The sequence below is a fragment of the Trichogramma pretiosum genome, unplaced genomic scaffold, assembly GCF_000599845.2.
Source record: "Trichogramma pretiosum strain Unisexual culture from Peru unplaced genomic scaffold, Tpre_2.0 scaffold38, whole genome shotgun sequence".
In the NCBI taxonomy this organism is placed as follows: Eukaryota; Metazoa; Arthropoda; class Insecta; order Hymenoptera; family Trichogrammatidae; genus Trichogramma; species Trichogramma pretiosum.
The window spans coordinates 1,073,727-1,139,205 of NW_019641677.1; the positions used below are offsets into that span (position 1 = coordinate 1,073,727).

The 65,479-nt window shown below is 40.4% G+C and overlaps 9 protein-coding genes across 18 annotated transcripts in view; 5 read left to right on the forward strand and 4 right to left on the reverse strand.

Annotated features, from left to right (window-relative positions):
- LOC111694062 (tigger transposable element-derived protein 6-like) overlaps nt 1-2,787 on the reverse strand; it is a 4,153-nt gene extending 1,366 nt beyond the window's left edge. The window contains exon 1 of the mRNA XM_023460756.1: nt 1,389-2,787. Within this exon, the coding sequence (XP_023316524.1) occupies nt 1,389-2,787 (1,399 nt within the window). The remainder of the gene's footprint in view (nt 1-1,388) is intronic.
- Nucleotides 2,788-8,231: 5,444 nt separating this feature from the next.
- LOC106650633 (vitamin K-dependent gamma-carboxylase) lies at nt 8,232-21,992 on the forward strand. Its single transcript, XM_023460757.1, has 9 exons — nt 8,232-8,394; nt 8,459-8,786; nt 9,432-9,766; nt 15,777-16,141; nt 16,251-16,469; nt 17,375-17,422; nt 20,153-20,331; nt 20,952-21,398; nt 21,833-21,992. The coding sequence occupies exons 1-9, from the start codon at nt 8,232-8,234 to the stop codon at nt 21,990-21,992; spliced, it is 2,244 nt and encodes a 747-aa protein (XP_023316525.1).
- LOC111694057 (gastrula zinc finger protein XlCGF57.1-like) lies at nt 13,243-15,199 on the reverse strand. Its single transcript, XM_023460745.1, has 3 exons — nt 15,116-15,199; nt 14,926-15,040; nt 13,243-14,844 (listed from the first exon to the last, which is right to left on the reverse strand). The coding sequence occupies exons 1-3, from the start codon at nt 15,148-15,150 to the stop codon at nt 13,450-13,452; spliced, it is 1,545 nt and encodes a 514-aa protein (XP_023316513.1). The 5' UTR covers nt 15,151-15,199; the 3' UTR covers nt 13,243-13,449.
- Nucleotides 21,993-22,312: 320 nt separating the features above from the next.
- Nucleotides 22,313-28,728, forward strand: LOC106650678 (organic cation transporter protein). Of its 5 annotated transcripts, none has more exons than XM_014368836.1 (7): nt 22,313-22,380; nt 24,557-24,835; nt 25,287-25,547; nt 25,619-25,877; nt 25,982-26,150; nt 27,463-27,791; nt 27,861-28,728. In XM_014368836.1, the coding sequence occupies exons 2-7, from the start codon at nt 24,596-24,598 to the stop codon at nt 28,433-28,435; spliced, it is 1,833 nt and encodes a 610-aa protein (XP_014224322.1). In that variant the 5' UTR covers nt 22,313-22,380; nt 24,557-24,595; the 3' UTR covers nt 28,436-28,728. The 5 variants fall into 5 exon arrangements, with proteins under 5 accessions (XP_014224322.1, XP_014224319.1, XP_014224323.1 ...); XM_014368833.2 differs by lacking the exon at nt 22,313-22,380 and adding an exon at nt 22,503-22,925; XM_014368837.2 differs by lacking the exon at nt 22,313-22,380 and adding an exon at nt 23,958-24,199.
- A 1,471-nt stretch (nt 28,729-30,199) lies between these two features.
- Nucleotides 30,200-36,720, reverse strand: LOC106650661 (protein lin-54 homolog). Of its 3 annotated transcripts, none has more exons than XM_014368804.2 (11): nt 35,884-36,720; nt 33,869-34,302; nt 33,490-33,789; nt 33,291-33,413; nt 32,953-33,114; nt 32,778-32,885; nt 32,340-32,705; nt 32,049-32,239; nt 31,323-31,566; nt 31,038-31,237; nt 30,200-30,950 (listed from the first exon to the last, which is right to left on the reverse strand). In XM_014368804.2, the coding sequence occupies exons 2-11, from the start codon at nt 34,250-34,252 to the stop codon at nt 30,767-30,769; spliced, it is 2,262 nt and encodes a 753-aa protein (XP_014224290.1). In that variant the 5' UTR covers nt 34,253-34,302; nt 35,884-36,720; the 3' UTR covers nt 30,200-30,766. The 3 variants fall into 3 exon arrangements, with proteins under 3 accessions (XP_014224290.1, XP_014224287.1, XP_014224288.1); XM_014368801.2 differs by having other exon boundaries at nt 33,177-33,413; XM_014368802.2 differs by lacking the exon at nt 35,884-36,720 and adding an exon at nt 34,379-34,547 and having other exon boundaries at nt 33,177-33,413.
- Nucleotides 36,721-37,568: 848 nt separating this feature from the next.
- Nucleotides 37,569-39,366, forward strand: LOC106650672 (COP9 signalosome complex subunit 4). Its single transcript, XM_014368820.2, has 7 exons — nt 37,569-37,654; nt 37,749-37,828; nt 37,919-38,037; nt 38,114-38,250; nt 38,314-38,428; nt 38,532-39,099; nt 39,168-39,366. Exons 1-7 carry the CDS (start codon nt 37,569-37,571, stop codon nt 39,302-39,304), a joined length of 1,242 nt encoding a protein of 413 aa, XP_014224306.1. The 3' UTR covers nt 39,305-39,366.
- A 171-nt stretch (nt 39,367-39,537) lies between these two features.
- Nucleotides 39,538-43,270, reverse strand: LOC106650662 (voltage-dependent anion-selective channel-like). 4 transcript variants are annotated; one of them, XM_014368806.2, is made up of 6 exons: nt 43,142-43,270; nt 41,312-41,639; nt 41,107-41,228; nt 40,925-41,033; nt 40,635-40,843; nt 39,538-40,241 (listed from the first exon to the last, which is right to left on the reverse strand). In XM_014368806.2, exons 2-6 carry the CDS (start codon nt 41,629-41,631, stop codon nt 40,150-40,152), a joined length of 852 nt encoding a protein of 283 aa, XP_014224292.1. In that variant the 5' UTR covers nt 41,632-41,639; nt 43,142-43,270; the 3' UTR covers nt 39,538-40,149. The 4 variants fall into 4 exon arrangements, with proteins under 4 accessions (XP_014224292.1, XP_014224294.1, XP_014224293.1 ...); XM_014368808.2 differs by lacking the exon at nt 43,142-43,270 and adding an exon at nt 42,497-42,599; XM_014368807.2 differs by lacking the exon at nt 43,142-43,270 and adding an exon at nt 42,428-42,532.
- Nucleotides 43,271-44,007: 737 nt separating this feature from the next.
- On the forward strand, nt 44,008-47,502 carry LOC106650680 (protein msta). Its single transcript, XM_014368839.1, has 4 exons — nt 44,008-44,155; nt 44,302-44,843; nt 45,324-45,727; nt 46,634-47,502. The coding sequence occupies exons 1-4, from the start codon at nt 44,138-44,140 to the stop codon at nt 47,221-47,223; spliced, it is 1,554 nt and encodes a 517-aa protein (XP_014224325.1). The 5' UTR covers nt 44,008-44,137; the 3' UTR covers nt 47,224-47,502.
- Nucleotides 47,503-51,115: 3,613 nt separating this feature from the next.
- LOC106650631 (ankyrin-1-like) lies at nt 51,116-53,578 on the forward strand. The gene has a single exon (XM_014368769.1). The coding sequence runs from the start codon at nt 51,116-51,118 to the stop codon at nt 53,576-53,578; it is 2,463 nt and encodes an 820-aa protein (XP_014224255.1).
- Nucleotides 53,579-65,479: the final 11,901 nt, after the last annotated feature.

Here is a 65,479-nt window from a genome sequence, read left to right on the forward strand (position 1 = left end):
CACGGACCGTACGATTCTATCATTCTAGATACCGAGGCGTTAACTAGATTCTAATTTGCGTCGATGACGATGCTGCCGCTGCCTGACTGACGTGCGGACTACATCGTGCGCAGCAAGTGTAAATAAATAAGCACAAGGAATCGACGCTATAGGAGATTTCGTTTTGCCGCGATCTAGCTCCAATTTTTTTTTTATTCTCCTTTTTTTCATTTACCCGTGCGTTTATCGAGAGATAAAAATCGACTCAACGAGCAGCAGTAGCAGCGGTAGCGGTAGCGAACGATTATGTGTCCCAAGGGTGCCACAGAGAGAGAGAGATAAAAAAAATCCCTCGCCGATGAGCCGTAAGCGTCAGAGGATTTGAGATTCTTCCTTTTTATTTATCATAAAGCACGCGGGGTGTTTTCGTTAATTCTTCTTTTCCGATTTTTCGGCGTGATTCTCTATTTTTCGCTGGTATGTTATATATATGAAAGCGCACGGCGAGTCGTAAACTGAAAAATCTTCGAGCATATCATCAGCATATCATCCAGCTTTATTTCTCTTATATATATCATTCGGAATGGAATTTGACCGCTCGAGGGTTTGCGACGCGACATCTAGCGTCGACGAGCCAACTGTGTAGAATATATCGTTCGAGAGATGTTTGATTTTATTACTCGCGAACGCAGCTGTTTCTAAAAACAACAAACTCACATATATATTTATCACAAATTCTTGTACAAAAACTATCATGAATATGAAGAGCATTAGTTATGATTTCAAAATTACTCTTCGCAACGAGTAATACGTCACACTTTTCATATCTAATATTCCAATTCGTAATAGTTTTTAATTTCACTTACCTCGCGAAATTCAACGAAAAAAACCCTTTCGCAAAGTTCACCCAAAGTACGTTTATATAAACAAACATTATACTTACTAACGCCGTGTCATCCACTCACCATAGAGTCGCGCCGAGTCAAGCCTCTACCATCCCGACGTTATATGTTTACCTACTCGGCGTCAGCTTTTAAAATCTTACTATCTCTCTGCACTTTGTATACAAGTACAGTGGTCGCCGCTTAAGAGAATCACTGTGTGACAAAAATTTTCATTCTATTAAGCGGATGATTCTACTATCCGATAGGGATTGCAATAACTTATAAATAACTTTGAATCCGAGAAATTATGCATTATTATAATAAATAATTTATTATTATAAATGAATATATATATATATATAATTTATATAATAAATTATTTATTATTAAATATTTATTCAAATCATATGTGACACCATTATAATTTAGTAAAATAGTCATTTATCTTGGTTTGTTTTTTCTTTTGGTCAATTATTTTGAAAATAAATTTTTCAAATTTGTAGTACTCTTCAAAGGATTTCGAACGATGTTGAACTCCTCGTCTCAAGACTTGTAATGCGTTAAACATTTCTAGATTATTAGGTGCGGGTTCTATACTATCATCTTCCTCTTCAATTTCTGATTCATCTGTGTCCAATTTTTGGCATATGTCATCATCTGTTGGCTTTCCAGAGGTTTCTAGACATTCGTCAATATCTATCCACTCGTCAAAAACCTCATGTGTCATATCTTCCGGATAAATTTCGTTCAAGCTAACGTTGCTCGAAATATTACATATTTCATTAGTTCCGTTAACAAACCCAGCCTTTCTAAAACAATTTTTTATCGTTTCGCTAGATACATAAGACCAAGCTTCTTTGATCTGATGTAGCGCATCAAGCAGAGAGGTCTTCTTGGCAATGTCATTGGCTTTGACATTTTGTTGATTATCTAATATTTGTATAATCCGTTCCCTCATTGTTCTTCGATAGTACGCTTTTAATGTACGAATTATACCTTGATCGCAAGGCTGTATCAGAGACGTCGTGTTGGCAGGTAAATAAACCACTGTAATATTTTTCATAGGCTCTAAGTTTGAATGTGCACCGCAATTATCAATGGTTAATAAAATTTTGCGTTTTAATTGTCTATCCCAATTTCGTAGCCAATCAGAAAAAATGTCTCTTGTCATCCACGCGTTTCTGTTGGCCGTGTAAGCAATAGGCAATTGAGTCACATCTTTGAAGCATTGTGGATTCTTAAATTTTCCAATAACAAACAGGTCTTTTTTTTCACCTGCCATACTGGCACAGCATAACAACGTTATACGCTCCTTACTTGTTTTGAAGCCTTTCGTATTTTCTGATTTTAGAGCATATGTATGCTCTGGTAATGCTCGGTAGTATAAACCCGTTTCGTCAGCATTAAATATATCGCTTGGCGAATAATTTTTAGATATTTCTGGCCATTCTTGTATAAACCACTCATTTGCACTTGTAAAATCAGCTTCGGCTTGTTCACCATGTGGCTTGCGATACACAATATTTTCTCGGCCTCTCCAACGTGAGAGCCAACCGTCAGTGGCCTTGAAATTTTCTTTGCCTAATTTCTTTGACAAATCTTCAGCTTTTGCTTTAAGTAACGGGCCATTAATTGGAGCGCCTTTTTCTCTCACTTCCACAAACCATTTCTTCAACGTTTTTTCTACGTCTTCGTCTTTGCCGCATCGTTTTCTCTTGCGGCTGAGATTTTCGTGAGAGCAAGAGGTACTTTCTATCTCGTAACGATTTAATAATAATCTACTAAGAGTAGCTTGTGATATGTTTAATAACAGCGCTGCATCACTTTGTGATAAATTTGGCAACAAATCATATTTTTTTAGTAGCTCCTTTTTTTCAAGGACACTTAAGCCTTTTCTATGAACTATAGCTGATGATTTTTTCATACTTGTATCACTAACACAATTAATTATTATGAGCATGTAATACCGACGGTGCTATGAGAAAGTACTGACAATGAAACTTGTATTTAATCGACAACAACATTGAATGTAAACATCGTCTTCAAACTAAATTTGATTCTATTAAGCGAAAAGTTTATTCACTTAAGCGGTGAATTTTACATGTATAAGGATACGGGAAAATCATTGTTAGGATTTTTGATTCATTTAACCGGCGTATTCTATTAAGCGCAATTCTCTTAAGCGGCGACCACTGTATATGATCGCTTACGCACAAAAGCGCCACAATATTCGAAGCCTTATATAGCTCCGGTTAATGCACTCTCGTACCATTTATAAGCTATATCACGCTTTTTAAGGGATTACACGTCGATTACGCAGCTTAAAATTTCTCTCCTCTCTTCCCCGTCGTGCTGCGACGCGCTCCCTTCTATACATTGTATTATATAAACTTAAAAAACGCCATCATCGAGGCATCGTGTCGTTTTCTCTCTCTCTCTCTCTCTCTCTCTCTCTCTCTCTCTCTCTCTCTCTCTCTCTCTCTCTCTCTCTAACTTTCGCACTGCGCGTACGATATGCTGGTGCCCAGTCCATAGTTTTACAATCAGTCAGCCGTGCTGTGACACGTTCTCGATCGGTACACTAGTAGCTAGGTGCTATACCTACGCGCGAGTAAAAAATAAAAAGGGGTTGGGTCGATTCGAAAAGCGGATTACGCACAATGTGCGTGTGTTATATAGCCATGCAGCGGCGATGCTTCGTCGCTCGTTCGTGTCTACTACTCCTCGATACATCGCTCGCGCGCGGTACACAGACGAGATAGATGATTTCTGTTTTATACGCGTATGATCGATGGGCCCTGTCGGCGCTCGACTCGACACTCGCTGTATTATATATATACTTGGCAAATATGACTTACGAATTTTGCGCGATACATATACTGTCATTGTTGTGATATGGTCAGGAGAGCGATCGAACAACCCCGTACCGTACGTATAGGTTTATGAATTTCGACATTGACTTTTTTTTTCGACGCGATTATACCCGCGGGCATATATGCGTGTGTGTGTGTGCGTGGACTGCGACTAGAGTTACTATATTTGCCACTGCTACTATACTCGACTGCGAGTATACGACGAACCGAGTCTATGAAAGGGTGAGTAATGTACATGGTAGTGTTTTTTTTTCTCCTTCATTCGATCGGGTTGGGATCTAGACGCAGCGGTAACAAGTGTTTATTATGTTCGAGCTTATAGGCAGCGGCAGCAGTTCTTTATGTACGCTCGGACCTCGTTTCACGCCGTGGTTTTCACGCTAATTTTCAATTTTTACCAGGGGGCAGCGATGTTTGAATTTATAAAATTATATACGATTGTCGAATTCGTATAATATATATAACGTTCATGGTAAACGGTTCGTGGTAGAGACGGTTTATTCAAATGTACAGACGGTAAAAAACGCGTCGATCATCCTAATTTGCAATCGAGCCTCGTAAATACATCAAGAAAATCAGTAATCCACGTCGGATACCCTCGATATGTCTTCGATCCAAAAACATCAAGCCGCTGCACACACGTTAATGATGAAAAAAATATTCAAACCATAAATATGCACATGCAAAAAAAAAGTACGATATCATAAACTATATCGCATACGCGTATACGTCCACCGATCAAAAGGTGCAAGTACATAACTCGCGCAAAAATCGCGTCGCGTACATTGCATTACGCGTACGTATATCACGCGGCCACGCGTACGATCGTTATAGGTATACATCGTAAAGTACGAGAAGGAAAAAAAATAGTTTATATATACACACACACAGGGTCGAGGTCCTTCATCGTTGGCTTCGACTATATATGTGCCTGTATAAATAAGGCAAAAGAGTCTTTACACAGCATCTATGCTGCTGCTGCCAGTGCACGCGCGCGCGCGCGATGATGTATGGGTCCGCCGGCGCGGGGGGTTGGTTAAAGGGTTCCATTGTACTTTACTCCTCACTCTGCACCCCTTTTTTTTCGCTCTCTCTCTCTCTTATTCTCCGCTTCGACTCTTGCCCGAAGGGGTGTGTGCGCGGCGCGCACCAGTCTAGCCTGTATATATAATATCGAACTCGCGCGCACGGCCCGTACTACAGTCGCACTTTTTATTATATATATTATATATATACTGTTAATTTTATGCCTGACTTTTTTTTCGCTAGCCGGTCGGTCGATGTGTGTGTGTATATATAGTCGGCTAGAAAAACGAGTGCCAGTTATAGAAGAGCCGATGATAGTCCTTTCTAGGCACCTTTTTACGTCTCTCTTTCTGTAGTTGTATACATTTTTTTCGACGATATCTGGTAGAAATTCGACGATTTTACACACTTTCGCATGGCATCGGATTCGTGACGCGGGGATAGGGTTAATAATATCGATGACGAATAATACCTGCCGCGCACCCGAGTGAATTGGAAACTCGCGAGGATTTATCGCGCGTCTATGATGCAGCTGCTTACAGTGCACCCGATCGCGCGAGAGTACATTACATAAAAGGCGCGATTTCGTATAAACGTGTGAAAAAATGAGAAAAGCCGAAGTACTCGAATGGATTTATACGTTCGAACGCGAGTTGGAGTAATAGAGAGAGTGTGTGTGTGGATAAAGTTTCAGAGGGAGCGCGAAAAGGATTCGATTTCAGTAGCGCGGCCGATTTCAATTCGAGTCGTCGTTGATATTATATGAAAGCTCGATATTACTTTTCTTAGTCGGCGTTAGAAAAACGTGGATTGACTCGCTTTAATAAAATTTATATTGCATTACTGACAGAAATGTTCAATATTAAGGGGATAAACTCGTATTTCGAGCTGAATTGTAAGAGTAGCCACGGAAAATCGAGATAGTTGAAAAACATTTTTCATAATTGTAAAATATTTTCATAATGCACCTAATTGGCCAGAAAAAACTCTTTCTAAATAAGAATTTTACAAATTTTTTATTAAAACTTTTTATCATGATTGGCCACTCGATTTCGACGCAAGTTCTTCATCTGCGGGGTCTCAAAATTTTCAAAAAAGTTACATTTAAGTGAAGAAGAATTTGGAAACTATTTTTTGTTTCTCTTGCAACTGCTTGAGTATGGCATTTAACGTTCATAAAATAGTGGTTTCCTTAAAATTGTCTATTTTTAAATTTTAGCTCGAAACGTGATAACAAGTTTATCCTTTTTAATGATTAACTTGTGGATAAAATATATTGACATTAATTAGTTTGTTTCTGTCGATTTTTAAAATTCATTTAATTCACACAGTTTGTATGTACACTGGGTTCACATCGATTCTGTCCAGTGTAACGCCGGAACACGTTCCACTACTGTATTGGACCAAACAGAATCTATGTTAACCCAGTGTACCAGTTTATCAACTACTGCAAATCTATAATAACGCTTTAAGCCTTCACCGCTAGATGGCGAGTACCTTAATTTGTAAATCTACAAGTGAAAACGTAAAATATAACTATATATAAGTTAAAGTACTGAGATCGAATTTTAGTGAAAAAGGTTCATTGATTTCAAATATAAGAATTAAATTTCTTTAATCTTTAATAATTAGGAAAAATATATTCTCCCGATCTACGACTTTTCACTCCCACATCACTCGTTTACTCGCGAGTACAAAACAGCATCATCGAGGATGTATACGCTCAGGACCGTGAAGAAGGTCAAACTCGAGAACGCATATAATACCTATAAATATAAGCCGACTGCATTATTACGTATCCACAGTAAAGTACAGTGTGCGTGTGTGTGTAAAGGGGCCAAAGCGTGAAATCGGACACCGACTGCTGCGTGTCATCCCGCTTCAAAAACGCTGAAGCATCTATCTATCTTCCGTCGGGCGTGTAAATGCGTTGCGATCGGAGCCGAAAATAGAGAGAGAGAGAGACAAGAAAAAAATCATGACCTTTGTATAACGTCAAATCCCTTTTACTCCTATCTGTGTATAGTGCCTCGGATGTGTATGCAAATACGATCGGACACGGTTTGTAAAACCGTATATATATACGAGTCTTTGGCCATGCGGCATATCGCGGCCAAACACAATGAGTAATAATAAACCGTGATAAATAGCCGAGTAAATAGAGTCTGCGTAAGGCTCGACGAGCGACGGGGGCTACGTATAAACACACGCATCTACATAGCTCGTTTATATATTATATATATCCAGGTGCTTTCACGCATTATAATCTTGGATAAACAGGCCCCGGCGTACAGAGAGAGAGCAAATAATTCAACGTGCCGGAGATGCGACGCACATCCCTTTTTTTTTTTTACTTCTTCGGTCGAGTCCACCCTTCGGGCCAAAGGGTCAACTATAACTTATTTCCCTTTTCTTTCGTTCTTATATTATATTCTCGTATTTGATCAAGAGGTATTCGAATATATTACGGTCATTGCTCGTATGTGTGTTTGTCCAAGAGCTACGATAATTGATTGCGACTGACGCGATCAGCTCGACGTGCCGTGCCGACTACATTTTCGTTTTTTCTTTTACACCGATCGAGGGAGCGATCGAATATTGCGTTCCAGCTCGATTGGCCGAAATCACTCGAGTTTTATCACGCGAGCTGCCGATGCAAGTCGAGCGATCATAAAGTATAATATAAAAGTAAAAACGGAGAGACACGAAGAACAACGCGTCGCTATAATTTCATGAAAACCAATTTGGACATCATCCCCCATAGTCGCGCGCAATCTTTGACGCACTTTTGTACATAAAAACGACGCGGCGCGATTCCCGCTCCTGCGTCCATGCGTATTTATACACAAGACGTACAGTTGCCAACGAGGCAGTGATAAATGAATTACGCCGGGGATTTTCATGGGCTCTCTGTGTGTGTGCAAGTGCGGGTGAGCCGCCGTTATGTACCGTATTCTATCTGGACCTTATAGTACAGTATTCGGTGCAGTGCTTCGGAAATGATTGGAATTAATGTCGATCGTTGTCGCGCAGCACGGAGAGCTCGAGTCCCTCGAGAAATAGGAGACTACGTATAAGGCGAAGCTTAGTTGTAGTCAGTGCAGAATCGACTTTTGTTCGTAGCACTGCGTGCCTTGTCCGTGTACAAAGCGATCATCGAGGAAAATTCAAATGAGAGAGATTATTAGAGAGAGAATGCCATAATGTGCGCAGGAATATCGATCGCTGCGTTCACGGTCGATCGCGTATCGAGGTCATCGAGAGCGAGAGTACGCGTAGAGTCTCTCTGATATAATGAGCTTTTTATTATTATAAAATTAACGATGAATTAAAAAGATCCATCGTTGCTCGGGGTTACGAGTCGACGAGAGAAGGGTTTGGAGCGTCGACGATCGCGCGCTGTAGTCTGTGTAACTCGTTTCAGCCGTGAACGAGATACCTCGAGCGAGCTCCTCGTGCATAAGTAGGCATGGACAAGAGAAAAAATGTTGTGGATGTGTTCGCGAGTGCGAAAAGAAGCCTAGATCGAGCTCGCGAGCTGCTGGTCCCGTGGAAGAGCTTCGACGACGTCGTGCGCGACATGTATCGGCCGGTGGACTCGGCATGCCTCGGCGTCGTTCGAGCTCTCTTCGGTAAGAATATCGAATTTTTAATATTATCAATCAAATACATTATACGACGCGCAAACGTATACAGGCCTCTGCATGATGATCGACGTGGTCGAGGAGCGCGGCCTGTCCCGCTTCCCGGATAGATGGTCCGATCCCCGTACCTGTCGCTTCCCGCTGATTCACGGCTGGCGTCCGCCCGCCAATCCGGACGTCCTCTGCCTGGCCTGCTACGGCTCCATGTGGCTCGGCGCCCTCGGGCTCTGTCTGGGTCTGCGCTTCAGGCTGAGCTGCGGCCTCTACGTGCTGAGCTACTGGTACCTGCTGCTGCTTGACAAGAGCTTCTGGAACAATCACTCGTATCTCTTCGGCCTGACGGCTCTGCTGCTATGGGGCACGGGGGCTGACGGATACTTGCAAGTGTTTCCCTTTCTTTTTTTTTATTTTAAGGGGATACGTACACCTTGAAGTCCTTTTTATTTCATATTTAACCCTTTGAACAACATATTATCACCCCAACATACTGGAAATGTGTTTCTACATTTACAGGACTTGACTAAGAAAATTTTAAATTAGATTGTATGTCTATGTCAAGTTGAACCAATAACCTTTTGAGGTTCCTGAAGGGCTATATTGGGTTGTCGCAACAATGCCATCAAAAGTCTCTGTGTGACTATAATTGTGAGAATATTTCAATAAAGTGAAGAAAATTTTTTAAAACATATTCGCTTTATGCGAATACTATGGTTCTAACTTATTCGATGATTTGGCTAGAGGTAGCGACCATAGAAATTGTTGCAACAAATAAATAGAGCCCTCCAGAAACTTCAAAAGGTTATGGATTCTACTTGAATGTTACGGTACATAATACAATTGAACTTTTCTTAATCAAGGGGACCTTTTCTAGGGGTGAAAATATTTTATCTTAAGAGTTAGTCAGAAGCCTAAATATTGACCAATCTCAATTTTAATTTTAGGTCTAATTTTTTTAAATAAGAATTTCAAGGTACATGTGTCCCTTAATTCGCGATCTATTCTTACATTCGGTACACATGTTACAGCTCGTTGAACCCGCGAAAATCGCCGCACGTCCCCGCATGGAACTACTCGGCGCTCAAGTTCCAGTACCTGGTGCTGTACTTCGTCGCCGGCCTGAAGAAGTCGGGCACCGAGTGGCTGGCCGGCTACGCCATGGCGAATCTGTCGCGTCACTGGCTCTTTCGGCCGGTGAGATGGTGCCTCGGCGCCGAGCGCACCGACCTCTACGTCGTGCACTGGCTGACCTTCGGCTTCGATCTGAGCGTCGGCCTGCTGATGCTGCACGACGCCACCCGACTGCCGGCCATGCTCGCCTGCGTCCTGTTTCACGCCATGAATTCGCGATTGTTCAGCATAGGTTCGAATGATATTATATATTTTTAAAATCGAGGAGAGAATTACGCAAAGTCGTGTTGCTCGCGCGGTGGTTGGTGGTCACAGAAGTGCGATGGGAAAATGTGCGCCGTAAATCGTAGGATTTTTTTCTTTAGGAAGTTTATTGCTTTTCTTAAAACTTTTTGAATTTTTTTTTAAGTAGTTCGATTGAAAAACATGGGAGTATTCCATCATATAATAATAATTATTTTTTACAAAATTGAATATTTTATACATTTATTTGATCATAATGCCTGAATGAAGCTCCATATTAATGACGGTTTTGAGCCTAATCATTTGTCTCAATGTTTTTTCGTTGTGTATTGTTAGTTGTCTTTTTAAAATATTTTGCGGACATTTTTTTTTGCATTCATCTGATGCATGGGTTAGCCAATATGCACAATTTGACGTGTTTATTCAGATAACCCTTTAATGCAAATGACTCTCCACATAATTATTCATAGGCGTGAATATTATTACCGTGCGAAGCTTCGACATGTTTCTTGAGAGTCCTTTTTAGCGCAAACGTTTTACCGCATGTATTACATGTGTGAGTTATTTTATTATGGATTGAATCTACGTGGATTTTCAGTACATCCTTTCGTGAAAATGTCTTGCCGCCCGTATTACATGGGTGAGTGATCTTATTTAAATGCATTGAATTCATGTGCATTTTTAGATTACTCTTATATGTGAATGTCTTTCCACATATTTTGCATGTAGACTCCATACCTTTATGCATTGCGTTGATGTGAATGTTGAGATCTCTTTTTTGTGCGAATGTCTTTTCACATACACCACACGCATGTCTAACACCATTATGTACTGAATCGATGTGAATCTTGAGTTTAGCCTTCGTTTGAAATTTCTTTCCGCATATTTCGCAAGTAGGTGCCATACCTTTATGCATCACATCGATGTGAATTTTGAGCTTTCTTTTTTGTGTGAATGTCTTTCCACATACAACACACGTATGTTTAACACCATTATGTCCCTCGATATGCCTCTTGAGATCTCCTTTTTGTGTGAATGTTTTTCCACATACACCACAATCATGTTTAACACCATTATGAACTGAATCGATATGCCTCTTGAGATCTCCTTTTTGCGTGAATGTCTTTTCACATATATCGCATTTAGGTGCCATACCATTATGTATCGCATCGATGTGGATTTTGAGAGTACCTTTTTGTGTGAATGTCTTTTCACATATACCGCACGCATGTTTAACACCATTATGAGCTGCATTGATGTGAATTTTGAGATGTCCTTTTTGTGTGAATGTCTTTTCACATACACTACACGAATGTTTAATACCATTATGCACTGAATTTATGTGAAGCTTGAGTTTAGACTTCGTTTGAAATTTCTTTCCGCATATTTCGCAAGTAGGTGCCATACCATCATGCATCGCGTTGATATGAATTTTGAGATCACCTTTTTGTGTGAATGACTTTCCACACACACCACACGCATGCTTAACACCATTATGTACTCCATCGATGTGAATCTTAAGATTTTCTTTTCGTGAAAATTTTTTACCGCATATATTACATGGATATTTGGTACGATTGCGTGCCTTATCAGTTTGGGTTTCGCATAGACTTTTTTGAGCAAATGTTTTTTTATTTGCATCAAATGCATCACTGAGTTCACCATCCAAATTCAATTCTTCTTTTATTTCATCGACAATTTCTTGTTTAATTTTTTTTGGACTTTGATAATCGTGATTATTTTTCATATACTGCAAATTATCTGGATAATCGTTCTCGATTTTCTTAACTACTAATAAGTCAATGCCGAGCTTCTCGTCCTTACATTGGAATTCTATTTCCAAATCGTCATTAGGTCCAGAATTTTCATCATATTCTCTAAGTCCATGAATCTGGAAATGATATTAGTAAAAATACTCGATAAAAATATTGACTAAACAGTCCCACATCAACACTTACTAAATTTTCTCGACATAAACTCGAGAATTCGTCGGTTTTAGCATCGCGTGCATTGTCAATTATCATATAATCTTCATTTTCAATTGGGGAAACATCATTTGGTTCCTCCTTCACTCTGCAATATTCCCGATAATATAAAGTATTATGCCATTTTTTTTTTAATTTCATTCTTCAGAAAATAAAAATTACCTGACATCAGAGTTATATACATCACTGAAGTCCATGTTTATCACTCGGAACTTGATCAACGACTAATTGTTCCGTAATGATGTTACACATCAAACTAAGTAACATAAATGTAACAGTATTTACAAATCTTGAAATGAAAGTTTAAGAAAAATTATGTCAACAGAGACACTCTAAACTGACTATTTATTATTGGAGAAATTATACTACTGATCTCCGGCATAGTAAACAATTAGCAATTTTATTTGGATTGTATTTTATTACAAAGAAATTATAAATAAAAAAAAGTAATAATAACACTTCATGAATCGAGCTTATGATGTGTCCTAGTACAGTGAATGCACTAAGAGTTGTTAGAAATTGTCGTCGTTTATGTCTGAATCACGAGCGAAATGTATATCGTTTTGACGCGGGCAATCATCTTAGATGTACCGAGAACACCTAAAAATGCGCGAGTTGACGAAACTATAGCGAAGCGTAGCGTGACTATGTTTACCTGTGTCAAGGGCGAGTTAAATAAATCAGCCTATTTTTTATATAGATCTCGAGCAATTTTTCAATTTTTCCATTTATCAAAGTTTTTAATATGTTTAATTAATTTTGATCAATTTCTCATTTAATGAACGATTATGTCCGGACGGCATCGATATCAAACTTCGATAACGTAAATGACGTATGCAATCCAAGCTCCGGAACTATTAATTCTTTTTGTTTTCCGAGCTGAAGATTTAGTAATATTGAAAAATAATTTTCCCTTAGTTTTTCCATTTTCCGCACATACGATCGCATTTTTCTGAATGATCAGTAGGCGCGAAGGTTTGCGCGCTTCCATCCACCCTCGCTCGAGTTCGAGCTTCCCTATCATATTGTCACGCCGTCAAATGTTGCATTAGCCATAATTACGTATGTATATATATACCTTCTCTTTGAGACGTATAGTACGTACAGATCGTCGCTACCGATGTTTTAATAATAATCAATATCACGCCGTTATATAATATAAGTCGGTGCTCACTAGGGGTGGACGCAGCTTTTTGCTTTTTAGGCCAGAGTTAAGTATACAACAACAGGTAAGGTGTGCGTCTCTGTGTGTGCTTGAATGCTCCGCGTCATACTTTATTTATTATTAAAAAAAAGCTGGTGATTATGAATAATTAATTTGACATCTTATGCAAGAGACACCTTCTGCAAAAATTCTCATTTTAAGTGTGTGCTCAACAAAACCGCACAGATTGATAAAAATGATAGATAGATTGATTTAAATGAAACATCATGGTTTTTTTATAAAAAATTTATTGATTTTTTCATAACTGGATCGTTTAGTAAGCAGTGAGATGGAAAACATAGGAGTAATCCGAAATGTAATAGTAATTGTTTTTTTACAAAATTTCAATGTCCATTTAATACATTTATTAGGTAGTAATGCGTGAGTGATGCGCTATTTCGATGACAGTTTTACGGCTACTCATTTGTCTCGATGTTTTATCATTTTGCGCGGTATTGATAGGTACGATTTAGATCTTTTGCATTAATCTCGTGCTTGGGTGTTGCCCTCATGCTCACTTTTGATGTGTCTGTATAGATATTTCCTATGTTTAAATTTTTCTCCGCAGATAACGCATGCAATGTCTTCGTGCTGCGTTTTAATGTGAGTTTTAAGACGGTCCTTTTGAGTAAATGTCTTGCCGCAAGTATTATATGCGTAAGTTATCTTATTATGCATCAAATTCATGTGTTTTTTAAGATTACCCTTTCGTGAGAATGTCTTTCCGCACACTTCGCAAGTTGGTGCCATACCTTTATGCATCGCATCGATGTGTTTCTTAAGATTATCTTTCAGCGAAAATATTTTGCCACATGTATCACATGCGTGAGTTATCTTATTATGCATCGCATCGATGTGAATTTTGAGATCTCCTTTTTGTGTGTATGTTTTTCCACACACTCCACACGCATGTTTAACACCATTATGAACTGTATCGATGTGAAGCTTCAGTGAAGTCTCAGTTGCGAATTTCTTTTCGCATATTTCACAAGTAGGTGCCATACCTTTATGCATCGCATCGATGTGTTTCTTAAGATTATCTTTCAGCGTAAATATTTTGCCACATGTATCACATGCGTGAGTTATCTTATTATGCACTGCATCCATGTGGAGTTTGAGTTTAGTCTTAGTTGAGAATTTCTTTCCGCATATTTCGCAAGTAGGTGCCATACCTTTATGCATCGCGTTGATGTGAATGTTGAGATCTCTTTTTTGTGCGAATGTCTTTTCACATACACCACACGCATGTCTAACACCATTATGTACTGAATCGATGTGAATCTTGAGTTTAGCCTTCGTTTGAAATTTCTTTCCGCATATTTCGCATGTTGGTGCCATACCATTATGCATCGCAGCGATGTGACTTTTGAGCTTTCCTTTTTGAGTGAATGTCTTTCCACATACACCACAATCATGTTTAACACCATTATGTACTGAATCGATGTGAATTTTGAGAGTGTATTTTAGTGTGAATGTTTTTCGACATGTAACGCACGTATGCTTGACACCATTATGAACTGCATCGATGTGGATCTTGAGACTACCTTTTCGTGTAAATTTTGTACCGCATACATTACATGGATATTTGGTACGATTGCGTGCCTTATCAGTTTGGGTTTCGCATAAACTTTTTTGAGCAAATGTTTTTTCATTTGCATCAAATGCATCACTTAGTTCACCATCCGAATTCAATTCTTCTTTTATTTCGTCCTCAATTTCTTTTTTAATTTTCTTTTGGGTTTGATTATTGTAACTATTTTCCATATGCTGCAAATGATCTGGATAATCGTCCTCGATTTTCTTGACTACTAATAAGTTAATGCCGAGCTTCTCGTCCTTACATTCGAATTCTACTTTGACATCGTCAGGGCCACGAGTCTAGAAAACAATTTGAATTCAAGATTAGGGAAAATCGTTGTTGAAAATGTCAGCTACAAGCAGTGCTATTTGAACACTTACAAAATTTTCTAGACATCGCAAGGATTGATCATCAGTGTTAGCATCGTGTGCATTGTCAATTATCTGATAATCATCATTTTCAATAGGGGCAAAATCATTTGGTTCCTCCTTCACTCTGCAAAATTTCCAATAGTACAAAGGGTTGGGCCATTTTTTTTTTAAATTTCATTCGCCAGTAAATAAAAATTACCTGACATCAGAGTTATATACATCACTGAAGTCCATGTTTATCACTTGGAACTTGATCAACGACTAATTGTTCCGTAATGATGTTACACATCGAGCTAGGTAACATAAGTGTAATAATATTTACAAATCGTGAAATGAAAGTTTGACAAAATTTATGTCAACAGAGACACTCTAAACTTACTATTTATTATTGGTAAAATCATACTACTGATCTCCGGTGTAATAAACAATTAGCAAATTTCTGTAAATTATAATTTATTCAATAAAGTTAAAAATAAAAAAGACGAACGATTTGACGGTACGAGATGAAGACCTCGTAATAATAATAATCAAATGAACGTTCGTAATGGTAAGACGTATTGACGTACGAGCGACGCAGCCGCAACTTGCGTGCATATATATCTTACGCAAGTGGCTCCTTTCATCGCCTCGTGCGTGCACCGACTCGACTCCTTCCTTCCTTCCTTCCGTTTTTAGCCGCTCGCGTGTATGCGCGAGCGTAACAAACTACATTCATGTACGTATAAAGGCACACGAGTTAAAAAATGAGAACGAAACGCGCATAGAGGAGAGAAAGAGAGCGAAGAAGAAAAAAAAATTACGAAATCCTTCGTTGTGTATCCGTGGCATGCAATACACGCATAAACGAAACGCATTTGCAGGAATGTTTCCTTACGTGTGTCTGGCCACAATGCCGCTCTTTTGTCGTCGCTACGACTGGCCCCGGAAGCTCTTCCAGCGTAAAGGCGGGCCTCGCTTATATTCGCCGACGACGACGACGACTGCATCCGCGGAACCGATGATGCGTTACGCAGACCGAGGCGATGACAACAACAGTAGTAAGAGCGGAAAAAAGGATTTGCCGCTGGTGCGGGATAACGACCGCATCGGGACAATGAGCCGAAGGAGAGAACGAAGGAAGAGGGCCGTAATGACAGTGAGCAAGAGTCAGCGGCTCGTCGTCGCTCTGCTGACGGCCCACGTGGCCCTGCAGCTGTTCCTGCCCTACTCGCACTTTGTCACCAAGGTATATACGGATTAGTACGATGCTACAACTACCGCTATTTTTCGCGAAATTTTTCTCATATACCTGCGAGATAAAATTGACGAAAAACAATCGATATTAATAATCGCAGGGCTACAACAATTGGGTGTCGGGCATGTACGGCTACTCCTGGGACATGATGGTGCACGCCTGGGACGTCGCGCACGTCGTGGTGCGGGTGCGCGACAACGAGCGAGACCAGGACCATTACCTCGATCCGGGCATCTGGACGCTCAACGATCGCTGGGCCAGGCACCCCGACATGGTCAGGCAGTACGCCCACTGCGTCAAGGTATATGTTGTAAATTGCGTGCCGGAGAAGCAAAAATCTAGAAAGCCTTAGAGGCTGATACTTGTGTGCTCGGAGGCTTGATTTTTTTGCTTCGTAGGTGCGAGCAACCGCGTGGAAAGAATGCTGTGGTAAAATTATGAGAAAAAAAGTATGGCAAAATTATTAATTTAGCTCGTTTGCCATAGTTTTCCCATAATTTGAAGATTACCTATAAAAATAAAAATAAATATATAAAAATAAATATAAATATTACTTTAATTCGTAAGATGAAAGGTTATTAAATCAAAATTCTGAAACTAAGTCAGTAGATTTCAAACGAATAGCTGAAGTACCAGTTTGAATTTTATATTTGTAACGTTAAAATATTTGAAATTGGCTCTGAAACTGAAAATATTCAAAAAGTGTGATGTACGATAACTATATAAATAATAGTTTTATTAAATAAGTTATATTGAAAGTTCCTAAATCAAAGTTTTTAAACTTTTTGGATAAAAAGTAATTTAATTTTATTCATTCTACTACTTATTTCATATTTACGGGCTAACAGGGGGCTTAATTATTTATCATTTTTCAATTACAGTACTAGGCTATAAAAGTGAAAAAAAAATGTTTTTTTTTTTATTACACAAATGATGACCCTTTTCAATAGCCTATTTTAAAGTATTTTTTTCAGTTAGATACTTAGAAACAGTTAAGTACATTAATAGTAGGGCTGTTAATATTCAACAAAAGCTTTAAACACGTCTAAGTTACCTGTCGTAGAAATCCAAGAGGGAGCATCCAGCTAAAGAAGGATATGGTCGCAACCAAAAGCTAGCCATAAGATGAACTGTAGCTACTCCTGTGTACAATTTTCTAGAATTAAGTATTCATTTTTTATCATTTTCCATAAATTAATTTCACTTTGCTATGTGTACAAGTAGCAACAGTTCATCTTATGGCTAGCTTTTGGTTGTGACCATGGCCAATTGGTTATCGAACAAAATGAAACGCTTGCTCTTGGTTTTGTACGACAGGTAGCTTAGACGTATTTAAAGCCTTTGTTGAGTATTAACAGCCCCACTATTGATGTACTTAACTGTTTCTAAGTATCTAACTTGACAAAATACTTTCAAATAGGCTATTGAAAAAGGTTATTATATTTGTCATTGAAAAAAAATTTTTGTTTTATTTTTACAGCCTAATACTGTAATTGAAAAATGATGAATAATTAAGCCCCCTGTTAGCTCTAAAACGGTAATTTGGTACTATTTCGTAAATAATTTTTATAAGACTAAATTGTATTTTTAAATCGTTTACACGGCACACCATGAGCCCAATAAAATATCCATCTATGCATCTATCTCTTGTCACAATAATTCGGCTATTGAAATTCCGCGCGCGAAGAAATTGGCGATAGTGCGGCTAGATGCGTTAATACCGTTACGATCTCTGCCGCCACCGCCACCCCTTGAGTCAATACGGCTTTGAAATACAATTTGTACTAATTTATTATATATTAGTTTTATGCATTTAATTTAATTTTGTATTTCATATTTCGTACTCATAAGTACTCGCGCATGCACTCGCGCACAGGCGCATTAAACGTGCGAGTTATTTTTGATTTTTTTTTAGTGAGACATACGGCATACTAATTCGTGTTTACTGTCGCTTAGTCTATAAGGCAGTGTCATACCGTTCAGACCACGTGTTCAGAAAACCAGGCGTTCAACGACTTTCAGTATTGTCCAGTGATCGGCGTTAATACAATCCATTTTCACTATCTCGAAAGTTATTTTATCAACTGATTATTGTAAAATGGAAAGTTTACTCGGAGGTTCGACGAGGGAAGTGAAATTCAAAGAATCGAGAAGAGAAACACAGGATATCGAGGATCGACACGAAAGATTTTGTAAGGTTATTCAACACGTGTATAGATCTTTTAAATCTTCCGAACGAAAAATGAATTTTGAAAATATGGCAGACCACGTGAGAAATGGAAGAGAATTCCCAAGCGTGAGTAATTTTTTCAAATTCGCGCTGCAACGGAAGAAACTCGAGGCCGTGATGTTTCTTCAAGAGCACCTGCTTCTAAACATCCACGAGGTCAGGTTCGACGATGGTCGATCCGCGCTTCATTACTTGGCCTCGCTCGAATTATCCTCCAAAAATCATAAAATCGGCGCGCTCGACAAGAACCTCATCGATTACTTTTTGAAAAATTCAACCAAAAACCAGGGTGACGATCGCGGCTACACTTACCTACACGCGGCCTGCATGACCGGAAATTACACGGCGGTCGAGCGATTCATCGGCCAAGGAGTAGACGTCGATCTCGACACGTACGCGCGCTCGCCGCTGTACCTCGCCGTTCGTTACAGACGCGAGGAAATCGTAAAGTTTTTATTGGAGCACGGAGCCGACCCGAATCGAGTGGACAAGAATGACGAGTCGACGCCTCTTCACGCACTCGCGCGATTGAGGATATGTGAGTGTTCCGATCGACGGGAACACGGCGACGAAGAAAAAGCAGTCGACGCTATAATCCGGTTACTGATTTCGAAAGGAGCGATCGTGGACGCGCGCAATCTTAGAGAATACACACCTCTGGATATGGCCGTGTCCTGTTTAGATTTTGACCTCGCGAGATCGCTGTTGACGCACGGCGCGAGTCTGGGCGATTTGAAGCGAGAAATGGTGCAGAACGTGAGGTACGATTCCAACCCTCGACACATCGTCGAGACAATGGCGTCGATGCAGTCGCATGATTACGCATTGGACACCTACACTAGATTTTGCATCTTGAAATTTTGGCTGAAAGTTCGCGAGGACGATGTAACTTTCATCGAGAGCATCCCTTCTGGCATTATAATTCACCTACTCGTTCAAGAAAACAGTGGCTTCTTCGTGAAACGAGAAACTTTGGATTACTTGAATCGACATCGGTTTCTATTAAGAAAATCACCGGACTCAGTTCGTCGGTGGATAGAAAGAAAATTGGAACACGATATTGCCACGATGAAAAATATTACGATGTACAAAGACATCTCGCTGTATCAAATTTGCCAAATGAGCTATAAGAAGGGCTCTCTGATTTTGAAAAAAGTTAAGAATCGGCCTCTACCGAAACTGCACGATTTAAAGATTTTGAGCCCAATTGTGAAAAGACACCTCGCTCACATTTTGATGAGGACGCAATTCATAAAACTCGTAGCCGATCTGTTCATGACGGAACATTGTAAAACTAATTTGCCGTACGATGTCGGCTTGAATTTGGCGGAATACATGGACGATGATGAACTGTACCGTCTGTGCGAGCAGACTAATGAAGAACACATATAGAATGATACTTGTTTGCTAAGGAAGCGAAATGGTATTATTTTTTAAAGACATTAACATTTAATTTACGTGAAATATTTTTTAGAATAATAATATTATGTAAATATGCTCTCGATGTGACAAGTTTTGTGTAACTTAGCCATAAGCATATATTTTTTTAAATAAAACAAAATCAAAAGCTAAATACCTGAAATTCTTTAATTCTTATACGTATGAAACAATTACTATATTTTTTACACAAAATAATGATCTCAACAGTCCATCACCACCCGTTGTACAATAGCCCATATAATATAAACAATATAATATCGGTCACAAAGCCTTGCAACATTACTTTTCTTTCCCTCGCTGCCCAAATAATTCTCAAGGAAAATTTGGAAAAGTCACCGATGATTGGACTGTCGTCGAACATCAGCATCTACGTGGACGTCTGGTGCTCGCTGAACGGCCGATTCCAGCAGAGGCTGTTCGATCCGCGGGTCGATCTGTTGACGGTCGATTGGCACCCCCTCAGACCGGCCTCTTACCTGATGCCGTTGCTCGAGCAGTTCACGGCTTACAGGTACATCGATATATAGAATTCATATAAAATTTCTCAGGACGATAAAATTTTTCTCATCGCCCATGAGAAACGCGCATATATATACGTATATAATATAAATAGAGACGCATTTCCGCGACGCGACGTCGTGTCACTTTCATATATGAATACGTTCGGAGGTGTGCGCGATACAATGCAGACGGCCGAGTGAGGGTCATCCACGAGTGTATCATACATATAATAACCCAGGCGATCGTACTCGAATATAAACGCCACACGATTCTCCTCTTACGCGCAGAGTCCATCGTCTTTCCCATGCGCCTAGTGATTGCGTAGTTTTTGTGTTAAGTGCCGTATTGAATAGCTATGTGTGTTGTAACACGCGGCGCGATAGAAAGAGAGAGAGAGAGGAACTTTCCAAGGCCGAGGGTGCACACAAGCGTATTTCTATAAGAAAGCAGTGGCTTCTGCGTCGCTTTGAAAAGGGCCCCGCAACCTTATCCGCGCCACAACCTTATAATATACCTATTATAAAGTAGTATGCACGCCTCGAGCGTATGATTCTCATCGACCGATTAATCGTGTACAGCTTATAAACACACGTGCGTTGATCTCTTTTTTTTTTTGACTATCGTCCGCAGACCGGAGCTCGACAGGATCGAGCGCGAGACCCTGGCCTGGTCCGAAAGTAGCGACGTCCTCTTCGTGGCCGACTATCCGGGCCTGAGCCTCGAGCAGTATCTCGGCCGCGAGCTCGACAACGTGACCCTTCGTCTAATCGACGGCAAGATAGCCGTTGAACAAGCAGAAGAAGAAGACGAAGAAGACGAAGAAGAAGAAGAAGGAGGAGGAGAGGTAGGATGCAAAAGCAGCGGTGGCGAGCTTAGGACAATTGTACTCGATGCAAGAGCTGCTGCTGCTACTACGCTGAGCCTGCGCACCGGAAGGTATCACAAAGTCCGCACGCTGGGCCGGCATCCGGCCTGCTACGCGTACACCTTCGTCAACCGGACAATGGCCCAGAAGCAGCTGGCGGCGGCGGCGTCGTCGTCGTTGCACCACCACCACCAACAACACCAGAGGAGGAGGCCAGTATAATTCTCCTTTTTATCCCGCGCTTCGCTATTATACACGCGTGTATATAACTTACATAAGCAAATGCTTCCGTTTTCTTTTATCTGTACGTGTGTGTGTGTACTCTTTTTCGCGGTTTTCCTTCCACTTTATACAGTACTCGCGCGAGCGCGATTATAAGAGAGTAAAGTGAAAAAAAAAGGAAGGAAAAAAACAACGGCAACAACAGCGAGATGACTCGGTATCAAGAGTCGAGCCTATTACGCGTTTACGAAATGAATGATATACAGACACTCGAATGGAACAAGGATCATCGCGTATAGTTCTCTGGCGTAATAACGTCGGTTATTTACAATCTAGGCTCCGTCAACGAGAGCCGTCGTCATGCGTAATATGCCTCTGGGGCAGCTGCGAAAATTATATTTGCCGCGTTATGTGTGTGTTGCAGGCAAGAGCAAGCCGACGACCATTACTACTACTACAACTACTACTTTCGATTGGCCTCGTGGCTGGGCAGGAAAGCCGAGGCGTACGGCCGGTCTCTCGCCTATCTGGCCGGTGCATTCTCGAGGCTCGTCAACGAGCTGCTGCTGTCGCTCGTCGTTTAGTAGTCTTTAAGCTGAGCATCGCTGCACGGCACGCATAATTATTATTTAACGCACTGCACAATTGAATACATCGAATGTATAGCGCACTCCGAGCCGAATATTGTTATCGTAATATTATATTTTCGGTGATTTAAAATTTAATTGAATTTCGTTTGTTCGTCGAATAAAGTATATATTTCAAACTGCACACGCTACGATCGTTTCTCTTGGTTTCGACCCCCTGGACCGCACATCATCGTCGTATAATCGGAGTCTGCGCAATTGCAGAGCTTTCGTTATCGTGCGTCGATAGCGAAGGGTTAGGAAAATAATTTTCCTTGCTGGCGTGGGTGGATGCGAGAGGTATCCTCCTTTACCCGCTGCTACATACAGGGAGGGGTGGTAGTGGGTGAGTATCATCATCATCATGATATCGCGCAGAGAAGCAGCAGCAGCTGAGAGCAACAGCTTCTGCTACTGCTATATAGAAAGAAAGTTTACATGTGGTGCAGTGCGTGGGTGTCTGCGTACGCGAGAAGTAACGGCTCTAGTATACAATGATTTTTCGGGAGTTTATTATATGTTCACGCAATTTGACGTATATCGTTGATCTAGTTCGGTATATTCGTCCGTGTATGGATGTGCTGTAATCTGTGCCAGTTCTCTCTCTTTCTGAATCATCGTGTTAAATCACAGTCGTGAAAAATGATTGTTTGACACACATTTTTTTTTCTCCGCCTCTATCGTCTTTACTGCTACACCGTGATCTAAATCTGACGATAGGCGCCTTTTACACGCGGTCGAATGTCGTTCGCCTCGTGTCCATGTGGGGTCCCACGACGAAGCGCGTGGGCCATTCTCGAGTCACGACCACGACGATGATTGTTACCGAACGAGGCACGAGAAGAAGGAGAAAAAAAATTTCCCCCGCGTAAGAATATATATAGATACGAGGTAAAACAACGAGTCACTAATTGCTATTTATGTTGCATGTATATTACCTGTTTTATCCACTTATGGATGTACGTGAGTAGCCGCGACGACGACTTGTCAAAATGACGTATGTGTATAGATATATTTCGCAACGGATTTTATCTCTCGTTGGCTCGAGCACGTGTAGCACAGTGCGACTGCGTGTGCGTACATAATCTGCTAAAAAATTCATTTTATGGTCCGAATTCTCTCTCTCTCTCTCTCTGCCTCGTGCTTGCAAGACTCTACGCTCGTTGCGGCTCGTAAAGAAGCGATTATTATTTACATGAGTCGACAGAAATTAATAAATCACGCTCAATACAAATATATATATTGTGTATATTATCGTATACCCGCGATAAGGCGAAAAAGTTGAAAGGAATATAATGTGTATATCGCGTGTACTCCGCGGATGCTTTTAATACGCGCTCGCATACACCTTATCGGCGCGGCAAAAAAAAAAAAAAATCATTCCGCGCCGTGTTTATATTGTGACGCCGCTGTTTGCGAAACCGATAACGATTGTAATTGTTCGCGTCTACATTCGCGAAATCATTGAAAGCATCGTGGCCAAAAAATCTCTCATCCGCAGCGATGACGATCGATCGCCAAAATTGACGATATTATTACCCCACACGCCTCTCTATTTTATCGATTTTAAGATCGAATTACGGAGATGCGTATCGATTCGCGAGCGAGAGAGGCTCGACCCGCGCAAAAATATACACAACAACTCGGAGCAACGTCTTCAGTGTACGGACAAGACTCTGGCCCCGCTCGGATAACGAGTAAACTTATAGATAGAAAAGTTGGACGCGCGCGCGTATAAAAGTGTACCGTGTTTAAAAGTCGATCGGAACCTAAAAATAAGCTTTTGCCGAACACGATGGAGGAGGTGAAGAAGAAGAAGCTGCGAACGTGAGAGATCGAGTACGCCTGGCATCGGATCGACTATTCCGCTTAAAGTTTTTATACACCCGCTTCACGCACGTACGATATGTTGCTGGTGTTGGCTCGGTGCGTGCGCAGATAAGCAGCGCGCGGCTTTTATATTAAACTGAGTGAGCGGTACGATAAGAGAGCTATTTTATTAAACAAAAAAAAAAGGCGAAGAGTCGTAAAATAAGTTCAATCGAGAGGAAAAGAGGGAGAGAGAGATGAGACTTTTTGTCGAGACGCCTTCGAAACGTCGAGCTTAGCGATTGAAAAAATAAAAAATAAAGCTTCTGTGCGGTGGAGTGCGTGACTATATATATGTGAGTACATGTACCAGTGCGGATATATAGTGTATTGTTAAGTAGCAAAGAAGAAGAAGAGAGAGAGATAGAGAGAGAATTGCTCACAACAGATACATGAAAGAAAATTACAGCGGAAAATTACGCCGGGTCGAGTTCTAAAGCTCGAGCCTCTGTCTCTCTCTCTCGCTCGCTCGTGTCGATGATCGTTATCTGTCTCTCCGTGTGTCTGTGCTCGCGTACGTACGATTCCAATATAACACACATCGCATCGTGTCTGTGCAATAAATGCTTAACATTATTGTATTATCTAAGCTCGGCGACGCATGTTTTAATGAGATCTCTTTTTTTTTATTTTTCCGTCGCGTCCACCAAAAGTGTCACCAGTAGTAGTACCACCTGAGTCGCGACGCCACGATGGACGAGGGTAGCAAAAATCAGCAGCAGCATCGGGTGGCGATCGCCGACAACGCCAACAAACTGGAGACCCAAAAGCAGGAAGATGAGGAGGAGGACGAGGAGGAGGAGGATCCATTGACGAAGGCCCTGGACAAGCTCGGCGAGGGCTCGGGCTTCCTCTGGATGATATTCTTCTTCACGATGCTGCCGCCGATTTTCGCCGGTATGCACTCCAACACGTACATCTTCATGGCCGAGGTATATAAATATTATCCGCATATTATCAGCGCGAATTGTAGTAGTACGCTCGACGACGGCAATGGCACATATTATACACGAATCTCGGCTAGAATCAGCTGTGCAGCTGATAATCGATCTCCTATTATCATTATCATTATCGTCTTCTTTGCCTTTCTCGCACTTGTATATATTTGAGCGTCTCGCACAGACGCGAAGCGAAACACGTGCAATACACGGTTATCGCGTGAGTCGGCTTCTGCTGCTGTTGAACTGCATGCGATAAATTCGCCGAAAAATCTCTGTCTCTCTCTAATACCGAAGCGATCAGCGACACGCGATCGTGTCTATCATCGTGTCATCGTCGTCGTCGTATATATATAGTGTAGTCAAACCGCAAAAACCATCCCAGAAAAATTATCCTATTTTATATTGTATATTGTATATATTATACATTATGTTGTATATATAGGTACCGCGTCACTGGTGCGAGGTCGGCGAGCTGCGGGCCGCCAACTGGACCACTGAGCAGATCCAGCGGATCTCCGTGGTGGACGAGTGCCGCGTGCGCGACTACGATTATCGGGTCTTGGCCGGGATGGGCTTCGAGGAATCGCTCGTCTACGCCCGCGAGCACGAGGCCGAGACGCCGATACGCGACTGCAGCGTTGGGAAAGACGAGGGCTATTACTACGAGCCCGGCAGCACCCAGAGATACTCCATGGTCCAGGAGGTTGTGCTCTACTTTTTCTTACTCCTCCTTTATTTCATCGTTATCATTGAATTATTATTATTATTATTCAGTGGGACCTGGTGTGCGGCGACAGTCCCAAGCGCGCCACCACCCACATGGCCCTGTCCCTCGGCAAGCTCCTCGGCGCCGGCGTCCTCGGGGTCAGCTCCGATCGCTACGGTCGCCGGGCCATCTACGTCCTCGGCATCCTCCTCTTCGTGCTGTTCGCCCCCGTGTCGGCCTACGTGCCCTGGTACTGGGCCTTCATCGCGCTGCGCCTCCTCACCGGCATCAGCTTCTCCGCCGTGCAGTACTCGGCTCTCACCACGCGTACGTATATATAATTTTGCCATTGTTCGCTCGCACAATATGCCTAGACGCCCAAGTGATAATGTATATGGATCGCGTGTGTGTGTGTGTGTGTGTTTGTGTAGTGACGGAGGCAGCGGGTAACACGCACAGACAGTGGATGGGCATAGCGTTCAATTGCGGCTTCGCCAGCGGGCCGATCTTCGTCGCCGGGATATCTTACTTGGCCACGAGCTGGAGACAGATACAGGCGGCCACCTCCTTGCCGGGCCTGCTGCTGCTACTATTCATGTGGTAAGAGAGAAAAAGATTACTACTACTACTAGCTATCCGTGTGCCTTCGAGGCTTCGAAAAAAGACGAACGGCGCCTCTCGCCGCTTACCATTTATAGTTTGCTATTGTTCGATCGCTGCTGCTGCTGATGCTGCTGAACATCAGCGAGAGACGCGCACTTGACACCTTTACGGCTGTCTCTCGAGGGCTCTGTTCTATTCCTCGTCCTTTCATTGCCTTCGGTGTCTTTTTGCGTTTCGAAAGTTTTTCTTTTTTTCTTTTTTTTTTCATTATATATGTACGATGGCAATTTGGGAGCTGCACTCGCACAGACACCGGCTCGTGCTCGATCGAGGCCCGCAAATAAAAAAAAGAAGAGAAAGAGAGGCATAGATGTAAAAAAAAATTGAAGCCGTTCGTGTCCGTATATAGATACCGGCGAATTTGATGTATTGTATCGGCCATGCGAACGACTCGCTCGTGCGATATGATTGCGATTTTGAATACGTTGGGTGCGATTATGGACAAAATCCTATGCACTTTTCGGAACACTTACTTCGATTTGAAGTGGTTTTACGATGAGCGGGAATAAGCTATCGGTATAAAATGTTTAAAAGAATACCATGAAGAAGGAGGTCTTGAAAAAATCCCAAGTTTGGGCAATTAGTCGTAAATCGAGAAAAGTTCCATTTAAATTTTTCAAGACTTTTCTTGCTTCGCTTTTGATGGCTGTTCATAGACGAGCTAACTCATTATGTTTATTTAACCGCATCTAGGTGGAAACTAGCTGTTACTTAATCTTAAAACTTTGCCTTTCCTCTTGTGATTAACAATAATTCCGACACTCGCCATCTAGTGGCGAGTTAGGTACTATTTGATGTTTCGCTCAATAAGGAGGAGGCTTGTCAACGTATCAGTGAAATTTCCATAGAATGTGATATGAGAGCGTAGAACTGTAACCGCTATAATTTCAAAAGTTTCGATCGAATTTTTCGCAAAAAGGGTCGGGTTAAAATATCTCACGATTCGAAAATTTTTGAAAACAGCAGCAAAAATATCACGTACAATCGCAATTTTTTGGTCTTTTTATCATAAAAGAATATCTTAAATATTAACTTAGCTGTCTATGGACAGGATCAATAGTGAAACTTCTCTAAATTTAATTATTACAATTTTGATAATCATCCACATACCGATACGAGGTCAATAATTTCATATCCGCATATGCAGCGAATGCGACGATAAAAAAAAATTAACAAAAAGGAAACGATTCGACGATGATCACTCGTCAATTCACCGTACGATGTATTATCAATCATTATCGCAACGCAGGTTCATGCCGGAATCGCCGAGATGGCTGTTGTCGCAGGGCAGACGGAAAGAGGCCCGGGCGGTCCTGGAGAGGTTTCACGGGCCGATCGACGAGCCATCCGAGGCCAGCAGCCGGGCCAAGAGAAAGAAGCAGCTACAGCAGCAGCAGAGTCGAGGCGAGGCGATGACCGTCGTCGACGAGAAAGTCGAAAGCCCAGCGGGCAAATCCGGTCCGCTGAACGAGCAGATCAAGGGCCTGAAGACGATCTTCAGTAACGGCGAGCTCGCCAAGCGCGCCTGCATATCCTACTTCTCCTGGATGACGGCCTCGCTCACTTACTACGCCCTCGGTAAGAATAGTTATATCTCGTTCTCGAAGCTGCGAAAAATAAAATTGAATTAAATCGAATCGATCGCAGCCCTGAACGTGGACAACTTCGCGGTGGACTACTATCTGTACGCGGTGCTGCTCGGCGTCACCGAGATCCCGGCCTACCTCGTGCCAAGTCCCATCCTCCTGTTCTTCGGCCGCAAGCAGGCCTCGTCGGCGCTCTACGGGGTCTGCGGCGCCCTCCTGCTGCTACTGCTCGGGGTGGCGCGCACCGAAACGGCCCTCGTCGTCACGGCCAGCCTCGTCGCCCGCTTCAGCCTGTCGGCGGCCTACGGCATCTTCATCCTCTACACGTCCGAGTTCTTCCCGACGATATCGCGCAACTCGGCCCTGGGCACCTCGTCGGCCCTGGCGCACGTCGGCAGCATCGTGGCGCCCTTCCTCGTGGACGGCCTCGGGCGCTGGGCCTGGTGGGGCCCGAGCACGTTCTGCGGCACGCTGGCGCTGCTCGCCGCGGCGGCCTGCCTGGCCCTGCCCGAGACCCGCGGCCGACCCCTGGCCGACAGCGTCGAGGAGGAGATCGCCCCGGGCCGGGGCAGGGTGTCGTTCGGCGGTGGCTCCTCCTGCTTCGGACTGGCGAGGATATTCGGAAAGAAGAAGTGATCATTGTGTATAAACGAGCCGCGATGATTTCCCGTCGCGTAGTCCAGTATTCAACGTTAGGAAAATGACGATAAAGGCGAAGATGTATAGCGGTGTTACGAAGCGTTGCAATATTTTTATTTATTTTTTTGTTAGCTGTCGTACGCCCAATTTAATCTTGAATATTTTGAGAATCTCAGGGTATGCATTTCCATATTAATTTCATGTGTACGTGTCTGAGTGTACACGTAATAATCGAACTCGTTGTTATGTAACTTTATTTCAATAAAAAAAAACCAATCTTAAGAACTCGATGGGTGAATTTCTATAAATCTATAAATACTGTAAAAATGCAAATATATTGTTGAATTAATAAATGATATCTTCATCAATTTATCAAGAGATTATTTTCAATAGAATATCGATACACTTCTCAGGGGGTGGAGTAATAATAGACGAATGTGTAATCAAATTTTTGCCAAATGCCAAGTTTTTTGGGGCATTCCTGACATGGGAAACAATGTGTTCATCATTTTAAATAAAAAAAAAACATTTTACCAGTTGTCAGAGAATCCTTATGTATGTTTTTAACCGACTGTCTAAGCGGAAGCCTCCAAATAAGTTCAACAAACCAACGAAAAACACAAAACACAGTATTAGAACGACTTCTTGGCACTTCGTTAGAGCTTAATATGACACTTTTTCTCCTTAGTTATAACACGTTCGACGTTTCGTCAGAAATACGCTGACCTCGTCAGGATAAAAAAAGACCATTAGTTCAGTTGAGTTTCAATGGTTGACTATAGTGCCATGGTAAATGAGATCCACTTGAACGAGTTTTGTGGATTCGCCGCGTGAACCATTATTGCAACAAGTTGATGCCAGAATCGCGTAGCAGGCGAAAAAGAGCCTGTTGCAAGAAGCAGCGGCATCAGAAACGAAGCGAGGCGGCTGTCGATGAAATAGTCAGTATTCAGGCATTAAATGAATGACAGAAAAGCCGGATTTGTAGATACATACATCTTGTATACGTGTATCTCGGTGTAAACAATATTTCAAATCAATTTTTCATGTTCGAGCGAAGCTAGAATTCGCCCTGAAGAAGTACTTACAGGGTACACTGAAGAAGTACCCTGAAGAAAATTTAAGGTAACTTTGGAAAAGTACGCAAAAGAATGTTGCTACATAGCTAATTTCATAAAAGTCCTACATTTATTTTTTTTTTTTTAATATAGTACATAAGACACATAACTGTGTTTGTTATGAATAAAATTTCTAAATATATCTATTTGATTGTATATTCTCTCCAATTTGTGATAAATTAATTTTACATAAACCAATATCATCATTTAAGCCTAAGATATAATTCAACTAACTTTGCTATAATTGAAAATTCAAAGATTCATTTTTGTAAAATGAATGTTCTAAGCCATGCAGCGTTTTATGATTAATTATATACACCTTGAAAATTTAATAGTATCACTCATAATACAAACAGCTCATTAGTACTCACACAAAATCATTTTTAATCCTTCTGAATTCACACTATAGTTTAACTATCAGCTGAATATTTCATCTCTTAGACTTTTCACGTAGCTATCATAAATTTTTGAATAATTTAATCTGAACCTTTCAAATAAATCTTTAAAAGTACGCCAAGTACATATTCAGCATAACTATTTTTTTAATATATATTTATTTTTCACCTATTTATTTATATTATTTACAGACAATATTATTGGATAGAACACTATTTTTAGAAATTTAATTTATTATAGTAATTAGTACAATTTTTGCAGTTTATTATACACTTCAATTTTCCAAAGGGCGTTGTCAAAAATTTAGTTATATTTTTTTTTACTGATTGGTAAATAAAAATTTTTTCAATATAATTTAATATATATACAAACTAGGTTTTAAATCAACTTAATTCAATAATATTTTTATAATTATTGTTTATGTATAATGATACAATATTTTACTCAGTGCTTGAAGCAAAAGGTAAAATGTTTTAAATCCAAAATGAAATGCAATTATCTTTGCATCATTTCTGCTAATTAAAAATCTACAATTCAACTATACAACTTAAAATGTATATCTACACCTAGAAATAGTATTACATTTATTCACAAAAAATCGCAAATGACTTTATACACATTTTATAAAGATCACCAATTATAACTTTTCAAACCATTTATCTGACAAAGTGTACCATCTTTGGTATCAGTAGAAAAACATTCCACTTTAATTTATCCGACTCACAGTAAAATATTTCTGTGCAGCTTCAATTTAAAATATGGACTTTAATGATAAATGGACTGTTTTGTCTTCTATAAAATTATTAGTTACTTGCTAAACAGTATCCGCTTTGCTAGCAGAATCAATAATTTCTTTCAAACACCGTCCGAATTCTTCAATTATTAGTTTCTCAGACATTTCCTCATTTAACATGTTTTTTTCAGCTTCTTCAGCTTGTGCCATCAAACATTGACAAGTCATTTCAACAACTTTATCAGTTAAGAAATTGAAAGGTTGCCTAAAAGAACATAGATCATCATTGATAAAATAAATCATTTTGAAAACAATTAAGACTTTAGTTATGTTCAATTAATTCAATACAAACCTTGCACCCGCATTAGATGTAGCCGGGGGTCTGAAAGTTATATCCGAACTTGGTTGAATCTTAGATTTGCCAATTGACAATTGAGCAGTTCTCACTTCAGCTGCATCTGCTAAATCATTCAACGATTTTTTCGAAAGATCCGGTTCTTCAACGTTACGACAACCGATGCACTTACAGTTGTTAGAACAAGGAATTTTAGCCTATAAAATATATTTAATGGTAAATTTTGACACCTGGTTAGACTACACTTTATTTAGCCCTTTTGAACATTTTTCACCAACTTACCTCGTAACATTCGCAATAATTCTTCAAACATCCACTGCGTTTGCAATTACATCCTTTGTTGTGCCTTCTTATATCGTCTCCTGTTTCACGAGCTTTCCCAATTTTCGGACGAAAAGCATTCGGGTTACGTTCCAAGCACGATCTGATGGCCCTATGACGTTCCTCTTCGTTGCCAAGGTTATTGGAACAGTTGTTGCAGTTGCACATGTGGCAGAATTCGCCGTTGGCAAAACAATCACAGTATCTACACGCGTACATTTTTAAAAAATTAATAACTTGAAATTGTTGGTACTTATAAAATATGTAAGCGATGATTGCAGCGAAAATCAACGACTAAAAATGCGGAGAATACGTCAGTTCTTTACCAAGAAACGACTTTAATCGCTCTTTTATTTTTCCGAATATTAACAAATGAACATCGCGTTCGAATAATATATTATAATTCATTTGAGTTGAAGAAATTCATTTCATTTAAAATCTAGTCAAATTAAAATCTTTATGCAAAATAAAACATAGATTGCAAATTCGATATTAATAAAAAAAATTATAGTGGAAAATTGTATTTTTAACTGATTTTTTCGAATCCCCCAAGATACAATTTTGAAATTTTTGTTCCAATAATTTGAGAAACGTGATGATATGACAATGAACAACGAAATAACGAATTGAATTTTTGGCTTAAGAACAAAAGATTTAAAACATTAATATTTATAAATTTATACTTACAGTTTCAAGCATTGTGATTTCGTGCAATTACAAGGTTTTCTTGGTCTAATTCCATTCGTATCAGCATTACTTGTTGAACGGGACTGTCTTGATTCGGTAAACGACGAGGATGCCATGGTACTCGAAGAGTTTTGTGAATTGTTTACTGCAGTTGAAGTTACAGGTTGCAGCTTAGGTTTGACGTCTTCAGCCTACAAAAAAGTCAACATTATAATTTTTTGGAAATGATTCCTAAATCAATGAGAATTCTTGATTACAAAGAAAACTAATATAAAAAAATAAACCACTCACTTGCTGAAGATATTGAGGTGGTAAAACTACAATATTTCCAACATTCCCGGCTGTAGATAGTACAGCTTGACCCGAAGTAAGTTGACTTAGAGCTGAAGCAGGTATTGTTATGGTATTAGTTTTAGGCTGAACTACAGGTGTTGCTGCTGGTATTAAAATTCTCTGAGTTCCTGTTGTTTTCGGAGCAACGGTACGTAGAGTTTGATTACCCGTATTCAAAGGAACAACTTTAACCACTTGCTGTGTACCAACTTTTTGAGTAACACCAACAGTTTGGATTGTACCTGTTTTATTTTTACCAGTGGTGACAACATTACCTGTTCCTGTTGCAGAAGTAGTACTCACGAGTCGAACATATTGTACTCCCTAATACAAAAATAATAACTTAGAATAACTTGTTAAAATTAAAAATATTAATTTGGGATGTTGCGTATTCACCTGTCGACCTGGAATCTGTACTTGATGGATTTGATTTGGGTTAATTGTTTGATTTGCTGGTAACCTTATAATTGGATTGTTATTGGCACCAGTATTTTTCATAGTACTCTGAAGAAATCATAAGTTTATTTATTTATTCATAGGAATTTTTATCAAAAAATGTTGTGATACTTACTTGTCTAATAATTACTTTTTGAGTATTAGGCTGAATAATTTTATTCCCAGCTACAGTTTTTGTTGGAGGAGCTGGAAGTATTTTAGCCGGTGATCTAGATACAACTGCTACCTTTGATCCTTGGGTAGTAATTGGCTGTGAAACCTTATTGACGACCATTGCCTTTAAAATAAAATGATTATAAAGTAATGTTTAGATAAAGACATCTTTTTTTGAATATTTACTTGTTTTTGTCCACTTGAAGGTAAAATATGTTGTACTTTATTTGATGATTGAATGAGACCCATTTGTTGAGCTTGGGCAAAAGTTATAGTTTTTGTAGGACTACCCATACTTACATTTGACGCAGTGTTTGAAACAAACTTAATAGTTTGACCAGCAGCTTCAGCAGGAGTTGCAATCAAAAGTTGTTGATTACTCTGGGCTGGAGTATTTGAAATTATCATCTTTGTGGTAAAAACCTGAGAAGATAGATTTAAGTTTTAAAGAAATATTCTGATGTTAACAACACATTAGAAAATGGTACAATTAACTTACATTTTTGTTTTGCTGAAGATTCTTTTTACTAGCTATTGGTTGCGTTGATTTTGCTGTATTAGTTCCAGTTGTTTTAGCAGCAAGATTTGGTGGTTTAGTAGTTGGTGCAGCCCGTAAAACAACATTTCCATCTGGCGTTTGACCAGACATAATTGTTTGAGCCAGAGTTTGCAATTGATCTTTAGGAATTGACGCAGAAGAAGGGTGTGATATTTTCAAAAAATGTTGTTGTCCACCAACTGAAGGCTGAACAATCAACATTGCTTGCCTTTGAGTAGCTGGTGCAATGTTTTGCATAGTCTATAATCAGAAAGAATCATATTAGCAGAACCCTTTTGAATATTAATAATATTTTACAATATATGTAAATAAAACTCACAGAGGTGGTAGTTGCTGGAGCAATTTTTTGCAATGCTGGTTTCTCAGGTACCAAGCTAAAAGTTCCAGTTGGATCAGCAGTAATAATAAATTTGGGCTGATTGTCATTCGACATTTCCATACTGGTATTGCCAGCAATTTCTGACATATCAACATCAGGAACAATTGTCTCTGGGGTTTCCTCGACCTCCATTTGAAGACTCGACTCTTGTGCACCAACTTGCTGCTCTGCATTCATACTTTTGATTTCTGCCTCTATATTGGCCAGAGTTTCATAATCATGAGAACCCAACTGATCATTGGATCCTTGGTCAATCACCAATGCATTGACACTGTCGTCGCTCATGGGTACGGGCTCAGTTGGACTCGAATTATCCACCTCCATTTTCGGTGCTTTTTTTTTTATTTCAACTCACGAAATGCACAATAAATAATCTGCAAAGATGCAAGTACAGCGTGGTTAACTCAACATTGTCTCTCGAACGTACTTATGTTTTATTTCAAAGCGTACGGGAAAAAAGCAACTAATATCGAAGAGGAGGATAACGCCTCGATCTTGATATCAATTCATCAATGAAAAGCACAACGAGTCCGAATAATCAAATTCAATGGGTTCGTAGCAAAACGCGGGATCGAGCACACATTTGAAAACACGCACACAAACGCAGCCGCCGCCGCACACAGCACGCCCGTATACAAGTTCTGTATAGTAGTAGCGTTCGATATATACTGTACCTACGCACACAACGACGCGCTCCGTATTGCAGTATATACACCAGCGCATCTATGCCCTGGCGAGGCGACTCTGGATTTAAAAATTCAAAAATTCAAACTCACGCCGAGCCTCTCACGCGACGGCACTATATCATACGAGTACGCCGTGTATATAGCAGCGGCAGCATAGGCTCTCTCGGCCTTTTTTCACACGAATTACGTAAAGAAGCGCGGGGCCCAGATGAGTCGCGCGCGGTCGAAACTCGAATTACGCCGAGAGAAAAACTGTAATGAAAAATACGCCGGATCGAGAGCTCGTATCAATGGTGCATCAAAAGTATCGACAATCATTATCTGCTTGTGCTCGTCGGGGACCTCGTATTATTATTCGTATACCTAAAAACTCGGTATAATAATTCGGAGCAACATTAGCGCCATTGCTATCTCGTGGCTGGACTCTTCGAGTAGTCGCGCGCGCCATTTTCCCCCCGTAGCGCGCAGCCACGATGCTTGAAAAATTGAATTCCACGCAGCATAGGCCGCGTATATAGCGTTATATTTATACTATATATAGTGTGTACGTAGTGTGTACACACGTATACGAGGCACCTCTAACACGTATATATCGTTGCAGTGGTATATACGAACGGGACACATACTGTACACATTATATGAAATAAAAAAAAAACTTGCCGCAACGCTCTAATGCGCGAGTCGATATTCTATGGGATACTATACGCGGTGTGAACAAGTCCGACTTGTGTGCGGCTTTCTGCTTTAGCGCCGCCGCTTCGATTTAATTCAAATTCGAGGCAATCCCATGATTTAAATGTCATATTCATTGTGGAATTCGAGCACCGAGATATGCAATTCTCGTATATGCGTGGGTCGTGGAGCGTTACATGACCCGTCTTTTTACTCGTATATCACGGTGATCATCCAACGCGCGCGCAAGACAGCACCAACTCCGAAAGTGTAATTTGGAAATTTCTTAAATGAAAATCACGTGCATGTGCCACTTGTATACATTTCGTAAACACGAGCACGTGCTTACGTATGCGATGTCCTGACGCGGGGCGCGTCTTTCGGGAAAATCAAATCGTCCTCAAAACTCATACAAATTTCGTACATTATCATCGTACCTGAGTCACCTATGTACCGTGTTATATGTTTCGTACACGCGCATCGCGGATAGTGGCTATTGCAGTCGCGACACGACCTTCTATCTACAATATACACATACATAGCACACATTTGAATCATAACCCATGCCCCCCACGGTTAAAGATGCAGTTGACTTACCTTTTTTTTAAAAAATCTTAGTGCTGCGATGGATCGAAACTTTTTGAACTTGGCTCATACGTCACGCATAATCTTCTTTACCCGTGCACGCGCGAGAGGTACGGGGATAGAGATGGTAAACAGTTCGATCGTGACGACGACGACGATTCAAAAAGGCGAACCAAATATATCAGCTGTTCGATCTATCTGTCGCTCGGTTTTTTACAATTAAAAAACACACGCGAAGCCACGAACCAAACACGTAGGCAATTACCGCACCGAAAACTTCACTCGATAAACTTCTTCTTTATCGTTCTATCCACGCACACGGCACACGAGGTGGTGAAAATATATACAATCAACCAAACACAACTCGAGTCCAAGTTGTATCCAAACTCGGTGTGTGCAAGCAGTCAGTGATAGTATACACACACGATGCAGCTGCGCGGCGGCGTTGATTGGAGTGCGCGCGCGCGCGGGCACCCGTAACTGCTTACTACGACGAGTGGTGTCGCTGGTGCGGCACGCGTTGATCAGAAAATATTCAGAAGAAGAGTTTCTTCAAAGAGAGCCAAAAAGACCGTAATCAAACCTCGAAGCGTATCCCCGTTCTGTGCTCGTTCGCTTCATGGGCATGAACACGGCAGCGACCAATTGAAAAAGAGACACAACTATTGGAAAGAATGTGAATTTTTACGAGGAAAATGAAATGTCGGAAACGATGAAGACGCCGGAGACACTGCTCGATTTGAACGAAAAGACACAACACACGGCGACGATTGAAGAACACGAGACGTTTTTCCGACCGTGAATGATCGCGTATACACGCAGGCAAGAGATCGCAAGAGGCGATTGAAATTGACAGCGATTCGAATAATGAGAGAACGCGCAGAAGACCAACGCGCATCGCTCGCTCGCCTGTGTGAGCCCAGTTTTGTATCATTATCATTTACCATATCGCGTCATCGCGGCCGGATTATTTTGCCGTGCGCGGCGTCGGTGCGCGCGCGGATCGTGCCAATTTTTGAATTCGATTCAAAATGAATATCGTATAGGGCGAATTAATATTTATTTTCTGCTTTGATGATTGATAGGAGCGATTGATTTTGACAATGATTTTTTAACGCTCTTTTATTGAAAATTCGAAACATCTTTATTGGAGCTCGTTGTTAAATTTCGGGCTGAATGTTGATTTCTGCGATTCTTGCAAGAGAATAGAATGAACATGTCCTGTGTTAATTAATCGTACGAACAATAATGCTGTCGTATAAAAATTGAAAACATAAAAAGAAAGCAACGTTATCGACTTGATTTTTCGCTTTCTGTAAAGTGCTGCTGAAACGACTGCGCTGCGAAACTTCAAACTCGTCCGCGGTCATAACCTTACAAGTCCTACCCGCAAACAGCATCGTGAGAGATCATCGCGTTCGGCTGTCTATGTGTACTACCTATCTATATGCAGCAGTAGCATATATCGCACAACATAGACATCGCATACATAACACGCATACACACTCCGAGACTGATCCCGGCGGTGTCTTATTATACTCGACTCTCGTATACACAGGCATAATCAGGAGTCGGTGCTCAGAATCGAGGCCTATATAAATCATCGCCATAATCACCGAGGACTTTTATCGGTCTTCTACCGAGTATAGTCTTGTTTTGTGTGTTCCCGTTGAAAAGTCGACGACGGGCCGAAGAACATGGTGGTCACCGTAGCCGCGCTAATGCGCCAGCAGCTCGCCGCCCTGGCCCACTCGGGCGGCTCTCACAAGGATCAGGCCGACAAGTAAGCAGGCGTTTTATTCATGTTTTATTCTGTTTTCGTATCGTTCGAACGTTGCGATTTTGCAAGGCTTTATCCTCTAATTTTTTACACGCAGATATCGCACGTACTTGGACACGATCCTCAATGCTACCGGCGAGGAACTCACCGAGGCCCTAAAGGTTTTCGTCGAAGCAAGTAAGATCGATTTCTCACTCACTTGTAGCCTTTGATTTGACCTTTGACAATACTCGTACTCATGCCTCTGTTCTTCTCTTGTTTACGCAGTCGTCAACGAGAACGTGAGTTTGGTTATTTCGCGACAAATTCTGACAGACGTGAGCAATCGGCTGCAAAAGCTGCCAGATGAAATTTCCAAAGCTGTTTCTCATTACACACTAGATAAGGTAAGCCAGCAGCTAGTAATGTTTGTGATGAAAGTTTTTACAGGAACTGTGAATGAAATTATTACTCATTTAACAGGTACAACCTAGAGTAATTTCATTCGAAGAACAGGTTGCCAGTATCAGGCAACATTTGGCGGATATCTATGAACGTAATCAGAATTGGCACGAAGCAGCCAATGTTCTTGTTGGTATACCACTCGAAACTGGTCAAAAGTGAGTTTCTAGATAGTTTATTGATTGCTTTTTGAGTGAATGTTTAAATAAAATATTTTCCAGGCAATATACAGTGGACTATAAACTCGATACATATCTGAAAATAGCAAGATTATACTTGGAGGATGATGATCCAGTTCAAGCTGAAGCTTTTATCAACAGAGCATCATTGTTACAGGTACTTGAATTGAAAACAATTGAATTTCAAAAAAAAAAAAAAAATAATAATTTTCTGATACCAAGTTATCTATTTATTCATAAATAACTTTACTTTGTTTTAGGCTGAATCTAAAAATGAACAGCTTCAAATTTATTATAAAGTTTGCTATGCCAGAGTATTAGATTATAGAAGAAAGTTCATAGAAGCAGCTCAAAGATATAATGAGCTGTCGTACAGATCTATAATTCATGAAGATGAAAGAATGACTGCACTCAGAAATGCTCTCATCTGCACAGTGCTCGCATCAGCTGGTCAACAAAGGAGTCGTATGTTAGCCACATTATTCAAAGATGAACGGTGTCAACAACTTCCAGCTTACTCCATTTTAGAGAAAATGTATTTAGATAGAATTATTCGTCGCTCAGAGCTGGAAGAATTTGAGGCTCTTCTTCAACCACACCAAAAAGCATGCACATCTGATGGCCTAGGCTCTACTATTTTGGATCGAGCTGTCATTGAACATAACTTGCTTTCAGCTAGTAAATTATACAATAACATCACATTTGAAGAGTTGGGCTCACTTTTAGAAATACCCCCAACTAAAGCTGAAAAGATTGCCAGTCAGATGATAACAGAAGGAAGAATGAACGGCTACATCGATCAAATAGATTCAATTGTTCACTTTGAAAGTAAGTAGTTTCGGATTTCTTGATGAAATTGAACAAATTTTTACGTAAATTATTCTTTAATTTTACAGCAAGAGAAAGCTTACCTACTTGGGATAAACAAATCCAGTCTCTCTGTTATCAAGTAAACCAAATAATTGAAAAAATTGCTCAAGCAGAACCTGATTGGATAGCAGCACAAACCATGGATGATCAAATGGTGCATTAATATAAAATAGAATCTACGTTTTTAAGTAATTAAAAATTACAATTGTTTGCCTAAAAGATAACTATAAGATAAAAAAAGTGTAGTACATACCACCAGTGCCACCATTTATAATTAAAAAGTATCTGCTATGTGAATACATTTTTTATGTGATTTAAAAACTATTTTAAAATCAAAGTAAACAAAGGAATCTTTGAAATCACAATTTTTTTTGTAAATAAATCACTACCACAAAATTTAACCATGTTCTTCTTTATTGACACACCTGCCAGAAAAAGCTAGTGAATGATGTAATACGATACGTATAAATACAGTGAAATACTATAAAAACTATAAACTACATAAAAAATTAACATAAATGTATTAAAAATTTTGAGTGAAAGTAAAACGTGTTCAGTTCCAGTTTCGTTATAACTTCATTTATTATTATTTCATCATGGATTTATCCATATTAATTCATACTATTTTTGTTTTAACGTCACGTTTTTACTTAACTTAGAATTCAAGATGAGGTTGTTGTCTTAAAATTTAACAAACACAATGCTTTTTACAGCCACTTAATACAGAGCTCTTTTGATTCTTAAATGAATTATTTTATTTGCGTCACGTCTTGCGCTGAATGTTTTAATTACATATTTAAAATCGTAGGCTGTGTAAACAATTGACAATAATGTCTCGTAAAACAAGATGCGTTAAAGTTCGAGTGACCCATCTAGGGCATGTCTACCTACATTACATTACAGGCAAAAATCGGTTTGAAGCTTGTAACCGTGACTTGGTCATTATGACGCAAGACAGTGTAATGAAGTATTTTTTTAAAGGGGCAGGATTCACTTTGACTTGGAAATTTAAGCCTCCAATTCAAGAGCAAAACCAACTTTGTGTCCACCAGATCCAAAGTTCTTGCCATCAATGTTTGCAGACAGAGTGAGCGATACACCTGAAATTACAAATTTAATATTTTAAAATCATTCATTATTATTTTAAAGCAAATATATATTTTTTAAATATTATTAAAAGACACACGCATAAAGTATTTAAATTCAAGCCATAGTTTATAGAAACTCAAGCACATAAAATAACATCCTGTCTGCAGCTACTTTAAATGTCTGAAGTTCACCGTAGGTTAATCTAATTATAGAATAGCAAGTGATGTGACTATAAATAACAAACCATAGACAGCTATTATTTTGAAGATAAAAATGGAATTTTCTGCTCAACTCAAGTGAGTAATTGAAATAATATTTATTTACACAAACTGCTCCGAATTTTTACTAGTTCGTGTTATTTTACTCTTGTAAAATTGTAAATTAATTTTATAAATTTAACTTACCACTGTGCAATTTTTGCTGGTATCCCAAACCAATTTGCAGTTGAGAATTGATCTTAGCTCTTACACTCACATCGCGATCAAGATCATACTTGGTACCAAGACCGAATTGTGTGACATTGTTGCTAGAGTTCCAAGCAAGGTTAATAGCTCCCTCCAAATCAGGCTTGATTTTGTGATGGATAGATCCTCCAAATTCACGTCCGTTATCACTAATAAATGAAAATTGTTATTAGACTTTTGAAATACAAGACAAACATTTTTCAAATTGAACCAGTCAAATTGCAACTTACACAGATGTGTGAAGATGGAAATCAGAAGCATTGAAACCAAGAGCAAAGTTGTTCTTGGTGATTTTGCTGGTTTGAGAATCAAAACCAACCTGGTAACCAGCCAACCAACCTGCAATTCATAAAAATAAATTTAATTTTGAGTTCCATGTAAAATATATTATAATGATAAATGAAAATCTTACTTTGGTATCCAACTACAGCAGAGGCGTTGATTAGAGGGCCAGCTGAGAGGCTGAGATCAAAATCTGCAGTGGCAGCAATGTTCTCATGTTTGTATGTGGTCTTCAATTTACCAGTTTTGTTACTGAATAAAAAATTGAACAATTAAACATCAGTCAAAATCAATAAAACATTATTACACGTGTATTGTGCCAAAGTGCTGCTTACCCAGTCTGAGGGGAGAAGGTGGAACTGTAACCGATGGTCAAGCCCTGGAGAGGCTTGTCGGCGAGGGTGATGTCGGCTCCCAGGGTATTGTCTGTGTTCCATTTCTCGACGAAGGTCAGACCGTACTCCTTGATCTTGTACTTGCTCTCCAAGGTGCCAAAGACCTTGCCGGTGTCCTGGTTGGAGACGCCACCGGACGAGAACTCGACGCCGGAGTCTGTCTTGGTCTTGACGTCGAGCTTCAGCAGGCCAAAGTGGTATCCCTTGCCGAAAACGTCGCGGGCATTCTTGCCGAGATCGCCATACGTAGGTGGAGCCATTTTCTATACTGAAACAACACACAACACAGCACGTAAGTTAAGAGACACGTGATAAGCCGATTAGCATGCAGAGAGAGCAGCAGCGGTGTTAGATAACCGGAGAGGGTCCGGTGACGAAGAAAGCAACAACAAAAAAAGTAAGAGGAAGAAAGGCACGGGGGCGCCGAGTGATTCTCACTTATTATGTGTATAATATAGATGCACTCGTCGAACGTGGCCGAGAAGAATGAATGGAAAGGGCGAGCTTGATATATCACGTATCGCGCGCCGAGGAAACTGACCCGATTTGAGTAACGACGACGAGACTCGAGTGCACAAATAATACGTAAGTAAGTACACACAGGTATAATACGCCTGCTGCTGCTGCTGCGCGCGCTAGAGAGAGAGAAAAAGAGAGTAACCTTCGCGGCTGGCTAAACAGACATGTCTGTGTGTTGTATATGTATGCGTGTGCAATGTACTTCAGTACTGCGATATATATAACTGGGTTGAAACTGAATTCCAGAGGCTTAGATTGAACGCGAAGGCAAAAATCGATCACGCAGGCCTGGAGAGAACTGCAGTCCAGGCACCGAGGGACACTTTGACGCGTGTTGTTTTACGCTCTTTTCCGAATTATTCTTTATCGTTGTTATTTAAGCACGTAACGACGTTAACCTTCGCACGCGCGCATGTGTACGTATGTGCGAGGGGTTGGCTGACCGACTTCAATCCCATCCCACCCTTCCGAGCCTCCCTCCGCGAAAAACAGCGGACACAGCTTCCGCAGGATTTTTTTACTCCTCCCCGAGCTTACCTTGAACGGATACGAGGATCGTGCGAATTTGCGATCGAGAAGCTTTTATTAATCACTATTAATACTAACTGTGCCAAACGACGAGGGGTCCCCGAAGTATAACTACTTTATATTGTATCGACCAGCGACGACTACGTTAGCGTTGCTGCTCTGCCAGCTCGACTCGACACTACTATACACTGAGTCGCGCCACGGAGCAGCAGCACATTACATAAGGCTATCAATTCGTAGTTCGCACATCGGGGGCGCGCGCTCGAGTCTTCTCTCTGCGCCGTTCTGCGCGCTTTTTCTACCCTAACCTTTTTGCAAGTTTCGGAGCATAACAATTAACGACTGCAGTCTCGAATGCGAATTTTCCAAAAAGGTTCGTGCTTCGTCGTTTGACGGCATCGTTCGAAAAGCATCGAACGACATTTCGCGATTCGATCGATCGTTTTACATTTTTTTTGTCGAGCGACGACACGTCGATGAGCCGTGCCTCGTCGAGCCGGTATCTTTATGCATGGAATCGTCTAGATTGGAACGCGTGTCGTCACTGAGACGAAGCGATTAACCGTCGTTACGCGAACGCGAGCTCATACATATACTTGCGAAACCTTGGCGAGTCCACGTGTGTCGCTTCGCAATTATTTTTTCGTCGTCTATATTCACACGATCGATGCACCAAACACGAGATCCAATAGAGAAAAAAAAGGAGTAATTACGAGTACTCACAGATTCTGTGGTTGGATTTGCTCAAGTCGGCGAATTTATTACGGTAGAGTCCTCGCGATGAAGACGTCGTCGGTTATGAGATATATGTTGTAACGTCGCGTGACACGATCTCGAGCAACTGAAATCAGCTCTCCCGTTTTTCTCCTATCTATCTACTTCTCTTTCTCTCTTCTGCCAGAGGCCCCCGCGGAGTTTGCGCATTGGAGCCCGGTTGTTTCGGAGCACACAACACCGCGGCAAAACTGGCGCAAAAAAATTAAACCAACTCGCAGCCGCAATTTTCTCTCTTCGATGTCAGGTATTATAGGTATTTCTTCGAGACGAATCGCGAACGCGATAAACGATCGAGGGTGTTAACTTCGAGACGACGTTCGAAACTTCGCGCGGTAATTTCTGGCGCGCGTTTCCTCGTGTTCCAAAAATATTACACGAGTCGTTATTTTATGCTAACAAAACCGGCGAAGCAGTTGCCCCTCCGCGCCAGACTCGTCTCGAGACTTGGAGAGTTTAATAAACTCTCGGTGCATCGGGTTGTACATAACAAGAAAGACTCCGTTTTCAGCGCGCGACTTACGAAAATCTAGTTGGCCCGTCGCCGACGCACAGACACACACACACACACACACACACACACACACACACACATGCGCGCATACACATATAGACACGAGCGAGCCGCTTTAAAGCTTATATTTTGGTTGTCAATTTTATCCAACGTACATATACCTAAGCTGCACCGCAGCTCGTCGTTGTCATCGTAGTTACACACACACTGAGGTACGAAAAACGTAAATATATATACGGGTAACGGGGAGCTTATAAAAAGACACGGCCGACCTGAGAGCGGAGTCAGTTTCTCGGTGCTTTCTGCCAAAGAAAAGACACACGCACGCACGACCCCAAAAAACGACTATATAATTAAGCTGCGCGTCGATTCGTGCAATATTACGGCTGTTGTAATACGTTTCATGTGAACGATTAAACAAGAACACAACAATGACGGACAAGAAGTCGGTGAGTAATATAAACAATTGCATGTACTTTTTTATTATTGATTCGAATGAGAGGGTAAAAAATCGGAGTTGACTGGTGTCGCGTGCTTGCGATAAATCGCAAACGTTTTACCGACGATTACTCACAAATCTGCGCACTATGCACAGGGTGACGGCGGCGATCTCAAGTACAAGATCGAGCGGAGCGATCGGGTGGGCCGCTACCTCGTCGCCGCGAAGAGCCTCGAGGCGGGCGAGGTCATCCTCGAGGAGCTGCCCTTCGTCGTGGGGCCCAAGGCCGCCAGCTATCCCTGCTGTCTCGGCTGCTACAGTCCCTGGCCACCTGTTCCAGTGGAAGGTGATGGTACCCCTGCCGGCCCCCTGTGTCCGGACTGCGGCTGGCCGGTCTGCGGCGACGAGTGCGCCCGCGTGAGTCAGCATCGCGACTACGAGTGTCGCGTCTTCGCCGAGGCCAAGGAGCGCTTCAACGTGCAGGAGGCGCTGGGCTGCGATCGGGCCCAGGGCGTGCCCCACCTCGAGTGCGTGACCCCGCTCAGGCTGCTGCTGGCCTCGGAGAAGGACAAGGTGAGGTGGGAAAGCGAAGTGAGCTGCATGGAGTCGCACGACAAGGAGCGCCGCGAGAAGCCCCAGTGGCAGGCCGATCAGGTCAACGTCGTCGAGTACATCAGGAACAGACTCAAGCTCGACAGGTATGATAATTTGATTTTTTTTTCATGTAGCCCTAACGAAAATCGTTTCTTCTAGAAAGATTAATAAGACTTTGTAAACTTCTATATACTTTTATTGATTGATATAAATTCGAGTTTGAGACTTTAATAAAAGTTTATAGAAGTTTATAGAAGTTTATAAATATTTAATAAGAGTTAGTAACGTTTTAAAGTTTTTTTCAATTTCCGGTTACAATTATGTCAACTTTTATAAAAAGTTATGATCTATTAATAAAAATTATTTCATGCTTACAAAAGATAATAAAAGATAATAAAAGTTTATAGATCTTTCTATTTAGCAATTTCAAATTCTGAAAAAATCAAAACTATATTATAAATATTTATAAGTTTTTATAATAAGTCATAAAAGTTTATATAATTTATTTGATTCATGGGTGCTAGAACAACTGCGCTATCGTACACGGCAATTATTTATTTATCTTTCGATTCTCGATGAAACAGATTCAGCGAGGAGCTGATCCAGCGCTGCTGCGGCATCCTCGAGATCAACAATCACGAGATACGCACGAGTCGGGGTTTCCTCGCGCGTGGCCTCTATCCGCGGGTCTCGATCATGAATCACAGCTGCGTCTCGAACACGGCGCACAGCTGCGACCCCGCCCCAGGGGCCGACTTCAGGGTGCAGCTGCGCGCGGCCGTGCGAGTCGCGGCGGGCGCCGAGCTCACCGGCAGCTACACCCACGCCCTGCTGCCCACGATGCTGCGCCGCCAGCATCTGGCCGAGGGCAAGTACTTCGACTGCGCCTGCACGCGCTGCTCCGATCCGAGCGAGCTCGGCACCCACATGTCCTCCCTCAAGTGCAACAAGTGCGACAACGGTTTGGTGCTTCCGCTCGACTCTCTGGGTAGGTGTTCGGTCATTTTACTGTTGAAAAGTTTGACTGAATTTCGAGGAGAGATTCTAGCTGAAAATCCATCTGTAATTCAGTTTAATCACAGATGGAATCGCTTTAATTTTAGTTTGATTCCAGACGAAATCGTTTCGATTTTAGTTTGATTCTAGCTGAATGGCTGAATTTTCGAGCTCACAATTCTAGACGTATTAAATAGGCTGGATTCCCAGATGGATTTCCAGTTAGCGGTTAAATTTTCGATTTTTGCCTGAATTCTTAGACTGGAAAATTCTGTTAATATATTCTATCAAAAATCTAGTTTAAGAATTCAGCTAAAAATCTTGCTGGAATCGAGTTCAAATCAAAGTGATTTCCTCTGGATTTCAGCTGGATTTTAGCTACATTTTTTGATTGAAAAATTAAGCTAGTAAATTTAGTTAAAAATATTTTTCTAAAAATCAAATTTAAGAACCCATCTGGGATCAAGTTATAATCAAATTTAGTCAAGCTGGATTCCGGGTGGATTTCCAACTGAAATCGTCTTGTTAAAGTTTGATTACAGCTACATTTATCGAATGGATTTTCAAGCTCAATATTACAGACGTGTTTTTGGGATGGATATTCAGAGGGATGTAATCTCAGCTGGATTCCAGCTACATTTTTTGACTGAAAAAAGAGAAAGAGAAGAGAATTCAACTGGAATCACATCCATCTAGAAATCCAGCCCAAAAATACGTCTGTAATATTGAGACCCAAAAATAAGTCTGTAAAATCCATTTGAAAAATGTAGCTGCAATCAAATTAAAACAAGGCTATTCAAGCTGGATTCCTGGTGGATTTGCACCTAGAATTTTTAACAGTGAATAGTTCCATTTTCTTTCATATAATCATACATTATATCGCGATGCCTATGCGCAGATCCCGAGAGCCAATGGAAGTGCACGCACTGCGACTTCTCGACGAGCGGCCAGGCGGTGCGCCGCGTCCAGACGATCATACACGCGGACATGGAGCAGGCCGAGGCGTACACGGCGGCGGACGGGCCCGAGGCCATACAGCTGCGCGAGTCCTTCATGAAGAAGTACCACTCGGTGCTGCATCCGCGCCACGCGCTCCTCACCATACCGCGCTTCTCGCTGGCCCAGCTGTACGGCCGCGTCGAGGAGTACTTCCTGGACGATCTGCCGGACGTCGTGCTCGAGCACAAGATCGAGCTGTGCCGGCTGTGTCTGCAGGTGCTGGACAAGGTCGAGCCGGGTCTGCAGCGCTCCCGGGGCATGATGCTGTACGAGCTGCACGCCCCACTGCTGTTCATCGCCAAGGGCCAGTGGAGCGCAGGGGCGATCGACGCGCCCACCCTCAAGTCCAAGATGACCGAGGCGGCGCAGATACTCAAGGAGGCCGCGGACATACTGTGCCTGGAGCCGGCTGCCACGCCCGAGGCCGAGATCGGCCAGGGTGCCAAGCTGGCTCTCGAGCAGTTGAACAAGTCCATCGCCGATCTTTAATGATATTGTCCTTTGTACATAATATATATCTCTCAACGTCTTCCTAAATTATAAACTCGTGTATGTGCATTGTGCACCATTGGACCGAGAAAAGTCGAGTCTTGCCGAACGCCTATCTTAAGGAAAATTGAGCCTCTAGTCTCAAGATTTATGCTTGCATTAGCACTGCTATCATAATTATTAATAAAAGAATCAACGAATAAATTTTTTAAAAATTGTCTTTTGTTTCGTGTAGTTACGCCTATATGATCACGATAAAAGAAATACTGTTATGATCCACATGAATAGTTTTTTTGTTCAAAAATTGCCCCACTTTATTTTTTAATAAAATATCAATGAAAATTTAACTTGAATCGATTATGCAACAGTCGAAAAGTAAGTTCAACCACATTTCTATCTAGCCCTGCACAAAACTGGACTTAATTAAATTTTACTAAAAAATAACAATGGTCACCGTAAGCATTTCAACGCTGTTAGCGAAGAATAGCAAGTTTCTGTATATTTCGTTAATAACGTAGATTTTTTTTGAAAATTTAATCTCGTTCGAATCGAATTTTTTTGAGTACCTGCACCCCGATCAAAAGAAAATAATAGATGTCTCTATGAGTTTTGCCACACCCAAGCGAGATTTAGGTCTAGAATAAAAAATACCATCGTTACAGAGTACTCTAAATTCGTGTCGAAAATATAAAGCAACGATCAACGCGTTCCTGCATGTCTCATACTCTCATCTCACTTTGTATTATGCAATACACATTATTAACCTATATGGGTCGTTATGTCGCCGGCCGCAGCAGCGTCGTCGCACAAGCTGGTGCCGCATGAACGTAAACAAAGAAACATCGCATCGATTGCATTTAGCGATGGTGAAAGCAGTGAAAAATATCTTATCGAGAGAAAAAAAAATTGCGTTGTTTGATCTGTGAGTGAAAGATGTCCTCGTCCAGTGAAGAATCCGATGAAAATTTACACGGTGAAGCCGAAGAAAACAACGCTAAACAAATGGATGATCTCGAAAAAGTCAATTTTGAAAAACTAAGGAGCCTGCGAGATAAGGTCAATTGGAAGATTGAAAAAGAGCGAGGTGAATTCTTCAATGAACTTACCAACTTGATCAGAAATTGGGAAGGCCCGTATCCCGATGTTCGAAGCATTTTTCGGCCTGAAGAAATCGATTGGCTTCTCACGGAGGAAGTGACGAACTTCGATGAAAATGAGAGGAGTGGACTAAGTATCGTACAATTTTTGATCTGCACTGGTTACAGAGACGAGCCCAACGTAGATGAAGACGGTAAGCCAATTTTGCGTCGTACCACTGCACTGCACTGGGCAAGTAGAATCGATTGCGTAGCCGTCTTGGATCTTCTTATCGATGACATATACGCCAGATTTGACGTGAATTACATCGACGAGTCCGGTCATACGCATTTTCACGTGATCTGCAAGCATGGCTTCGAACAGCACGTGGAGAGATTCCTCGAGCTCGGATATGATCCCAATCTCCTCGTGGAATCAACCGGTGACTCACCGCTACACTTGGCTCTGAAGTCGGACAACAAAGAAGCGGCACTGTTACTGCTGGAAAACGGCGCCAATGTGAATTTGGCTGACCACAATGGATACACTCCTCTGCACTTGATTTCAAAGAGAGAGTATTGCGACGACGAGCATCATACCTTTGTGAAGACGTTTTTCAAGATCATTAAAGACCAGCGTCGAACGATACGAGTCGAGGCCAGGGATAACTCGGGCCGGACACCACTGGATTGGGCCGTGACGAGTTTCATGCCAGAAGCCGTCGATGAATTTTTAGATCATGGTGGTGATCTGTCGAGTTTTGTTTTTCCTACCGAAAGTTACCTCGACGAGAGATTCGACAGTTGGTTCGATGACTACTGGGGTGATTTTAAATTGCGACTAGCATCTGGTGCTCTGGCCGTCTTGGATTGTCTGAAGAGAAGAGGATACGAACCGCATCGGAACGACGCCGTGACAGTGATGAAATTCTTCGTTAAAAATAAAGTGTTCGGGAAATTAAAAGATCATGAGAAAGAGTTTGTGGATCTTGAAAAATGTTGGTACAACGACAAGAAGTATGCGAAAGTAATGATAAATTCGAGTCTGTCGCTTTGCGACCTGGTTCGGTTGCGACCTACAGAGGCGGAGAAACGACTCAAGTATCTGGATTACTACGAGTTTGCTCACTCTAGAGAATTTTGGTCCATTCCCAATCTCGATCGAGAAGATGACACTTGTGCTGCACATCTGAACGAGATACTATCAAGAAGATTTTGTCGACAATGGGCATTGGATTGTTTCTTGGAGCTGACACAATATAGACTGCCAATTCTCTGCTGTGAAATGATCATCGAAAACTTAAAAAATGAAGATTTATGTTGTATTTGCTTGGCGACTACAGTCTAAATCTTGTGATGGTTCATTCGATTTTGGGTAACAGTTATCATAACAACATATTTTAAACTGCACTAATCAGTTATAGCAAGACTTGTGCATATGTGTAAGTACGAATAAATAAAAAAAAATATTATTTCCAAAATGTTACGATTCAATTAACTTTATATAAGTGTAAACAATTCATTCTTAAAAAAATAGTAACTAAAAAAATATGTTCAGTTCTTTTGTCATCATCTGAAATAAATCTAATATTTGGCAAACAACTATTATTAATCATACTACCGATGATGATCTCAGAAGCAAAAATGCAATAAAAATAATATTTTTATTTTCAAAGAAACACTGCATTTTATATCTTTCAATTTTTTAGACAAAAAAAGACTTGACTAGAGAAATCAATGAAAAAAGTACATGTGTGTCAAATTTAATTTATTTGATCCGATAAGTCATAAGACAAACTCATTATAATCTAATTTTTATTAAGGTTTGTCCTTCAGGTTTCAACTGTAGATGGTAAAAAGAGAAAATCAGATGAATTAAATTATGGTAGAATAATTAAATTATTTTAAAAGTTATATTCATCATCATTGTTTTTTCATTAATGTTATGATATATTTCAGACTCGTTTGAACTAATTTGGACATTTCTGAATTATGTGGAAGTAAATACAATATTATTAAATATCCAATATGATGATACTCTTTTTAAGCCGTATTTTTACATTTTATATAACAAAATCTATAACTATGACATGTTTATCAAGGAATTCTAATTCATGCCACTGCTGTATACATTGAGAGTAGAATATATGATTGAAAAAGTGTGATGCAATTAAACATTTTTTCTATCACTATTAAATCACCCATTTAAAAATCAGTATTGAAATACAGATTTTAACCCATATTTCATCTTGATTTCATGTCAACAAATTCAAATAGAACAGCTTTTTCTTCATTAATAATAATTTCATTGATGCTTTAAAAATAATTTGATTTGAAGAAAGTGAGCTATATGGATATTATAACTTTAATTTTTTTTTTAATTTGAACAATCCCAGTCAGTACAACATCTTTGCTGGATACTGAAATGCTACATATATTAACCACTGCGCACGCGAGTATAGACCTCTCTCTCTTTCCCTTTATTAAAGAGAATCGATGACGTTCAACTACTATTTATACACTTATAGATTTTAGACGAACAGTTTTTGAGTTTAAATCCAGTCAGCAGCTGAGAGCCATGAGCATCAGCTACAAACCTGCCGTGAATACGATTAGAAAGTGTAAGCGCAGCGAAGTGGGGGCGTTGCCACGCCTTTTCTTTTTTCTCTCGAAAACATTTAACTTACATCAGTAAGAGTTACGTCGCCGTAAGTGTAAGAACTGAAAAGAAATTAGGCCGGCATCAGTTTCATATTGTACATTCCGAGCTATTCGTGTCTTTGCGTGCGTGTGTGCGTGAGTGCCTCCAAACAACAATGTCGGCAGGCGATAATTTCGATCGCAGCATCGACCTCGGCCACTGCCGCTACACCTACGAGAGATTGGGCCTCACTCCGTTCCACGAGGTCTGCATGTCGGGCTGCCTGGGGGCGGTCGAGCGATTCCTCGAGCTCGGCCAGGATCCCAACTGCCGCGAGCAGATCGCCGCGGGCCGCGTCGTCGATCCGCCGCTGCACATGGCTCTGAGGCAGCTGTCCAACCGTGAGCTGGTCCGGACGCTGCTGAGGGCGGGCGCCGACCCAAACTTGGCCAACCACGAGGGACGGACGGCGCTGCACGTCGTCTGTCAGCGTCACAACCTCGCCTTCGAGATGGCCGAGTTACTCTTCGAGACTTGCGACGAGGAGGCGTGCCTGCGGGTGCGGGTGCGAGCTGTCGACGCGCGTGACAAGTCGGGCTGGACGCCGCTGCAATTGGCACTGAGCGTCAAGGACTGGAGGCTGGCCGAATTGCTGCTGAGCAGAGGTGCCAATCCGACGTTGGCCGACCCGCGAGGACGTACGTCTCTGCAGCTCGTCTGCGAGGCTTACTCGGCCGACGAAGGATCGGCAACGATCGAGGCCCTGAGCCGCCTCGAGGAACTGGCCCGATCGATGCTGTCCAATCCCAAGTTGGCCAACGAGAAGGGTAGGACAGCTCTGCACCTCGTAGCCGAGGAAGACCATACTCGAGCTACCATCGAGTTCTGGTGTAACAAGGTATTGGCCGGGATCGATCGTCGCGATCCCGAGTGGATCGACGCCCGCGACGAGTCGGGCAACGCGCCGCTGCATCTGGCCTGCGACGCTGCGACCAACCACAGCTGCCACCAGCTCGGCACGAGGATGATCCAGTGGCTGCTGGAGGCGGGCGCCGATCCGAATCCGATCGACTGCGACGGCGTGACACCTCTGCACATCGTCGCCGTGTGCGAGCACGCGCTCGGGCCCGATGGGAACGCGATCTTGGCGGAGCTGCTGTTCGACCTGTGCGAGCGCAGCAGGGGCCAGCGCAGGCGGCTGCTGGTCGACGCACAGGACGATCACGGCGCCACGGCGCTGCACTTGGCCGCGCGGCGAGGCGATCGCGCGTTGACCCGGCTGCTGCTGAGACGGGGCGGCGCCGATCCGAACCTGGCCAACGCCGAGGGATCGACTGCTCTGCACGAGGCGGCGAGGGCGGACGACCACTCGTACCTGCCGGATTTCCTCCTGGAGGCTCGCGGCGGCGACTCGGAGTTCGCTGGCACGGTTCTGGACGTCAACGCCCAGGACAAGGACGGCGACACGGCTCTGCACTTGTCGCTGAGACTGAGAGAGTGCCCGGTGAGGGCCCGGCTGGCGTTGCGCGCGCTGCTGACGCTGGGCGCCGATCCGAGCCTGACCGACGACGAAGGTCTGACCGCGCTGCACTTGCTGGGCTGGGGGAGTTTCGGCGCGGGCCCGATCAGCGAGTTCTTCGCCGTCTGCGACGAGTTGGGCTGGCGCGTCCAGGTGGACGCCCGCGACCACCGGGGCAACACACCGCTGCACCTGGCTCTGGACAACGTCAATGTCGCGGAGGTCGAGGTACTACTGAGACGCGGCGCCGATCCCAACTCGGCCAATGCGGAGGGATCGACTCCTTTGCACGTCATCTGCGGGGGACACGAGCTAAACCGCACCTCGAGTACGAACCTGGTGAGTGCCTTCTTCCGAATGAACGACGAATCTGGCAGGCATCGGATACCGATCGACGCGCGAGACAATCGGGGTCGAACGCCTCTTCAGGGGGCCGCGATGAGTCTCGCGCCCAATAATTTCGAGGTACTCTTGGATCGTGGTGTAGCCGATCTCGCGAGCTTCGTTTTCCCCACCGAGGCGCAATTCGACGAGCACTGTGGACACTTGGTAAACGAATGCATCGAGTTTAAGTTGATGCTGGCGATCGGCGCTATGACTCTGGTCGAGTGCCTGGAAAAAAGGGGATACGAGCTGGAGCGCGGCGACGCCATGGCGATCATGAGAGTCATCGATAAGCTCGGAGTGCTGCGGCTACGAGTGAACGACCCCACGTTTGCCTCGATGCTCGACCAGGACATCGACGTCGCGAAAAATACGATGGTAAAAGACGACGACGGCTCGGATTCCACGACGCTCCACGATCTGATGCGGATGCAACCCGGAGAGGCGGCGAGACGATTCTCGCGCTGGGACTGTTACGAGTTCGTGCGCTCCGCAAAACTGTGGAGACTCGATCGCGAGCCCAGACTGGCCTGTCACTCGCTTCTGTTCGAGATAACGTCGAGGCGATTTTTCAAGAGCTGGGCCCTGGATCCCTTCATGCAGCTGACTCACTGTCGGCTGCCGATTCTCTGCGCCGACATGATCTGCGACAATCTGAACAACGAGGATTTGTTCAATATTTGCTTGGCGGTGGAGGGTCAAGGACGGCCTAGCGATGTCGAACGGAATGATTAGAGTGTTTTTTTCGAGAATGTTTTGCGTTCTTCAAATAAATAAAAAAAATCGAGAAATTGACTTGCATTTCAATTGTTGTTTTTCTTATTTAATTTTATTTCAGTTATAATTATTAAGTTTTATTTTTGAAATTTTCTCAATACATTCAAAAGATTTCTATTTGTTTTACGATTTATTGCATAAAGATGTATTAACGAAATACAAAAAAAATTTTTTGAAGAATATTTAATTTTATGTCAATGTCATACTTGAGACTTAATGAGAGGTTCAGGTAAAACTCAATTATACTCTGGTACGATTTTTATTAAACTTTCAGAAAAATATCGATATAAGTATCTATATATTTTTACAATTGTTGATAAAAAAAGTTAGCACAAGATTGGCTTATCATCTGAAGTGAACTTTCGATAATGATAAAAAACGTTTGAAATATTAGAAAGTCATAATAACACAGCTAATGAAAAATTTGATAAAAAGTTACTATCATGATAAATATAGTCATTGTACTGTTAGGAAATCTAATTATGGAAAATGTGATTCGCCTAATAAAACTTTTCTGAAATTGATATGGAATATTTGATGAGCTAATGTATTCTGGAAATTACTATTGATTTCCATAAAACCTCATATTTTTCCATTAGTTTAAGACTTGATATCTTCATATATTCGTCACGTGCGAAATCCTACTGATCTTCGTGTGCTTTCTTTTGGTGGTAAAGTAAACTCGGTTTTTGTGTAAATTTCTTCTCGCATTTGTTGCATTCGTAATCTTTGCGACCTTCGTGGACTGTCCTTTGGTGCTTCAACAAATCTGATTTACATCCAAATTTTTTTTCACACCTGTCACATCCGTAATCTTTGCGACCTTCGTGAACTGTCTTTATGTGCATTAGCAAATTCGATTTATATCCAAATACCTTCTCACAAATATCACATGAAAAATTTTTGCGACCTTCGTGTATCGTCTTTTGGTGAAAAATCAAATGCGATTTTCGTCCAAATTTTTTTTCACACTTGTCACATGCAAAATCTTTCCGACCTTCGTGGATTGTCTTTTGGTGCCAAAACAAATCTGTTTTTAGCCCAAATTTCTTCTCACACCTGTCGCATGCAAAATCTTTCCGACATTCATGAATTACCTTTTGGTGATTAAGCAAATGACATTTTTGTCCAAATTTTTTCTCGCATTTGTCGCAAACAAAGTCTTTGCGACCTTCGTGCACTGCCCTTTGATGTCTAATTAATCTCCATTTATCTCCAAATTTCTGCTCACACTTGTCGCATGAGAAATCTTTGCGACCTTCGTGGACTGTCTTTTGGTGTAAGAGCAAAGTTGTTTTGTGTCCAAATACCTTCTCACATTTGTCGCATTCGTAATCTTTGCGACCTTCGTGGAATGTCTTTTGGTGGTAAAGTAAACCCGGTTTTTGTCTAAATTTCTTCTCGCATTTGTCGCATGCGAAATCTTTGCGATTTTCATGGACTGTGTTGTGGTGCCTTATCATATCCGATTTACGTCCAAATTCTTTCTCGCAATTTTTGCATGCATAGCCTGTTTTACCTACATGGACTCCCTTTTGATGCTGAAAGAAATTTGGTACTTTTCCAAATTTTTTTTCGGACTTGTCGCATGCGAAATGTTTGCAACTGTCATGTACTGACTTTATATGCAAGAACAAACTATTTTTTGTATCAAATCTTCTTGCGCATATTTCACATAAGTAATTCTTGAAAACTTCGTGGAATATTTTTTTATGCTTCAGTAAAGTTGATTTATTTTCAAATTTTTTCTCGCACTTGTTGCACGTGAAATCCTTGTGATCTTTGTGTACCAATTTTTGGTGCGTAGACAAACTCGATTTTTTCTTAAATTTTTTCTCGCAGCTGTCGCATACAAAATCTTTGTGGACTCTGTGTTCTGATATTTGATGCCTACTCAAATGACTTCGAAACTCAAATTTATTTTCGCACTTGTCGCATGCGTAATTTTTCTCTTTATTGTGAATTGTGACTTGGTGAGTTACCATGCTTGATTCTAGTCTAAATGCCTCTTGGCCAATATCACAAACGTATTGTTTGTCGTCTGAAACAACAATTTTGGGCTCGCTTAAACTATTTTTCGAGTCAATTTCTTCGGATTTTTCATTACTTTTATCCATTGTAGGGTCTGAATTGAACGATTACTTCTGTCTAGTGCCACGAAAAATTAATAAGTAAAATTGATCTTACAGTATTATGGCTTGTTTCATCACGAAAGACAACATACATACTAATTTGTTCTTAGAATAAACATGATCAATGTATTTGAAGGACTATATCAAAATCATATATGATTATATTGTTTACAATTCAATTACCTTATTTATCGTTCGCGTCACACTCGCGTACCCTCGTGCGATAACCTCACTTCGCTATACCAGAAACTGCGACTTACGCATCGAAAAAGGGGGCATTTAGGACAGTACTCTAAATATTACTATAATGCTTCAGGAAAATTTATTTATTTTCGAATTTCCTCTCGCACTTTTTGCATGTATAATCTCCGCGATCCTTGTGTAAGGGAGATCCGCCTATGCTGGCGCCTCACCTATTGTAGCGCACTTTTTATTCACAATGACAAGATATGCGTGCCGGTTTATAAATGATGCTAAAGTAATTTGTATGAACAAACTTACAAACAATTTGTATCAACAAATTACTTTAGCATCATTTATAAACCTGCATGCATATCTTATCATTGTGAATAAAAAGTGCGCCACAATAGGTGATGCGCCAGCGTATACGGATCTCCCCCGCTAAGTTTTGATGCGTAAACATACTTAATTTTCAACAAAAAATATTTTGTATCGATAAAAATACTTAGGAATACGATAAACTAATTATGAGAGCTTTTGCTAATTTTGAAAAAATTTAGAAAACTTTTTTGGTTTAATTAATTTTTTGGAAAATTATTTTATTAACGATCACGTTTTTCTTAGCGGATATAATCTATCTGTTAGCAAGTTCATGAAAATGTTTTACTATCTCATGTTTAATGAATGAAGAGTCGCGATATTATTACGTAGGTTTATCAAAAATCCAGTAGCCAATTCAATTCTTACTCCATTCAAAGCTCAAAACAAAAATTTTGTACATAAACTATGTATAAGTATCTATAAATATTTACATTTGTCAATCATCATTTTTCACGCAAATGTGGCACCTATCAATCTTTACAACCTTCGTTTATTTTTCTTTTGTGCAAGAGCAAATGTGGTTAAAATCCAAATTTCTTCTCTATTTATTGCATCCGAAATCTTTGCGACTATCGTGTACACTTCCTTCATGTGCGTTGAAAAATTGAATTAATATCCAAATTTCTGCCCTTTGCAATCATCATGGACAGATTTTTGGTGCTTTATCAAATTGCCTCGAGTCCCAAATTTTTTCTCGCATTGGTTACACTCGTAGTCTTTCCAACCCTCATGGACTTTCTTGAAGTGTGAGAGCAAATTCTGTTTTGCTCCAAACTTTTTCTCGCAATCGTTGAATGCAAAATCTTTGCGACTTTCGTGAACTGTCCTTTGGTGTATAAGCAAACTCTTTTTTTGTCCAAATTTTCGCTCGCAAATATCGCATGCGTAATCTTTCCGACCCTCGTGAACTGTTTTTAGGTGAATGAGGAAATTTCCTTTGTAATTAAATTTTTTCTCACATTTATTGCACGCGAAATCTTTGCATCTGTCGTGAACCGTTTTTTGATGTTTTCTCAAATTGCCTTGATCCCCAAATTTCTTCTCGCACTGGTCGCATGCGTAATCTTTGCGACCTTCGCGTATCGTCTTCTGGTGAAAAACTAAACTAGATTTGTATCCAAATTTCTTCTCGCATTTTTCGCATGTGTAATCCATTCGACCTTCGTGAATTATCTTATGATGGTAAAGTAAACTCGTTTTTCCTGTAAATTTCTTCTTGCACTCGTCGCATACGAAATCTTTCCGATCTTCGTGTACTGTCCTTTGGTGCTTCAACAAATCTGATTTACATCCAAATTTTTTTTCGCAACTGTTGCAAGTAAAATCTTTGTAAACCTTATGCAAAGTCTTATCGTGGGAGAGCAAACGATGTTTTCGTGCAAATTTCTTCTCACACTTGTCACATCTAAAATCTTTACGTTTTTCATGTACTGTCTTGTAGTGTTGTATCAAGTTGCTTCGAACCCCAAATGTCTTCTCGCACTTGTCACATGCGTAATCCTTACGACCTTCATGGACAGTCTTTTGGTGGACGAGCAAATTTTGTTTTTGTGAAAATTTATGTAGACACTTATCACATTCGAAATCTTTACATCCGTCGTGTACTATTCTTTGGTGGTAAAGCAATTTTGGTTTTCGTGTATATTCCTTTTCACACTTGTCACATGCAAATTTTTTCCGATCCTTATCAACTATTCTTTGGTGCTTCAACAAATCTGATTTATGACCAGCATGTACTGTTTTTATGTGCAAGAGAAAACTATGTTTCGTATTAAATCTCTTTGCGCAGATTACACATGAGTAATCTTTGAACACTTTGAAGCCGAAATCCTTGCGATCATTGTGTACTGTCTTTACATGTTTGAGCAAACTCTGTTTATTTCCAAATCTCTTGGCACACTTTTCACATAAGTAATCTTTAAAAACTTCGTGGAATATCTTTTTATGCTTCAGTAAAGTGGTTTTATTTTCAAATTTTCTCTCGCACTTGTTGCACGTAAAATCTTCACGATCTTTGTGTACCAGTTTCTGGTGCGTAGTCAAACTCGATTTTTTCTTGAATTTTTTCTCGCAGATGTCGCATTCAAAATCTTTGTGGACTCTGCGTTCTGATATTTGGTGCCTACTCAGATGACTTCGGAACTCAAATGTCTTTTCGCACTGGTTACATGCAAAACCTTTTTTTTGATCGTGAAGTGTGTCTCGGTATGTTATCATGCTTGATTCTTGTGTGAATGCCTCCTGACAAATATCAGAAATGTGTGGTTCATCGTCGGAAACAACAATGTCGTGTTCACTTGAATTATTTTTCGAAACAACTTTCTCAAATTTTTCTTTACTTCTATCCATTGTAGGGTCTGAATTGAACGATGGATTCTATTTAATGCCACGGAAAATTGATAATAGTGCAGTCAAATTAAATCTGACCCTATGTTAAAAATGAAAAAATTCGCAACCGCAGTTTGACACCGGGAAAAGTTAGTGTTAGATGGTAGAAATGAAGTAGTGTACAATGCAACTATGCAACTGATGGGAATTTAAACAATTGGGCCCTTTAAAGTTGCCCAGCAACATATAGAGACTGTACTCGATCGTCTTGATGAAAGTGATGAAGAAACTACTGATAATACTAATGATGGTGAAAATATTGAGCCCATTGCAAAAAAAAAAGAAAATTAGGCAGTTGATTGCTGATTGATAAGAAAATTTTTAACTTGGCTGCATTAGAAGTTATAATGAATTATAAAAACTATCATAAGCAAACTTAATTATTACCATGTTAAGATGTAATGCAATCAAATATTGATGAACTATGTAATTAAAATTATAATTGTTTATAAATATGAAATGTTATAAATAAATAAAATGTGGCAAATTAATTATTTAATAAATATACGAGATGAGTACGTCGATAAAAATTGATGAAAAATAAGAAACATTTAAAGGTTCAATTTTCACGAGAGTTCCGCGCTATTAAATGGTTTACGAGTGTTGCCAATGTTAATAATTTTTCGAGACCTTTAAAATAAAAAAAAAAAAAGTCTGTAAGTGCATTAGAAGCTGAGATATTGAAAAATTTTACAGCGCAAGCGATTTTGAAGCGCGAGTTCAGATTTTTCTAGCGCGTCGACTCGGCTCGCGCGGGGCTTCCCCCACTCCCCGCCCATTCGCGGCGGCGGGCGTCGCATAAATTGACTCGTTGTTTAACTGAATGTTATTACAAAAATAATTAAAGTTGAGAATTGCAATCGACTCTAAATGAAACTTCAACTTTACATTGAATATGTGGCAAAATTTCGGCTCTTAATATAAATAATTAAGGCCACAGTGATTTTTTGAAAAAAAAAATTATCTCGCTTCCTATTGCACTTAGAAGGGTGCTTTTTTTTTAAATCTGCAGAATGATGTCAGCTTTCCATTTTTTCAATTTTTATTCGCGTACGACATTTATTTAATCGTCCAGGCTCATTTGTTTATAAACTTTTTGGAGGGGGGTATTTCGCGGCCATTTTTAAGCAATAAAATAACAATAAAATGTTACGGCTCGATTAGTTTACTAAACATAGTTAACTAAACTAACATGTCTGTAGTAGCAGGCACAGCTTAAGGACGAAAAAACTTTTTTTATAAACAAATAGAATAACTCGGTCAATAATGCACTTAGCGCAAAAATGAAAAGTGCGTTTTGTTTGTCATTACTAGGGCTTCTTTTTCCAAAAGTTTCGTTACCCTAGCTTTATTTATTGCAAAGTTATAAACAATTGAAAAAACGGTCATATTTGACGGTTTTTTCGACCTAGCGGATAAACAAATGACCGAATTTCAACTTTTAATACGCCAAATTGTAGGTCTTGAAAAGACCTACATTTTTCATTCGAACCTTTTTTTCGTAAAGTTTGTCGTTCAAAAACTACAGCCGAAAAACGAGTTTTGGGCAACTTTAAGGGGCCCAATTGTTTAAATTCCCATCAGTTGCAAAGTTGCATTTTACACTACTTCATTTTTACCATCTAACACTAACTTTTCCCGGTGTCAAACTGCGGTTGCGAATTTTTCCACTTTCAAAACTAATTTGACTGGACTATAAGTTAAATTTATCTTACGGTATTATGTCTTGTTTCATCACGAGAGACAATATACAAACTAATTGATTCTTACTATAAACATGACTAATGTATTCAAAATCATTTATGATTATATTGTTTACAATTGAATTATCGACTTGACTGTTTGTACATTATGCTAAAAATATTTAAAACAATTTAAAATTCTAACTTTTTTAGATAAGTGAGCGTATTTATGATAATGAGATACAGCAGATTTTCCACTATAGCTTATTTTCCTTTTTATTCACTGCACCTTCAAAAACAAGATAATGTCATACTGAGGATATAATAAGAAGTTCAGGTAAGACCCAATAGTGTTCTGGCATGATTTTATTGAAATTTCAGAAAAATATCTACATAACTATTAATACATTTTTACAATTGTTTAAAAAAAAAGTTAGCACAAGACTGGCTTATCATCTGACGTAAACTTTCGATTATGAAAAAAAAAAACATTTGAAACATTAAAAGGTGAATAACACAGCAGACGATTTCACAAAAGTTACTATCATGATAAATATAGTCATTGTACTGTTAGGAAATATAATTATGGAAAATGTGATTCGCCTAATAAAACTTTTCTGAAATTGATATAGAATATTTGAAGAGTTAATGTATTCTGGAAACAACTATTGATTCTCATGAAACCTCATATATTTCCATAAGTTTGAGACTTGATATCTTCTTATATTCGTCACGTGCTAAATCCTACTGATCTACGTGTGCTTTCTTTTGGTGGTAAAGTAAACTCGGTTTTTGTCTAAATTTCTTCTCGCATTTGTTGCATTCGTAATCTTTGCGACCTTCATGGACTGTTTTTTGGTGTAAAATCAAAGCTGATTTAAATCCAAATTTCTTCTCACACCTATCACATCCGTAATCTTTACGGCCTTCGTGAACTGATTTTTGGTGCGCCGACAAATCTGATTTACTTCCATATTTCCTTTCGCACTTGTCACATACGAAATCTTTGCGACCTTCGTGAATAACCCTTCGGTGAACAAGCCAATTCGATTTCTGTGTAAATTCTTTTTCGCACTTGTCGCACGCGTAATCTTTGCGACCTTCGTGTATCGTCTTTTGGTGAAAAATCAAATGCGATTTTCGTCCAAATTTTTTTTCACACTTGTCACATGCAAAATCTTTCCGACCTTCGTGGACTGTCTTTTGATGACAGAGTAAACTCGGTTTTTGTCTAAATTTCTTCTCGCATTTGTCACATGCATAGTCTTTGCGACCTTCATGGACTGTTTTTTGATGCTGAAACAAATTTGATGCTTTTCCAAATTTCTTCCCGCACTTGTCACATGCGAAATCTTTTCGACCTTCGTGTATCGTCTTTTGATGCAAAAGTAAACTCGATTTGTGTCCCAATTTCTTCTCACACTTGTCGCATGCGAAATCTTTGCGACCTTTGTGGTCTGATGTGGTAACAAACAAATTTGTTACTTTTCCAAATGTCTTTTCGGACTTGTCGCATGAGAAATCTTTGCGACTGTAATGTACTGTCTTTATGTGCAAGAGCAAACTATTTTTAGTATCAAATCTTTTCGCGCACATTTCGCATAAGTAATTCTTGAAAACTTCGTGGAATATTTTTTTATGCTTCAGTAAATTCGATTTATTTTCAAATTTCCTCTCACACTTTTCGCACGTGAAATCTTCTTTTCTTTTGTGCACCAATTTTTGATGCGTAAACAAACTCGATTTTTTTACAAATTTCTTCGCACACTGGTCGCATGTAAAATCTTTTCGGCTTTTGTGTTCTGATATTTGATGCCTACTCAAATGACTTCGAAACTCAAATTTATTTGCGCACTTGTCGCATTGGTAATTTTTCTCTTCATTGTGAATTGTGTTTTTGTGAGTTATGCTTGATTCTAGTGAAAATGTCTCTTGACAAATATCACCAACGTTTTCTCTGTCGTATGAAACAGCAATTTTGGGCTCACTTAAATTATTTTTCGAGTCAATTTCTTCTGATTTTTCATCACTTTTATCCATTGTAGAGTCTAAATTGAACGATGAATTCTATTTAGTCCTACGACAAATTAATGAGTAAAATCTATCATACGGTATTATGTCTTGTTTCATCACGAGAGACAACATACAAACTAATTTGTTCTTACTATAAACATGATCAATGTATTCAAAATCATTTATAATTATATTGTCTCGAATTGAATTATCGATTTAACTGTTTGTACAAAATTCTAACTTGGCCACGATTTTTCCCGGGAATTTTCTTATGTCTGACTAAAAGTAAATAATTTAAAATAACTTTATGCCATATCGATTCAGTAAATCCTTATTTAATGTATATTGTACATTATTCAAATGAATGAACTTGAAAAAAACTCATTCATAGATTGACTTGTATTTCAATTGTTTTTTTAGTTTTATTTTTGAATCTTTCTCAATTAATTTTAAACGCAGTGCAAGGGTCATGTATCTTTACGCTTTTAGATTTGAGATAAAGAACTTTTGAGTAAATAAAGTCAGTTCTCTCTAACTGATTTTGGAATAGTAAACATTTTTATTAGAAAAAAAAGAACAATATTTTGCTAATCATTTGTGCCGACACAGTCATTTCAGTTTAGGCGAAGAGCGAATTTGGATTTTCGAGACTCGAGTTCCGAAAACTACATAGCAGTAAATATTTTAGATAACCGGGCATATTTATGTTTATGAGATACAGCAGATTTTCCACTATAGCTTATTTTCCTTTTCATTCACTGCACCTTCAAAAACGAGATAATGTCATACTGAGGATGTAATAAGAGGTTCAGGTAAGATCCAATTCGGTCTGGCATAATTTTTTTATTAAAATTTCAGAAAAATATCCATATAAGTATTTATACATTTTTACAATTGTTTTAAAAAAAAGTTAGCACAAGACTGGCTTATCATCTGACGTAAACTTTCGATTATTAAAAAAAAGCATTTGAAATATTAAAAGGTGAATAATACACCAAATAATTAAAAAAAGTATTATTATCATGATAAATATAGTCATTGTACTGTTAGGAAATATAATTATGGAAAATGTGATTCGCCTAATAAAACTTTTCTGAAATTGATATAGAATATTTGAAGAGCTAATGTATTCTGGAAATTACTATTGATTTCCCTGAAACCTCATATTTTTCCATTAGTTTGAGACTTGATATCTTCTTATATTCGTCACGTGCGAAATCCTACTGATCTTCGTGTGCTGTCTTTTGGTGGTAATGTAAACTCGGTTTTTGTCTAAATTTCTTCTCGCACTTGTTGCATTCGTAATCTTTGCGACCCTCATGGACATTTTTTTGGTGTGAAAGCATGGAGGATTTAAATCCAAATTTCTTTTCACACCTATCACATCCGTAATCTCGGCGACCATCGTGGACTGTTTTTTGGTTTTTTATCAAATTGCTTCGAATCCCAAATTTTTTCTCGCATTGGTCACATTCGTAGTCTTTGCAACCCTCATGGACTGTCTTAAAGTGTATGAGCAAATACTGTTTTGCTCCAAACTTTTTCTCGCAACCGTTGCATGCAAAGTCTTAACGACTTTCGTGCACTGTTATTTGGTGCTTCAACAAATCTGATTTACTTCCAAGTTTTCTTTCGCACTTGTCGCGTTCGTAATCTTTGCGACCTTCGTGGACTGTTTTCTTGTGTAAGAGCAAATGCGATTTTTGTCCAAATTTCTTCTCGCATTTGTCGCATGCATAGTCTTTGCGACCTTCATGGACTGTTTTTTGATGCTGTAACAAATTTGATGCTTTTCCAAATTTCTTCCCGCACTTGTCACATGCGAAATCTTTTAGACCCTCGTGTATCGTCTTCTGGTGCAAAAGTAAACTCGATTTGTTTCCCAATTTCTTCTCACACTTGTCGCATGAAAAATATTTGCGACCTTCGTGGACTGATTTTTGGTGCAAAATCAAAGCCGATTTAAATACAAATTTCGTTTCACACCTTTCGCATTCATAATCTTTGCGACCTTCGTGGAATGTCTTTTGATGATAGAGTAAACTCGGTTTTTGTGTAAATTTCTTCTCGCATTTGTCGCATGCATAGTCTTTGCGACCTTCATGAACTGTTTTTTGATGCTGAAACAAAATTGATGCTTTTCCAAATTTCTTCTCGCACTTGTCACATGCAAAATCTGTTAGACCCTCGTGTATCGTCTTCTGGTGGAAAAGTAAACTCGATTTGTGTCCAAATTTCTTCTGGCACTTGTCGCATGAAAAATCTTTGCGACCTTCGTGGACGGATTTTTGGTGCAAAATCAAAGTTGATTTACATACAAATTTCGTTTCACACCTGTCACATCCGTAATCTTTGCGACCTTCGTGAATTACTCTTCGGTGAACAAGCCAATTCGATTTCTGTGTAAATTCTTTTCCGCACTTGTCGCACGCGTAATCTTTGCGACCTTCGTGTATCGTCTTTTGGTGAAAAATCAAATGCGATTTTCGTCCAAATTTTTTTTCACACTTGTCACATGCAAAATCTCTCCGACCTTTGTGGACTGATGTAGTAACAAACAAATTTGTTACTTTTCCAAATTTCTTTTGGGACTTGTCACATGGGAAATCTTTGCGACTGTCATGTACTGTCTTTATGTGCAAGAACAAACTATTTTTAGTATTAAATCTTTTCGCGCACATTTCGCATAAGTAATTCTTGAAAACTTCGTGGAATATTTTTTTATGCTTCAGTAAATTTGATTTATTTTCAAATTTCCTCTCACACTTTTCGCACGTGAAATCTTCTTTTCTTTCGTGCACCAATTTTTGATGCGTAAACAAACTCGATTTTTTTACAAATTTCTTCTCACACTGGTCGCATGTAAAATCTTTTCGGCTTTTGTGTTCCGATATTTGATGCCTACTCAAATGACTTCGAAACTCAAATTTATTTTCGCACTTGTCGCATGCAAAAATGTTTGATCGTTCATTGTGAATGTTGTCTCGGTGTGTTATCAAGCTTGATTCCTGTGTAAATGCCTCCTGACAAATATCAGCAATGTTTTGTTTGTCGTCTGAAACAACAATGTCATATTCACTTGA

Bases quoted from the DNA above. Each gene is read 5' to 3' on its own strand.
- LOC106650633 (XM_023460757.1), top strand. From the start codon at position 8,232: ATGGACAAGAGAAAAAATGTTGTGGATGTGTTCGCGAGTGCGAAAAGA. The intron at 16,142-16,250 runs GTATATACGGAT...TAATAATCGCAG, and splicing joins ACTCGCACTTTGTCACCAAG to GGCTACAACAATTGGGTGTC. The intron at 16,470-17,374 runs GTGCCGGAGAAG...GTGTACAAGTAG, and splicing joins AGGTATATGTTGTAAATTGC to CAACAGTTCATCTTATGGCT.
- LOC111694057 (XM_023460745.1), bottom strand. From the start codon at position 15,150: ATGGACTTCAGTGATGTATATAACTCTGATGTCAG. The intron at 15,041-15,115 runs GTAATTTTTATT...GAAATTTTGCAG, and splicing joins GTATATAACTCTGATGTCAG to AGTGAAGGAGGAACCAAATG. The intron at 14,845-14,925 runs GTAAGTGTTCAA...ATTGTTTTCTAG, and splicing joins TGCGATGTCTAGAAAATTTT to ACTCGTGGCCCTGACGATGT.
- LOC106650678 (XM_014368836.1), top strand. From the start codon at position 24,596: ATGGACGAGGGTAGCAAAAATCAGCAGCAGCATCGGGTGGCGATCGCC. The intron at 25,548-25,618 runs GTTGTGCTCTAC...ATTATTATTCAG, and splicing joins GATACTCCATGGTCCAGGAG to TGGGACCTGGTGTGCGGCGA. The intron at 25,878-25,981 runs GTACGTATATAT...GTGTTTGTGTAG, and splicing joins GTACTCGGCTCTCACCACGC to TGACGGAGGCAGCGGGTAAC.
- LOC106650661 (XM_014368801.2), bottom strand. From the start codon at position 34,252: ATGGAGGTGGATAATTCGAGTCCAACTGAGCCCGTACCCATGAGCGAC. The intron at 31,238-31,322 runs GTAAGTTGGTGA...TATATTTTATAG, and splicing joins ATTATTGCGAATGTTACGAG to GCTAAAATTCCTTGTTCTAA. The intron at 30,951-31,037 runs GTTTGTATTGAA...ATGTTCTTTTAG, and splicing joins ACATCTAATGCGGGTGCAAG to GCAACCTTTCAATTTCTTAA.
- LOC106650672 (XM_014368820.2), top strand. From the start codon at position 37,569: ATGGTGGTCACCGTAGCCGCGCTAATGCGCCAGCAGCTCGCCGCCCTG. The intron at 37,655-37,748 runs GTAAGCAGGCGT...TTTTACACGCAG, and splicing joins CACAAGGATCAGGCCGACAA to ATATCGCACGTACTTGGACA. The intron at 38,429-38,531 runs GTACTTGAATTG...ACTTTGTTTTAG, and splicing joins ACAGAGCATCATTGTTACAG to GCTGAATCTAAAAATGAACA.
- LOC106650662 (XM_014368806.2), bottom strand. From the start codon at position 41,631: ATGGCTCCACCTACGTATGGCGATCTCGGCAAGAATGCCCGCGACGTT. The intron at 41,229-41,311 runs GTAAGCAGCACT...TTTTTTATTCAG, and splicing joins ACCTTCTCCCCTCAGACTGG to TAACAAAACTGGTAAATTGA. The intron at 40,242-40,634 runs GTAAGTTAAATT...TTGTAATTTCAG, and splicing joins CCAGCAAAAATTGCACAGTG to GTGTATCGCTCACTCTGTCT.
- LOC106650680 (XM_014368839.1), top strand. The intron at 44,844-45,323 runs GTATGATAATTT...TCGATGAAACAG, and splicing joins AACAGACTCAAGCTCGACAG to ATTCAGCGAGGAGCTGATCC. The intron at 45,728-46,633 runs GTAGGTGTTCGG...GCCTATGCGCAG, and splicing joins GCTTCCGCTCGACTCTCTGG to ATCCCGAGAGCCAATGGAAG.
- LOC106650631 (XM_014368769.1), top strand. From the start codon at position 51,116: ATGTCGGCAGGCGATAATTTCGATCGCAGCATCGACCTCGGCCACTGC.